We start from the raw sequence: 72089 nt of genomic DNA, 5'->3' as shown, positions 1-72089 counted from the left end.
TATATCTGATGAAAAATCATGACCCTCATATTATTCAGCTCACAGAATTTACTGTTCTGTCTCCGTGGCTCTGAAACCACTGATAGTATCAATTGTGGATGCTGCATTTCCTTATATGGTGCTCTGCAATTTTTCATTTCTAATTTGCTCCTCCTGAGCAGGTTTGAGGTTATTGCGTATCTGCTGTTAAGAATAGAAGATTCATGTGGTCGCCCTGGGGATATAGTGGTTGATGAAATGGCGCTTCTGGTGATGATCACTTGATCAGCATTCCTGTACTGTTATCATAGAAAATAGGAACCCACTGCTATCAACTCCCACCAAGATGACTTCTCATATGGAAAAAATGATAATACCCAGGAAAGTCTGCAGAGTAGGGCTAGGTTTCAGGTAAGTTAGCCTGATTTATCAGACATCTCTGTAGCAGATGAAGGCGTTTGCTATTTTGATGGTGTATCTACAGCTCAATTCGAATATTTATTTTGTAACACATTGCACTTTTCCTTCTGAATTTTGGAAAGATCCTTATGTTTTTCCAGTTATGAATTGATATCATGCATTTCTTAGTTTCATTTCTGTTCTTTGCCATTCAACTTTTGGTCATGTATGTTGAAGTAGAATGTGTTGGTTTTCACGGCTTAAATATTATGCTAACGCAATTTATTATCTTAGTATTGCTATTCTTCAGATCCGTTTCACACTTATCTTACTCCAGCAGCAAATGCATGAATTTAACATAATATTATGATTTAGAGCGAACATTTTGTAGTACCTCGTGTTTCATGTATCAAGTTGGTTCTTTGGTCCTGAGTCGCGTGAAACAGACTACACTTTCTTTTATTGTTTGTTCAGCTATTGCATGCTTATTGATACTATGCTTGGAATTGGGTTTAACCCTTTACTTGAGTTATAAGACATAAACTAAAACTGTAAACTACTCACTTATACTGATTAAATAAGTTGTATGTGCAGTGTTTGCTAACTTCTTATGCGAAATCTGGTTCATAAGACCCCTAAATTTATTTTCCCAATGCTTTTATCATATAATAGCAAAGCTCCTTCTGTTAAAGTAAATTGATATGTTATCCATTCTCTTGAGTCAAATTGCTATAACTTGCACCATGTCACTGGATTCGTCTAACTTGATTTGTCTATTTAGGTGGTGATGTCAAAAGAAGGTAAATCAGCCAACAAACCGCCTAGCTATGAACCATTGTGCAAAAAATCCGCTAGCAGCACTGCTGTATGAGGGGTGGAAGCTTTGTCGAGGTATTAGGATTGTCCCAAGAACTTATTCTTACTATTTGTAATTATATTTACGCTATGTAGTTTTTCCTGTCTAATACTTTCAAATGGATTTTGTCAGCCTTTCTGGAGCCTAGGCTTGAAATTTCCCGTCCTGCTAAGGCTGTCCCAATTGAATTGTTGATGTTGGTAAATTCAGAATCTTTTTTTGCTTTGGCGAGGCCTGTTCAAGATCGATGCTAACAGAAGTACCTTAACTATTTCTGGAGCCTATGTTTCTAAGCATGATTCTACCGACCCACACGCAAGTCTTATCACTGTGAGGAAGGCAATTACTTATGGAGCTCTATTCCTGACTGCATGGTTTATTTCCTCTATGGATCCGGACTTTCAGGAGTACTAGACCAGTTTGTGCTACGGGTGTCCATATTGCTGGAGATTATCCATTGGTTTGTGGTTGGGGGTGTGGGGGTTTTCGGAGGATGAAGAATACAAATAGGTAGGGTACATATTTAGTTATGAATATGCAAGCACTTTCATCACCAAGTGTAATATTTGTGCCATCTTCACAAAAAACTCAAATTCGTGCCATTTCAGTCACAATCATAAGTAATAGAGTAGAAAGTTGTATGACTGGTCTGTTCTATTAAACTGCAACTGAATATGCACTAAAACAAAATATTAAAATGCTAGAATCAATTTATGCGAGCTGTAGGCTTGAATTCACAATATTGATCTAGGCATAAATTTGTCCAATTGAATTTACAATCACATGATCTCTGATAATTTGGTTCATTCTCTCCTTTTAGTTGACAGCATCCCTGTACATGTACTTGCTGGGATCTGTACATGTTAGTCGGCCTCTGCATGTTTGCTCAACTTCAGTAACCCCTGTTCCACAGCAGCCTCTTGATGTCTCTGTCAACCCTGGTGTTCATAAAAAACCCGAAAACACAGCTATCTAGTTAGTACCTAATACCGGCTCTAAATAATCAGAATAGCTTCGTTTATTAGCTAGCTATCCTCTCTTTTGTGATCTTCCAACTAGTTAAATTTGGTGTGTTATTTCTGTATGTAATTGGCATGTGCTAGAAGAATGCCATTTCTTTGTGTAATTGGCAAGCGCTATTGGAATGTGACAACAGAAATTTCCTGGCTGTTGCGGCAGGCAACAAAATGGAACTCTCCTTTCCATTAGCATGTTCCAGAAGGATTTATTGCACATAAAAGTGATGGCTTGGGCCTTCGGCACCAATGGCGGCATCAATTTGCACTTTGGTATCTCCACTTGTATTGCTGGTTGCAAAGAAAGGTGTCAACAGTCCATTGCCATATGTAAGGGGATATGAAACTCAAGGCACTTTGTAAGCTCAGCAACTTGCATCCATCCGTTTAAAAAAAAAAGCCTTGCACCTAGAGCAAAACACAAATTTGGAGGCGGTATGTTCAGTACAACTTGTTTCTCATTTCTAAGCATTGTTGCTTCTAAATATATTCCAGATGGTGACAATTCTCCTGGGTTGTAGGAGCTAGCTACTGCTGTTGCATTTAAATTGGTTTGTCCAAATCGACAGTCCGAGTCTCCAGCCGATGTAGTCGCGACCCTGCCTCTAGATCAGCTCACCACCCAACCAGTTACACTTCAGTTATGTGCAGTTTTGATTCATTCTACAGAATTACTGGAACTCTAGAACAACCAAATCTAAGCCTGCTTCGAAGGTAATGATTCTGTTTTATCAACCACCCTAACTTTTATCCACAAGTGATTATTACGACATGGTTATCTATCTCACACATTCTTATTCTATCTATATTGTGATTATATTTTCATTTCCTTAGTTGTGTTGCTGTTCAGTTGGTTATGGCTCTTTATTCCAAAAGAGAAAAACATGATTCTTTGTAGGAGACTAGCTGCTATGGACTTGCATATGTTTGTAATGTTTCTTGTTGCTACCTTGTCAAAGTGCAAATTTCCAGTCAAGCACCACCTTAGGATTCTGGTCAAGGAAAATGTGTTGTTTTGTTGACTGTTAAGGTTATTTATTCCAAAAGACAAAAGCACGTTTCTTTGTATGAGACTAGCTTCTATAGACTTGCATATGTTTGTAATGTTTTTGTGTCTGCCAATCCATTTATAAGCTGTTATATGCTACAGTTCCGAACAAACAGTCACTTGAAATGTTGTGGTAATGAATCCTTGTTACCCCCTCCGTTCACAAACATGTTTTGGATATTTCAACATGGGCTACATACGGACTGAAAAGAGTGAATAAACATACTAAAACGTGTATGTATACATCCTATTCAGAAAAAAGTTAGAACATCTTATATTTGTGAATGGGGGGGAGTATTATTTCTTAATTTTTTGCCCTTTCCTCCACCTCTCAATTCAAAGATTGGCAGATGCTTACTATTCTGCTTTGCTATGTATGTAGGTTGTTTCTCGAGTATTTATTATTGCAGATCATGCCGGAGAGACTCACAGACCGCTACTGCTGCTTTGGCTTTGTGATATTTTCATATCTGTTAGGAATAAGCAACTTGTATTCCCATGAGGCCATAGGCCGGTATATATACATGTACATATAGATACATGTACAGGTGATAGACTATATGCAGGAAACCCCTTATATATTGGGATAAATACAAAAGGATACATGACTTATATTATAACTCTAACACCCCCCCTCAAACTCATGGTGGATGAACAACACTGAGTTTGGAGAGATAAAAGCCATGTTGTGCTCTAGTCTGGGCCTTCGTCAGGAAATCCGCCAACTGTAACTCGGAAGGCACATACTGAAGAGCAACAACCTGATCCTGCACAGCAGCGCGCACATAGAAAGCATCAACACCAATATGCTTGTGAGCTCATGCTTCACAGGATCGCGCGCAATGCTAATAGCACCTGTACTGTCAGATAAGAGCAGAGTTGGTGTAGTGACAGAAACACCAAAATCCTGAAATAACCACCGTAACCAAGTCACCTCCGCCGTCAAAAGAGCCATCGCTCGCAACTCAGCCTCTACACTTGAACGGGAAACTGCAACCTGTTTCTTCGTCTTCCAGGCAATGAGAGAACCATCAAGAAAAACACAGTAAGCAGAAAGTGAACGGCGATCTGAAGGATCACTAGCCACGTAGCATCCGAATAGGCCTGAAGCTGTAAAGAACTGGAGCGAGGAAAGAATAGACGGTGAGAGATCGTTCCCCGAAGATATCGGAGAACACGGAGGAGATGACTATAGTGAACCGATGTGGGATCAGGGATGAATTGACTCAGAATATGAACCGGATAAGAGATATCCGTACGAGTGACAGCTAGATAAACAAGACTGCCAACAAGATGACGATAACGCGTCGGGTCAGGCAGGGGATCACCATCGGTAGTAGAGAGGTGAACATTGAGCTCCACAGGAGTCTCAACAATGCGCTCATCAGTAAGAGCAGCACGAGCAAGAAGATCCTGGATATACTTTTCTTGTGATATAAAAAGCCATCAGAGGTAGAAGAGACTTCAATCCCAAGAAAGTAGCGAAGAGGTCCAAGATCAGACATAAGGAACTGCTCACTAAGGCGGGCCTTGACAAAGGCAATATACTCGGGGTCATCCCGAGTGATGACCATGTCATCAACATAGAGAAGAAGAAGAGTCCGACCACGAGGAGAAAGGTGAATAAACAATGCTGGATCATGAACACTGGCTGAAAAACCAGTGGCAGTCACCACAGAGGCAAAACGCTCAAACCAGGCACGGGAGGCTTGCTTAAGGTCATAGAGAGAGCGACGAAGACGACATACCATGCCATCAGGAACAGAATACCCAGGTGGTGGCTGCACGTATACCTCCTCACGCAGCTCACCATTAAGAAAAGCATTCTTAACATCAAGCTGAGAGATAGACCAGTGGCGTGTAGAGGCCACGACAAGAAGTGTACGAACAATGGTCATATGAGCCACAGGAGCAAAAGTCTCGTCATAATCACGACCATGCTCCTGCTGAAAGCCACGAGCCACAAGACGAGCTTTGTGACGCTTAAGAGAACCATCGGAGCGAGTCTTAACTTTGTAGACCCACTTACAGGTAATGGGACGGACTCCGGGAGGAAGGGAAACAAGATCCCACGTACTAGTGCGTTCAAGAGCAGCAATCTCCTCTGCCATCGCAAACTGCCATTCAGGATGAACAACAGCCTCACGATAAGAAGTCGGCTCAAGAACAACAGCACTAGCGGTGGTAAATCCAAAGCGATCAACATGTGGATGAGGACAGGAACGCAAGCCATAAGTAGGCTGAGACGAGGATGACGACACATCCACAGATGCATCCACAGGACGTGAACGACGAGTGTAACAATGAGGAAAAGATGGAACAATGGGAGGAGGAATCGCCAAGGTAGAATCGAGGAGTGGCGACGAAGAAGGCACCAGAGAGGAAGGTGTAGAATCCGGTGACATGCTAGGCGAGGAGACTGGGGAAGGTGGTGGCGACAAATCGACTAGAGATGGAGAAGCAGAGGGAGCGGAAGGAATAACCGGCAAAGGCTCGACGGATGTGATAGGTGTATCAGGAAAAGTGAGGAAAGAGATATCCTCCACTGAAAAGGTCGAGGAAGATGGGCGTGGGTAGAAGGGACGAGACTCATCGAAAGTCACATCCCGAGAGATACGCATCCGACGACAGATAGGATCCCAACAACGATAGCCCTTATGCTCATCACTATAGCCTATAAGAAGACACACTCAACAGACCGAGCGGTCAGTTTGGTGCGTTCGCGGGGGCAAGAAGAACATAGCAAACACAACCAAACAAGCGAAGCATGGAATAATCGGGAGAACGATCAAAAAGACGCTCAAAAGGAACACCACCCTGTAGAGCAGCGGAAGGCTGGAGATTGATGAGATAGGTGGAGGTGGAGACGGCCTCAGCCCAAAAATGAGGCGGGAGAGAGGCAGCAATCATTAATGCACGAGCTGTCTCAAGAAGATGACGATGCTTGCGCTCAGCCACGCCATTCTGAGTGTGAGCACCAGGACAAGAGAATTGAGAGAGAGTCCCTTGCTCAGCAAGAAAACCACGCAACATCTTAGAGATATACTCACCAGCGGAGTCAGCATGAAACAAACGAATGGGAGAAGAGAACCGAGTATGAACCATGGCAGCAAAATGCTTATAAATAGACAACACCTCACTACGAGAAGTCATGAAATAAAGCCATGTGTAACGAGAGAAGTCATCAATAAAAATAATATAGTATTTATGACCCCCTTTCGAAGCAAAGGGTGCCGGACCCCATACATCGGAATGAACTAAATCAAAAGGACGCTTAGACACTAACTATGTGGATATGGTAACTGAATCTGTTTGCCAAGACGACAACCCTGACTATCGCCAGAGGGCTTATAGCGCTGACGAAGGTGGATCCACATCTCAGATGCAGTAGGAAGGCCTAGAAACTCAGAAGCAAACTGAGGCAGAACACTAGCAGTGAGAAAGCACGAGCATCATCATCAAGCCACTGGGTGTAGATAGTCAGAGCAGCACGATACACCTGAAGAGCCTCCTCATAAGTCGCGACCTTCACATCATAAGCACTCACAGCGGCCTCATCAGCAAGCTTAGCCGCATCCTTCGTAGCCTGAGGAGCATCCGCAGCAAGAGCCGGTGGGGTCGGCGGAGTGGGAGCCATGGGAGGAACCGGACATGGCGGACAACAGACCTCGCCAGAAAGAAAACCCCATAGGCGGAGGCCACGCATGTGAATGTGCATGAAGCCAGTGAACTCAGTGTAGTTAGTGCCATCAAAGATCACCGAACAATGAGGAACCGCAACGTAGCCGGATGCAGCAGACATTTTTTTTACTCAAGCAAGCCGATCCGATTTGGAGACCGCGTGAGGCGGCGGCTGAGACCGGTCTGGGAGGCGACGGGACGATGGGATCCGGCAGCTGGGACCCCTGACCGGCGCGAGAATCAATCTCGGAGTTGATCTGGTGGGACTGGGAGGCGTAACCGAGCACCACCACCACGTGATCTGTTCCTGACCGAGCACCACCACCACGTGATCTGTTCCTGACCGAGCACCACCACCACGTGATCTGGGATGCTGACCAGCGGGATCCAATCTGGGGGAGGAGGTGTAACCGAGCACCACCACCACGTGATCTGGGAGGGGCGGGATCGGCCTGACACCACCACGTGATCTGGGAGGGGTGGGATCGGCCTGGCAAGACTGCGTGGGGCGACGGCTGACCAGCGGCGGGAATCGATCTGGTGTGCAGGTGGCGACGACTTGGAGAGCGCGGGCGACCTGCTGCGGCTGGATCTGAGCACGAGTTGTGCGTGCAAGAGAAAACCCTAAGGCTCTGATACCATGTTAGGAATAAGCAACTTATATTCCCATGAGGCCATAGGCCGGTATATATACATGTACAGGTGATAGACTATATGCAGGAAACCCCTTATATATTGGGATAAATACAAAAGGGTACATGACTTATATTATAACTCTAACAATATCAACAGGTAGTTTAAGTCTGAACATGATCCTCTTTTTTCGAGAAAACGCAGAGATATGCGTTTCTTTGTATTGAAAAGAGGGAAAGTCAGCCTCCAAGGAGACGATTACAGCAGGTTACAAGTAGTTCAATGGACATCCCAGGATGGGGGCAAGACTACCCTAAGCCCCTTGTCCCCGGCTCTAGCCCAACACCTCATCTCATCTTTGATCCTATCTGAGAGCTCGGAGAGCGACGGAGTGACATGATCAAATACACACGCATTCGTATGTTTCCAAATCATCCATGGAACTAGCAGCGTGGTGGACCTCAGCGCCTTGCGGAGCGATGGTGGTGTGGCATCTCTCGCCCTTATCCACCAATCCTGAATGGAGATATCCTGCTCCGGCGTGGGGGCTGGTAGGCGCAGCCAGGAAAGAGCCTCGTGCCAGGTTTGCCGCGCGAAGGGGCAGGGTAGTAGCAGGTGCCGGATGGTCTCCGGCTCTTGGTCAAGGGCAGGCTAGTAGCAGGTGCCGGATGGTCTCCGGCTCTTGGTCGCAAAGCAGGCAGCGGGCGTGATGGGGGAGGCCACGGCGAGCAAGTCTGTCCGCGTTCCAGCATCGGTCCAGGTTCACAAGCCAGTGGAAGAACTTGACCTTCGGCGGAGCCCATCCCTTCCAGATTAACTGCCAAGAATGGCAAGTGAGGGATCCGTGGAAGGTTGCCTGATAGCAGGATCGCGCCGAGTATTCTCCATTCGTCAGGTATTGGCCAATCTCTTGCAGCCCCACTATGCCGCGGATGTCTCGAGCCCAGGCATTGCCGGCGAGGCCTTCCGCCACCGTCCGCGTCCTTCTCCTGTTCTTGGGGATGCATAGGTAAAGCAGGGGTGCTAGCTCGCGAATGGACTGCCCATGCAGCCGACGGTCTTCCCAGAACAGCGCCGTGTGGCCATCACCTAGCACCATGAAGGTGGAGGCGTAGAAGAGGCCGAGCTCCTCACGGGAGAACTGCAGGTCCAGGCCTTGCCAGGCTCTGTCGGCGTCCGTCCTCGATAACCAGAGCCACCGCAGTCGGAGCGCGAGCCTTGTGCGCTCCAGATCTCGGATGCCTAACCCTCCAAGCGCGAGCGGCCGACTGACCGTGCGCCAGTTTGCGTGACAGTGTCCTCCCTGCGCAGCCGCGCGACCGGCCCATAGGAAGCCGCGCTGGATCTTCTCTAGTTGCTTCAGGGTCTTCTTCGGGGGCGCTAGGGCAAGCATTTGGTGGGTTGGAATCACGCTGAGGACCGATTTGACCAATGCCAACCGCCCGGCTTTGTTCATGAGCCATGCTTTCCATGTCGTGAGGCGGCCGGCCACAATATCGACAAGCGGTTGCATCTGAGCCACAGTGGGTCGCCTGGTGGTGAGCGGTATGCCCAGGTAGGTGATGGGCAAGTTTGTCGCATGGCAGCCCAGCGCCTCCAGCAAGGCGGCACTATCCTCGTCGCCATGCAGGGTCGTGGCCGAGCTCTTGCCATAGTTGACCTATAGGCCCGACGCGGTCTTGAATATGCCTAGAATGCTCTTCACAACAAGCACCTCATCCATCTCAGCATGGCAAAACAGCATCACGTCGTCGGCGTATAATGAAATGGCCGGAACAATACGACGGGGGTGCAGCCGCCGAAGTATGCCAGTCTGGAGCGCCCGGTGCATGAGGCGGGCAAGCGCGTCGACAGCCAGAACAAATAGCTGTGGCGATGTGGAGCCCCCTTGGTGCAGCCCGCGGCGGTGCCAGATCGAGGGGCCAGGCACTCCATTGAGCATGACCCGTGTGCTGGACGAGGATAGGAGGATGGCTAGCCATTCCCTGAACCTGTCCTCGAACCCATATTGGCGCAACATCTCGAAGAGGAACGACCAAGATATGGAGTCGAAAGCCCGCGTGAGATCGAGCTTGAGCATGATGCACGGTGCGCCCAAGTGATGTAGCATCCGAAGAGACTGCCGAACGAGCATGAAGTTGTCGTGGAGAGAGCGTCCAGCGATGAATGCGTTCTGGTTGCGGCTGACTAGGCTATCCAGCTTAGGAGCGATGCGCAACGACAGAACCTTCACGAATAACTTGGCCACAATGTGAATCAGGCAGATTGGCCGGTAGTCACCCAGCTTGTGGGCATCCGCGCGCTTCGGTAGTAGGGTCAGGAGGGCTTGGTTGAGCTTACCAAACCCTCTCCCACGAAGCAGGTATAGCTGCTCGAAGACATCCAGGATGTCCTGCCTGATAATGCCCCAACAGGCCCGCAAGAACTCGGCGGTGAACCCGTCTGACCCTGGTGCCTTGTGCGCCGGCATGCGCCGCACCGCAGCCCATATCTCCTCAGGGGTGAAAGGTGCATCCAGACTGCCAAGGTCACCGGCCGTGACGAGCTGCTTGAGATCTAGCGTGTGCTCTCGGTCCACGGCGGTGCCCAGCAGCCCGTCGAAGTGCGCGAATGCCGCTTGGGCCATCTCCTCATGATCGCATAGCACATGCCCGTCGACTAGGAGGTTATGCACGCGATTCTTCTGGCGCCTGAACGTGCACTGCCTGTGGAAGAAGCTGGTGTTGGCGTCGCCCTCGGCCAGGAAGGAGATGCGGGCACGCTGCCGCGCGATGGTGCGCTCAAGGGAAGCCAGCCCAAGGTACGCCACCTTGAGCTGCTTGCGCAGCCATTCCTCTGCCGAAGAGAGCAGGCGGCTCTCCATCGCGTGGTCGAAGCGGGCGATCAGCTCGCGGGATATGGCCAATTTGTCCCGGACATTGCCCGTGGACCTGGCACTCCAGCTCGTAAGGGCGCGGGCAGTTGCCTGTAGACACCGAACCAACTGCTGGAAGGGGTCGGGGTCATGCACGGAGCTCCAGGCCGTGGCGACCGTGTTGTGGAATCCGTCAAGGCGTAGCCAGAAAGCCTCGAAGCGGAAACGTCTATGGGCCGTGGGCATGGGGAGCAATCCAGCAGCAGGGGGCAATGATCGGACACGACAGATGCAAGGCAACGGAGGTGGCACTCCCCGTGGTAATCCTCCCATCCCGTGGTGCAAAGAACTCGATCGAGGTGCACAAGCGTCGGCGGTGACTGCTCATTAGACCAAGTGAAGCGGCGCCCATTTAGGTATACCTCCTTCAGGGCAAGATCGTTGATGCCGCGCCGGAACCTTCCCATCACGCGGCGATTCAGGGTACCAGAGCTCTTGTCCGCTGTCATGGTAGATGAGGTTAAAGTCGCCGCATAGCATCCAAGGACCCGGGCAGGCAGCACGAATGTCCCGCAGCTCTTGCAGGAACAACAGCTTATCAGGGTCACTTTGGGGGCCATACACAGTGGTGAGCCAGCACGGGGCACCGCTGGGCGCGCACACCTTAACCGTGATCGCATTTTGGGTGAATAGGGAGTCGGAAATGGTGACAACCCTACTCTTCCAAGCGATGAGAATACCGCCGCGGGTGCCGTCGGCCGGGAGGTAGGTAGAGCCATCAAACTCGGACCCAAGGGTGTCTAACACAATCGACGAGCAGATCAACGCCATTTTAGTTTCCTGGAGGCATACAATGGATGCACGGGTGGTACATATCAGCGAGCGAATTGCGCAGCGCCTAGCGTGCGAGTTCAAGCCCCTGACATTCCAAACCGCGATCTGGGGACCTGGATACATAAGCAGGAGGTCGACTGCAGTCACCGCCAACCTAGCGCGCGCAGGCCATGGCATCACCAGCCGGTAGTGACAGGCCTGCGGGGACCGTTCGGTCAACCAGAGCGGCGATGGCATGCAACACCGGGAGCCTAATCGGCGTGGCGAACATGTCGTCGTAAGCCTTCATCTCGACAGGGGGTGATCTGCTGATTCGTGCCGACAATCCCGAGGGTGCGGAGAATCTGAACCACGGCCCTTCTGTCCGTAGTATGGGGCGCGGAGGCCGGAGCGACAACGGCGGCGGAGCGTCCCCTCCTGGGACTGAAGTTGAGGGGGGGTCGTTGGCGCTTCCCAGGGGATGGCAGCACTGCATCTAGCTGCTTGGTGGCTGCAGATCGGAAGGCACCCAGCGTCCATGTCTGCCCGGAGGCTTCGCAGGGTCGGCGGCGATGCGAAGCGCCCTGGCATCAAAGTCTGCGCACGGGTGATGACGGGGCACGGTTCAGGGTCCGGCTGGCACGCAGACCTCGGCAGGATGGAGATATGGCCGCGGTCGCGAGGCAGACCCACCCCTGGCCCCTGCCGTGGTTGTGTGTTCATGGACTGCACAGACCCAACAGCAGGCGATCCATCGAGCGTGGGCACTTCTCCGATCGTGTGCGTGTCTTCAGGCGTGGCCCCAGTGACCAGTGAATCCTCGGCCACGGGCCCATCAACTGCAGCATCAGCCACCACCCCTGTGGGCTCGTTCGCATCGGCATCCGAGGGCTCTGGTGCGGAGACAGCGGCCACGTCGGCCGCGGGCCCCACAGCCACAAAGCTGGCTAGTGGGGACGAGGTGGCCTCAGCTATTCTGGCGGGGGGTGACGAGGCGTGTCCCACCCTCTCCTCGAAGGCGCGCGTGTGGAGCCGCGGAGGTTGGTCAAGGAGGGTCTTTGGCGGTGTGGGAGAGGCAAAGGAGGGATGCGGCTCCTTTTGTCCCGACCGGGGTGCAGGCGGGACAGAAGCGACCGACCTCACGCGCTGCTTTGCAGGGCCCAGGTGCAGCTGGCAGCGATCCCGACAGGGCATAGGATCAGCCGCTGCAGGGGTGGGTCCGGCCGGATCTGCCTCGGACGTGTGCGATGTCGAAGCCCTAGCCGTATCATGGCCCCGAGTAGCGAATGGGGGGCCGCCAACTGTCCCGATGCCAACGGCTAGACCGTCCTCCTCGCATGGACTGGCTACTTTACGCGATGGGCCCGCCGGCAAAGCCGCTTTGGGCGTCACGAAGTGCGCCTGCTGCTTCCCTTTTCTGACGCCGTGACGAGGGCGCGCTGGGCCCTGCTGACCAGGCCAGGTCAGCATGCCAACCCGCTTGGGACGCAGCCCCTGCCGCTGCACGGCCAGGGACGGCCAGGGTGCCATTGCGCCGGCGCCGTCTGAACGGCCGGAGAGGGCATGTGCGTGCGCATGCAACGCTAGCGCGTCCACAACCATGCCATCAGCCCGGCCATTCTGTGCCTCGCCGGTACGACGGCGTTTGCGACCACGCCGGCGAGCGCGTCCGGGACCAGGGCCATGACCGTGACCATGCCCCTTGCCGGGGCCATGTCGACCGTCTGCGCCACCGTCCTCGCCGTCTCCGGCACTGCCCGCAGCGTCCTGGACGACGGCCGGAGCGGCCCTGATGATCTCCGCCTTGGTGAGAGCAATAGACACGGGGAAGGTGAGTGTCCTGATGGCTGGTGCCTTCGACGGAACACGATCGGGCAACTGCTCAATGATCTCCAGGGTGGCGGCGCGCCGGATGTCGGCCGGGTCGTGCGCGCGCCCGGTGACGCGGAAGACGGCCATGTCCTCGCGGGAGCGCGTACGGGGGTGTTGGCGTTTGATCCAGCAGCTGCCTCCCAACACGTGCTTCGTGGTGGAGAGCAACCAGGCATGGGCGGGGATGCCGCGGAGCTCCAGCTCGACGCGGTACTGGAGCTCGCCGGCGCCGGCGTGGGCAAGCTTGCACCAGGGCCGGAGAGACAGCGCGAAACGCGACGAGCTGATGAAGTGCTCGCCGCGGAACCGTCTCATGGTCGCCAGGGAGGAGAAGAGGATCAAAAAGTCCTCCGGGTGATGCTGATGAACCGAGAAGTCTCCCTTTTCGAGCTCCAAAGAAGATAGAATGAGCTCGGTCACCTCGACAATGGACACAGAGGGCCGAGTGCCCGTGACGGTGGCCACCATCGCGCGGCCGCGCACCTGCTCCGCCTCGTCCATTTCTTCTGTCTGAGCCAGGAACACACGAGCGGGAGCGTCATCGAGCTGGCGAGCCCGCGGCAGGGGAGGAGCCGCAGCAGGGAGGACCGGGGCAGGCGGGCGCGTCGTCGGGGGAGACGCCCTCTGGTTAGGCCATATACCTAATAGATATGCAAATCTTCTGTTGTGCTGCATGGTAAATGCACTGTCAAGCACCATCTTGCTGTTGCAGTGTCTGGTTACAATTGTGAGGTTATTAGTAAAACATGTGTGTGTAACTCCCCCTTTTTTGTCATTTCCTATAGATAGATTCACTGATGGATTTAAGTTCTCATGCACTAACTTCGAAGACTCAATCGAGGATCATTATTCAGCTCATGTGAGTTCACCCGATAAGCACAATAAACATGCATGCATATTTGTTCAACACCTTATTATTGTATCTTCCTTTTGAAATTATAAAAATAAGTATTTATTTGAATTAGACTTACATTCTTAAGTTTTTGGCAGGATTACCCTCTGGACGATGGTGATAAGTTAAGCCACGCCCTTGTGTTTACCAACAATAATGTGCAACAGGATGGTTGGGTGACGGCATTGCTGAAGGAGGTGCCGGACACTTATCTGACCTAGGTAAGCAACAATAATGTGCAATATTTTAGTCACGTACTGCCACTTTATAAGAATCTCAGCCGATATGGATCTCAGCCAATTTTCAAGTGCGGTACTCGGCAAGGTCATCACCAAGTAGAATAACTAGAGAATCTAGATTCTAGAGTATGGTGTATGGTCTAGAAAAGGAGCATGGGTGCACTTGAGCATGTTTAGGGGGATGTATGCTCAGGGCGGATGCCATAGAGGGGAGCTATTCCCGTTTGGACGACCATAAAGGGTGAGTGGGTCCTTTTTAAGTATAAAAATATAATTCCTTCGTTCACAAATATAAGATGTTTTGGATATTTTATAATATGGACTACATACAAACTGGAATACTAAAACATGTCTATATACACCCGATTCAGAAAAAACTTAGAACATCTTATATTAAAATAGCTTATATTAGTTATTGAAGGATGGAGTACTAGTGAATAAAAATCCTTCCTTAGCTAATGGTGGATCAACAACATCGAGTTTGGAGAGGTAGAAGATGTGTTCTGCTGCCTGGGCTTTCGTGAAGAAATTTGCTAACTGTAAATCGAAAGGAACATACTAAAAGGAAATTATTTGATCTGCACACTGGAGCACATGAAGAAAGCATCGACAACAATATGCTTGATGAGCTATGCTTCATAGGGTCGTGCGCAATACTGATAGCATGTGTACTCTCTAGCAAGAGAGGAGTACGATTAGTGAGAGAAACTTTTTTTCCTTGAGCAACCATCGTATCCCTTTGCCCCTAAAAGAGCCATAGTTTGCAACTTAGCCTTTGCACTCGAAGGGAAAAAGAAGGGTCTGTTTCTTTGTCTTCCAGGCGAATGAGAAAACCATCAGAGAAACACAAGTACAAAAGAATGAGCGAACTTGAGCACAACAATAAGAGACAGTGAGAGATAATTCCATGAAGATAAGAGATAATGCCACGAGGATATCATAAAAAATCACCATAAAAAACACGGGGGAGCCGACTCAAGTGGATCAAACAAGATCATTAAGAGCAGCACAAAGAAGATCCTGAATGTACTTCTCTTAGGAACTAAAGAAGCCATTAGAGTTAGCAAAACCCTCAATTCCAAGGAAGTAGCAAAGAGGACCGAGATTGGGCATAAGAAACTAATTCACAAATACGAGCGTTTAAGAAGTCACTTCAAGTCAATGCACTCAAAGTCGTTGGCAGTGATGACATGTCATCGAACGATAGATGTAGAGTTCGACCACGAACTGAAAGATGGATATAAATCGCAAGCCAATGTCATCTCTGAGACAAAATGCTCAAACCGTACACGAGGGGCTAAAGGCATAGAGAGAGCGACGAAGACGGCAAATCATGCCATCAGGAAAAAAATAGGCGGTGGCTATATGTAGACCTTCTCATGCAATTCACCATTAAGAAAAGCATTCTTATCTCAAGCTGAGAGACAGACCACCAGTAGCGAACAAATATCAAAGCGAGAAGTGTGTGAAGAATGGTCATGTTGGCAATATGAGCAAATGTCTCATGGTAGTCATAGCCATGTTCACGTTGAAAGCCATGGGCCACAAGACGAGTTCTGCAATGCAAGAGAACAATCAGAGTTTAAATGTTCTAGATCAATTTACAAGATATAAGTGATGGGATGAGCATGTGGAGGAAGGGAAATGAGAGCCCATATGCCGGTGCGTTCAAGAGCATGAATGTTTGTTGAATTAAGTGCCACAAATGTGCCACCCTACATTTGTGCGTTAGGCGCAACTGGTAGATCCGGTGTCGGCACGTGGATCTACTACTCAGGATTGCATGACATGTTTGTTCAATTAAGTGCCACAACTGTTGGGCGGTGTGGATGAGTTTGGAGAGAGAAACCGAGGATGAGTTTGGAGAGAGAAACTGTGTTTTGTTCTAGTCTAGGCCTTCATAAAGAAACTAACCAAGTGTAAATTAGTAATCTTATCCTGCACACTTGAGTACACGAAGGAGACATGAACATCAATATGCTTGGTGAGCATGCTTCACATGGTTGCATGCCATCTTGATAGTACATATATTGTATGGTATGGCAATCGAGGAGCCATGTAGTAATAGAAACACCAAAATCCTCAAGCTCTTGGTGGCTGAACAACATCGATTTTGGTGAGAGAGAACTAGTGTTGTGCTCTGTCGGAGTCTTCCTGAAGTAATAAATCAAATGTAAATCAGAAGGCACATACTAAAGAGCAATTATCTGATCACGCACACTGGATCACAAGAAGGAAGCATCAACACCAATATGCTTGGGTAGAAAATGCTTCACAAGGTCACGCGCATTACTGATAGCACTTGTACTGTCTGAAAAAGGGAGTAGGTGTAGTGACAAAAAACATCAAAATCCTCAAGCAACCATCGTAACCAAGTAACATCTATTGTCAACAGAGGCACAACTTGCAACTCAAGGTCTACACTCAAACAGGAAAGTGCAGTCCGTTTCGTCGTCTTCCAGGTAATGAGAAAACCACCAACAAAACACCATAAGCAGAAAGGGAGCGCCGAACTTGAGCATGGGAAGAAGGGAGATTCTGAGAAATAGTGCCACGAAGTTATGTTGAACACGGGGTAGGTGACTCGAGGAGATCGAAGCCGGAGTTGAGCCAAACTGACTTAGAATGCGGATGGGCTATGTAATGAATGGAGAAGTAACATATAGATAGTCAAGACTCCTAATAAGATGGCAGCAGTGTCTTCGATCAAACAAAGGCTCACCGTTAGAATCACAAAGATGGACGCTGAATTCCATAGGAGTGTCAACAATGACCTTGTCATTAAGAGCAACACGAACAAGAAGATGCTGAACGTACTTCTCTTGGGAACTAAAGATGCCATCATAGTTAATGCAGAGCTCAACCATGAGCTGAAAGATGTATATAAACTATAGAATAATGAACACTTGGCAAAAACTAGTCAATGTCATCACCGAGACAAAACGCTCAAACCAGACAGGAGGGGCTAAAGGCATAGAGAGAGCGACGAAGATGACATGTCATGCCATCAGAAAAAAAGGTGGGGGCTACATCTAGATCTTCTCATGCAACTCAACATTAAGAAACGTATTCTTGACATCAAGCTGAGAAACAGGCCAGTGGCAAACACATCCACAACGAGAAGTGTGTGAAGAGTTGTCATGTGGGCCATATGAGCAAATGTCTCATCGTAGTCAAGACCATGTTCCTGCTAAAAGCCACGAGTCACAAGACGGGCTTTGTAACGCAAGAGAACCCTGAAAGTCTAAATCTTGTACACCCACTTACAAGATACACGTGATGGGATGAGCATGGGGAGGAAGGGAAATGAGATCCCACGTGCCGGTGTGCTCAAGAGTAGCAATCTCCTATGCCATTGCATGTTGTCATTCGGGAAGAACACATTGTAATAGTAAGTTGTCTCGAGAAGAATGGCACAAAAATACACATATCGGTCAAAAGGCAGAAGCGGGCGAGCGAGGATGCATAAGTAGGTTATGCTGGAGGTGGTATGTTGCCAACAAAAGGAGCCAATAATAGGTGAGGGAGATGGCTCGTCAAAAGATGGCACATCAGAAGAATCCACAAGACACGGACGACCAATGTAATAAAGAAGAGGATGAGGAGGAATCAGGAGGGAAGCCTTGGGGGACAAGCAAGGTGGGGAAGCCGCAGGTGACGACGATGTGGGGTCTACAATAGTAGTATGGGAAGACACAATGGGATAGGTGGACAAGGGCAATACATGAGTCATAGGTCTATTTGGCAATGTCATGAAAGAAATATCATTGATGGGGGAGGCGTAAGGAGAGGATGGGCGTGGATAGAAAGGACGAGACTCATCAAAAGTCACACGCCAAAAAATGCGCATCTGCTAATCAACGTTACCCTGCAGCGTGAGGAAGGGTGAATAGTATGAGGTAGGTGCAAGTAGAAACAAAGAGCGTACTAAATGAAACCAAACGAACGAAGCGCCGAGTAGTCACAAGAGCGACCAAAAATATGCTCGAGATGAATGTCACCCTGCAGTGCAAGGAAGGGTGAATGTTATGAGGTAGGTGAAAGTAGAAACGGCGGCGATCTTCAACACACAAGCCCTCGCATGCTTACACTTAGCAATACCCTTCTGGGCATCATGACCGCGACAAGAGAAGTAAGCAAGTGTGCCCTCTCAGCAAGGAAGGAATCTGCACAACAAATGATAGACAAACTCACATGCAAAATATCTATGGAAGACACATATTATCCTGGAAAAGTGGGTATGAAGTATTGCGGGTAACTTTTTACTATTAGATAAGATCTCACTACAAGAAAATTATAAAATATATCCATGTGCTTCAAGAGAAATATCTATAAAGATAATAAAGTAGATGGTCTCCTTTCGAGGCAAAGGGAGCTGGACCCCAAAACATCAAAATGAACAAGATAAAAAGGACAACGGGGATAAAGTAACTGCGACAAAGGGAGGTGGGCCACAAAACCTCAAAATGAACAAGATAAAAAGGACAATGGGGATAAAGTAACTGAACCTGTTTGCCAAGCCAACAAACCTGATATTCTAATGACACACCACTACAGAGAGATCCAAGAAAACCATGTCAAACTAAGGATGAGCGACAAGAGCTGCCCAAGTGAGCAAGATGATGATGCTATAGAGAGCGGGTAGACGAACTGACCGAGGCAGAGGGACTGATGGAAGTGGCCAGTCATGCTCCCACAGGACCTGAGAGTTACAACGTCGAGGGCCAATACCAAGTAGAGCATCCGTGTGAGGATCCTAATCAGAAGAAGAGTTAAAGTAAAGAATTACCCTACAACCAGAGTCAACAGAGTCGACAATCTAGCCACCAGAAATGAGTTGCATGGGTCAAGGAACATGAGCAAAATTAGAAACATGAAAAGACGAAGTGCTAAGAGTGCCTCGACTATCAATTGGGAGGAAAGTTCCATCACCAGTAAGAGCATGAACATGACAATCCTGAGGTCGAATTGTGTCAAACTCTATCAGTAGTTATATGAAAATACATCCAGTACCAAGAATCCATGAAGATGTGCTTGGTTGTGTAAAAAGGATCAATAGGTACGAGAAAAATGAGTAGCAAAACCTGTTCATAGAGAACCAAAATAATCAACTAGCAGAAATTGAAGTCACCTAATCTAATATGTAGTCAGGGTCTCAACGGAAGAGGTCGACGAAGAAGTACAGGGCGGTGAATGTAGAAGTAGCATCTAGGTGTTCTGATAAAGATCAAAAACCCATAAGTATTTCTCCTTTGTTCGATTTCATTTGATTTTTATCTTTTTTTTTTTTGCTTCCTAATGTTTCTTGTCTTTTGTTTGTTGTTTGCTTCTCTTTGCGTTCTTGTTTGCCTTCTTCGAGAAAACAAAAAAAATTCAAAAATATTTCTGTTGTGGCTCTCTTGAGTTTTTTTTGCCTTTTATGTTTTCGACAAATCTAGAAATATTTCTCTTTTGTTCTTTTGTTTTCCTTTGCTTTCTTTTGGTGGTTCTTTTTTGCCTCTCTTTGTTGTTTCTTTTGTCTTTGTGTTTGCAAAACCCAAAAATTTCAAAAAGATTTCTCGTCTGCGGCGTATCGCGTCTTAAGAGTTTGAAGTGTTCCCTTTTTTTTGCTTCCTATTGTTTTTTTCTTGTTTGTTGTTTGCTTGGAAACTAAAAAGATTTATTTTTGATTTTGTTCTTTTGAAGTTTGAGAAAACATTAAAAATATTTCTTACTCTTTTTGTTTATTCGTTGGAAGTTTATTTGATTGCCTCTTTGTTTAAACTTCATAAATCTTTTATTTTTTGCTTCAATATGCTCTCTTTGTGTCTTGTTTGCCTTCTTTCAGGAACCAAAAATTCAAAAAATATTTCTGTTGCGTTTCTCTGAGTTCTTTGCCGTTCATGTTTCAGAAAATCCAAGAATATTTCACTTTCATTGCTCTTTTGTTTGCTCTTGGTTGTTCTTTTTGGCTTTTCTTTGCTATTTTCTTATTGTCGTTTCTTTTGTCTTTGTGTTTAAGTTGCAAAACCCAAAAACTTCAAAAAGATTTCTCGTTTGCGTCTGTAAGTACTTGTAGTGTTCCTATTTTTTGGTTTGTTGTTTGTTTTTAAAGGAAACCTAAACGACTTGTTTGTGATTTTGTTCTTTTGAAGTTCTTTGAGAAAACAACAAAAATATTTCTTCGTTCTTTTTTGCTTATTCGTTGGAAGTTTATTTGATTGCTTCTTTGTTATTCCTTTGGTTTTCTTTGTTTTTTCTTGGTGGTTCTTTTTTGGCTTTCCTTTTGTTGAACTCTCGTCTTTGTGTTTGAACTGCAAAACCCAAAAATTCCAAAAGAAATCTCATTTGCGTCTTATTGAGTCTTAAATGTTTTCTTTTTGTTTTTATTGCTTCGTATTGTTTCTTTTGGTTGTTTGTTGTGTGCTTTTAGAAGATACTGAAATTTTTTATTTCTCCTCTTGTGGTTTTGTTCTTTTGAAGTTATTTGAGAAAACAACAAAAATATTTCTTCGTTCTTTTTTGCTTTCTGTTTGGAAGTTTATTTGATTGCCTCTCTTGAAACTTTGGAAATCTTTTATCTTTGCTTGTCTTTGAATTTTTCATCTTTCTGACCCAAAAAATTCAAAATGATTTCTCAGTGTTTGAAGTCTTCCTTTTTTCCGCTTCCTATTGTTTCTTTTGTTTGTATGTTGTTTGCAGAAACCCAATAAAATTTCTTTGTTCGTTTCAAGTTCTTTGGGAAAACAATTAAAATATTTCTTTGTTATTTTTTTGCTTATTCTTTGAAAGTTTATGTGATTGCCTCTTTGTTAATACTTTGAAATCTTTTACCTTTGCTTCTCTTTGCGTTCTTGTTTGTCTTCTTTGAGAAAAATAAAAAAATGCAAAAATATTTGTGTTGAGTTTCTCTGAGTTCCTTGCCTTTTATGTTTAAAATCCAATAATATTCTATTTCGTTGTTCCTTGGTTTTTTTTTTGTGTTTCTTTTTTGTTTTACTTGTCATTGTGTTTTAGCTACAAAACCCTTTTTTTAAATATCTTGTTTCCGTCTTATTGAGTCTTAAGTGTTTGAAGTGTTCCTTTTATGTTGTTTCTTTTACTTGTCTATTGTTTGCTTTTAGAAGAAAGCCCCAAAAGTTTCTTTATCCTTTTGTTATGTTGTTCTTTTAAAGTTCCTTTAGAAAACAACAAAAATATTTCTTTGTTTCTTTGTTTTTTCTTTGGAAGTTCATTTGATTGGTTCTTGTTGAAACTTTGGAAATCTTTTATGTTTGCTTCTCTTTGCATTCTTGTTTGCCTTCTATGATACAACAACAACAACAACAACAGCCAAGCCTTTCAGTCCCAAACAAGTTGGGGTAGGCTAGAGTTGAAACCCATAAGATCTCGAATCCAAGTCATGGCTCTGGAATGTGGATAACTAACTTCCACGCACCCCTGTCCATGGCTAAGTCTTTGTCGATATTCCAAACCTTCAGGTCTCTCTTAACGGACTCCTCCCATCTCAAGTTTGGTCTACCACGACCCCTCTTAACATTCTCAGCACGCTTTATCCGTCCGCTATGCACCGGCGCTTCCGGTGGCCTCCGTTGAATATGTCCAAACCATCTGAGACGATGCTGGGCCAGCTTCTCTTCAATCGGTGCTACCCCAAGCCTTCTATGATAAAAAACAAAAAAATCAAAAATATTCCTCTTGTGTTTCTTCGAGTTCTTTTCCTTTAATGTTTCGGAAAATCTAAATATATGTCTCTTTTGTTTTCTTTTGTTTGTTCTTTTTGATTTTCCTTTGCTATCTTCTTTTTGTTGTTTCTGTCGTCTTTTTGTATTTAAGTTGCCAAACCCAAAAAATCCAAAAATATTTCTTGTTTGCATCTTATTGAGTCTTAATTGTTTGAAGTGAACAGATTCCTTATTGACTCTCATGTGCTTTATTGTTGAACTATGAAAAGACCAAAAATAATTCCCTTGCCTTCTTTTCTTCTGTACAAATTGTCCATTAGTAGAACCTGAAAACATTTCAATGGAGAACCAGAAGAAGCAGCATTCAGACCCTAAAGTCGCGTAATCTCTAGTGTATTGAGGGGCTGAACTGAAGAGGTGGACGAAAAAGCACAAGGCTATTGAAACTAAAAACTACAAGTAGGTGTTGATGCCGTGAAGTCTCTGTTCCTTGTTGATCCGGTTTGGCGTCCTTCCTCTGTTTGCAGGTTATGTGCCACAGATTTGATGTTGCATCCCATGTTCCCTTGTTGGTGGCCCTTGGCCTCGGCGACAGGTAGCGTCGTGCACACATCTTGTGGGTTAGACATTGTGATGCCGACTGCTCCTGCTCCTGCTCTGCCGATAGGTGGTGCTCGAGCATTCAGCTATGGCGGCAACCATCAAGGTAACAAAGGTTGTGGGATTGAGACAATGACATTGCAACCTGTAACCAGACAAAGGATGCCAACATGATTGGTAGGGAGGGAAGAGTGCACTAGGGATGTGATAGAAGAGGTGAAAACGCTGTCAGGAGTGCATCGCCGCCGCCATTTAGCTTTTGGACCCGGAGTTGGGTGGTGAGGGGACGATGCCAGTGGAAGCGAGGAAGGACAGAAGGGGGCACTTGGAGGAGAAAGGCATCATCCACCCTACATTTGTGCATTAGGGGCAGCGACAGACGGTTGTTTTAAGTGTCTTAAGTGTTTGAAGCGTTCCTTTTGTTTTTATTGCTTCGTATTGTTTCTATTGGTTGTTTGTTATGTGCTTTTAGAAGATACTCAAAAAGTTCTATTTGTCGTCTTGTTGTTTTGTTCTTTTGAAGTTCTTTGAGAAAACAACAAAAATATTTCTTCGTTCTTTTTTGCTTTTTGTTTGGAAGTTTATTTGATTGCCTTTGTTGAAGCTTTGGAAATCTTTTATCTTTGCTTCTCTTTGCATTCTTATTTGCCTTCTTTGAGAAAGAACAAATATTTCTGTTGTGTTTCCTCGAGTTCTCCTCATTTGCTCTTATGTGCTTTGTTTGTTGAACTATAGATGGAGGCTTCAACCACGAGCTAAAAGACGGATATAAACTGTAGGATAACGAACACTTGGCAAAAACTAGTCAATGTCACCATTGAGACAAAACGCTCAAAACAGACATGAGGGGCTAAAGGCATAGAGAAAGCTACGAAGACGACAAATCATGCCCCGCTACATGTAGACCTTCTCATACAACTCACCATTAAGAAAGGTATTCTTGAGATCAAGCTGAGAGACGGATTAGTGACGAACGGATGCCACAATGAGAAGTGTGCGAAGAGTTGTCATGTGGGCCAAAGGAACAAGTGTCTCATCGTAGTCATGACCATGTTCCTTCTCAAAGCCATGAGTCACAAGACGAGCTTTGTAACGCTCAAGAGAACCATCAAAGTCTTAAATCTTGTAGACCCCACTTACAAGATACAAGTGCTGGGATGAGCATGGGGAGGAAGGAAAGTGAGATCCCACGTGTCGGTGCGATCAAGAGCAACAATCTCCTATGCCATTGCATGTTGTCGTTCGGGAAGAACACGACATCACAGTAAGTTGTCGCTAGAAGAATGTCGCAAGAATACCCATAGCAGCCAAAATGCAGAAGCGGTGACTGAAGAAGCCATAGGTAGGTTGAGCTGGTGGTAGTGTGTAGCCAACAAAAGGAGCTAATAATAGTCGAGGGAGATGGCTCTTCAAAAGTTGGGTCATCAGAAGAATCCACAACAAGCGAAAAATCGCTGTAATAAAGAAGAGGATAGGGGGGAATTACCTGGGAAGCCTTAGCGGACAAGGGAGGTGGGGAAGCCGCAGGTGATGACGATGTGGGGTCTACAATAGTAAGACACAGTGGGATGGGTGTACAAGGCAGTACATGAGTCACATGTCTATCTAGAGATGCCAGGAAAGAAATATCATTGATGGGGGGAGGCTGAAGGAGAGAATGAACGTGGATATAAAGGATGAGACTCATCAAAAGTCACATCCCAAGAATTGCGCATCCGACGACCCACACGATCCCAATACTGTTAGCCCTTCTTATCACTGTAACCTAAGAAGACACGTCCAACAGACCTAGCAGTCAGTTTGGCGCATTCACAGGGGTGGGGTGGGGTGGGGCAAGAAGAGTATACCAAATGCAACCAAACAAATGGACTGCCGAGTAGTCACAAGAACCAAAAAGATGCTCGAGATGAATGTCATCCTGCAGTGCGAGGAAGGGTGAATGTTATGACGTAGGTGGAAGTAGAAACAACACGCAAGCCGCCTTATGCTTATGCTCAACAACACTGTTCTGAGCATGAGGACCATGGCAAGAGAACTAAGCAAGTGTGCTCTGGTGAACAAGGATTCTGCACAAACTCACACAAAAAATCTACATGGAAGACACATATAGGAGTGGAAAAGTGGGTATGAAGCATGGCGGCAAACTTCTTACTGTTAGATAACACCTTACTAATCCTTCCGTTCCTAAATATAGGTCTTTTTAGAGATTTCACTAAAGACTACATAAGAAGCAAAATTAGTGAATGTACACTATAAAATATGTCTATATACATCCGTATGTAGTTCATAGTGGAATCTCTAAAATGACTTATATTTAGGAACGGATGGAGTAGAAAGCATAAAATATATCGATGTGTGTCATAAGTTATCATCTATAAAGTTATTATAGTAGAGATGGCCAGACAAAAGGAGCTGGACCGCAAACATCAAAACGAACAAGATAGAAAGGACGATGAGGATAAAGTAACTGAACTTGTTTGACAAGCCGACAAACCTGGCAGTCTAAAGACACACTGCTAGAGATGGATCCAAGAAGTGCACGTCGAACTAAGGATAAGAGACAATAGCCACACAAGCGACGAAGAAGATGATGCCACAAAGAGCCGATAGACGAAGTACCGAGGCAGAGAGACCGGCGACGGTGGCAACATTGGGAAAATTAAGCCAGTCCGGCTCCCAGAGGACCCGAGTGTTACAACGTCGAGGGCGAACACCAAATAGTGCCCCCGTGTGATGATCGTAATCAGAACAAGAGTTAAAGGAAAGAATGACCTTACAACCAGACTCAACAATCTAACCACATGAAATGGGGTGCATGGGTCAAGGAACATGAGCAATAGAAGGAACATGAAAGACTAAGAGCTAATAGTGCGTCGACTATCGACTGGGAAGGAAGTAAGAACATGAACACGAAATCTGGAGGTTGAATGGCCGACAAACTGGAAAAATCATAAGTTACATGAAATATGCCAAGTACCAAGGATCCTTGGAGATGTACCTAGTTGGTTGTGTAAGAAGTGGTCGCTTGGTACAAGAAAAATTACTAGCAGTACCTATTGATGGAGAACCAAAAGAATCAACTAGCAGAAATTTAAGTCGCCTAATCTCCAATGTAGTCAGGGTCTCAACTGAAGAGGTTGACAAAGAAGTACCGGGTGATGAAACTAGAAGTAGCAAGTAGGTGTTCTCTTAAAGATCAAAAACCCATAAGTATTTCTTGTTCTCCTTTGTTTGATTTCATTTGGTTTTTGTCTCTTTCCTTTGTGTTCTTTTTCGTTCTTTTTGCTTCCTATTGTTTCTTTCTTTTGTTTGTTGTTTGGTTTTAATAGAATCCCACGAATATCCTTTTGTTTTTTTGAAGTTCTTTGAGAAAACAACCAAAATATTTCTTCGTTCTTTTGCAAGCTTAGTTGATTGCCTCTTTGTTTAAACTTTGGAGATATTTTATCTTTGCTTCTCTTCGTATTCTTATTTGCCTTCTTTGTGAAAAAAACACAAAATTCCAAAAATATTTCTGTTCTGTTTCTTTGTTTTTTTTCCTTGTATGTTTCATAAATTCTATTTCTTTTCTCTTTTGATGTTCTTTTGTTTTCCTTGATTTTCTGTTGTTGGTTCTTTTTGGCTTTTCTTTGACGTTTTTCATTGTCTTTTCTTCCGTCTTTGTGTTTAAGTTGCGAACGCCAATAAATTCAAACGGATTTCTCGTTTGCATCTTATTGAGTCATATGTGTTGAAAGTGTTATTTTTGTCTTATTGAGCCTTATGTGTTGAAAGTGTTATTTTTTTGCTTCCTATTGTTTCTTTCTTTTGTTTGTTGTTTGCTCTCAAAGCAAACCCAAAAAGATTTCTTTGTTCTTTTGAAGTTCTTTGAGAAAATAACAGAAATATGTCTTCGTTCTTTTTGCTTATTCATGGAAAGTTTATTTGATTGCCTGTTTGGTAAAACTTTGGAAATCTTATATCTTTGCTTCTTTTTGTATTCTTGTTTGCCTTCTTTGAGAAAAAAACAAATATTCCAAAAATATTTCTGTTGCGTTTCTCTGAGTTCTTCTTTGCCTTTTATGTTTCAGAAAATCCAGATTATTTCTTTTTCGTTGCTCTATTGTTTTCCTTTGTTTTTATTTTGGTGGTTATTTTTGGCTTTTCTTTTTGTCATTCTTTCGTCTTTGTGTTTGATTTTGAAAACCAAAAATTCCAAATATAAATATTGTTTGCGTTTTATTGAGTCTTAAGTGTGTTTTTGCTTCCTATCGTTTTTTTTGTTTGTTTGTTGTTTGCTATTAATTGAAACCCATAATGATTTCTTTGTTCTGTTGAAGTTCTTTGGGAAACAACAGAAATATTTCTTCGTTATTTTTGCTTTTTGTTTGGATGTTTATTTGGTTGCCTCTTTGTTGAAACTTTGGAAATCTTTTATATTAGCATCTCTTTGCATTCTTGTTTGCCTTCTTTCAGAAAAAACAAAAAAGTCAAAAATATTTATGTTGTGTTTCTTTGATATCTTCTTTGCATCATGTTTCAGAAAATCTAAAAATATTTCTCTTTTGTTGTTTTTTGTTTTGTTTCCTTTGTTTTCTTTTGGTTGTTCTTTTTGGCTTTTCTTTGTTGTTTTGTAATTGTTGTTTCTTTCATCTTTTTGCGGTTAAGTCGCCAAACTCAAAAAAAAATAAAAAATCTTGTTTGCATCTTATCGACTCTTGAGTGTTTGAAGTGAGCGAATTTATGATTGGCTTTTATGTGCTTTATTGTTGAACTAGTGAAAAGACCAAAAATATTTCCCATGCCCTCTTCTTTTGTACAAATTGTCCAGTAGTAAAACCTCTAAAACCTGGAGATGGAGAACCAAAAGAAGCAGCTAGCAAACACTGAAGTCGCGTAATCTCTAGCGTAGTGAGGGGCTCAACTGAAAAGGTTGATGAAGAAGCACCAGGTTGTGAAGCAGGGAGGGAGACCATGTTGTGTGAGTAGCCAACTGTAGATCGGAAGGCACATACTAAAGAGCAATTATTCGATCATGCACACTGGAGCACACGAAGGTAGCATCAACACCAATATGCTTGGTGAGCTCATGCTTCACACGGTCATGCGCAATACCGATAGCACTTGTGTCTGATAAGGGAGGAGTACATAGGTCTAGTGACACAAACACCCCAATCCTCAAGCAACCATTGTAATCAAGTAACTCCTATTGTCAACAGAGGCATAGCTTACAAGTAAGCCTCTTACACTCAAACGGGAAGTGCAGTTTTTTTTGTCTGATAGGCAATGAGATAAGCAGAAAGGGAGCGTTGATTGTTGGAGCTGAGGCAAACTGACTTAAAAAGTGGATGTGATATGTAACGAATGGACGAGCGATATCTAAATAGACAACCCTCCCGATAAGATGACGTTAGTGCGTCAGATCAAACATAGGCTCACCTCCAGAAGGACAAAGATGGACGTCGAGTTCCATAGAGTGTCAACAGTGACCTTTCATTAAGAGCAACACGAGCAAGAAGATCCCGAATGTACTTCTCTTGGGAACTAAAGAAGCCATCAGAGTTAGTAGAAACCTCAATTCCAAGGAAGTAGCAAAGAGGACCAAGATCGCACATAAGAAACTATTCAAAAAAGGCATAGATGTAGAGTTCAACCATGAGTTGAAAGATGGATATAAACTGCACGATAATGAACGCTTGGCAAAAACTAGTCAATGTCATCATTGAGGCAAAATCATGCCATCAGAAAAAATATGTTGGTGGTGGCTACATGTAGACCTTCTAATTGATGCAACTTCCACCCAATGTTTGCAGCACAGGAGACCAATATCCTTACTGTGTTCATCTTTGCCACGGGAGCAAACGTCTCATCATAGTCAATTCCATAAGTTTGACTATATCCTCTGGCGACCAATCTGGCCTTATACCGTTCCACCTTCCCTTCAGGATTCTGCTTCACTGTATAGATCCACTTACAACTCACTGCTTTCTTTTCTGCCGGCAATGTGGTTAGCACCCATGTCTTGTTTTTCCTTAGTGCTTCCAACTCTTCTATCATCGCTTCACGCCACCTCGGATCTTCCTTTGCAGCCTTCCAATCCTTTAGAATTGACACAGTTTGAAGGGAGGCAACAAACGCCTTATATGTGGGTGACAAAGCCTTATAAGACACAAAATTGCCAATATCAAGATCATCACAAGCATCATCCTTCGGTAGAGCCTTCCTTGCTACTTCATCCTTTCTTGCCGCTTCACGTGTAGCCTTTCGCAATGCAATGGGCAGCTCCACTGTGTCAGATGAGCTCGTCTCACTATCTTGCTGCTCCCCCTGCACTCTTGCAAGCAGCAACCACAGCCTCTTCCTCCAGCAGCAGTTCTCTCCCTTCTTCCTCTGCAAACAGCAGCAGTTCTCTTCCTCCTTCCTCTGCAAACAGCAGCAGTTCTCTTCCTCCTTCCTCTGCAAACAGCAGCAGTTCCAGAGGATCTTGGCCTCCAACAGCAGCCAACCCCCGCAGCAGTTCTCCAGCTCCCGGTCCCCTGCAGACACACGCACACACAGCAGCACAACAAGGAGCTGCCCTTCTCCACTACCCTTCTCCTCCCGCAGCACCACAGCCCGTTGGAGACCAAGCCGCTCCTCAGCTTCCTCCTCCTGCCGCGCAGCACAGCAGCTCCACCTCTCCTTCCTCTGCCGCGCAGCACAGCAGCTCCACCTCTCCTTCCTCTCCAACGAGCCGCACCTCCTGCGCAGCCACGCCGTGCCTCCAAGATCCGCCGCTGCCTCGCCGGACGCCGCCCAGATCTGCCGCCACCTCGCGGGACGTCGCCATCGTCTTCTCAGGCCACGCCGTCGCTGGCCTCTGATACCATGTAGGAACGGGGGGAGAGAGGAGTACGGGAGGGAGAGAGGAGTACCTCCAGCACAAGTGTTTTGTGTGTGGCGGCTGTCTCAGGAACGGGAGATGGCTGGGAGCCTCCTTTTAGGTTATTCCCACTACATGGGCCTGGGCCCTAAGAGATAACTTGTATGGGCTGGGCCATACCGGTTCAACACAATACAATATGTAAATTTTTATGAAAAGCGTTGAAACAGTAAATGTTTTCAAAGTATTTGGAAGCAAATTAGGATCAATTAGGAATAAGAATCAAGGGACTAGGCTATGCATGCAACATGATGAGGACATTCAGGTAAGAAAGGCATAGTCATCATGCAAGTAAAGATGTATCGAAGATAAACTCAGGAAGCACGAAGATAAATGGTTATCAAATGAAAGTCTTATGTAAATGTCTTCACACACAGACGAGCAAGCAATGACTTTACAGTACAATACAATATGTAAAGAAGTGAAAAGAATAGAACCAGTTGCTCGATGAAGACAATGGATTTGTTGGACCAGTTTGAGTTGCTGTGATAACTGTACTTCTGGTTGAGGAGGCTAAGATTGAACTCTGAATACCTCGTTTTCACCTTATTCCCCTTGAGCCAAAGTCATTTAGATCTCGCCCAATCACTCTAGTAAGTCTTTGAGGTAGACTTCCGAAACCTTCACAAACTTGGTCACCCGACAATCCACAATGGCTCTTGGATGCTCTAGACCATGAAGCCTAACCGTCTGAAAGATCATAGTCTTCAAGTGTAACAAGTCTCCAGTTCTCTTAGTACAGAATGACTTTGGTGATGCTCAAACACTCTGGCTCTAGGTGTTTGGGTTTATCTTTCCAGGATCTCACTCTCTCAATGTCTTCGAGGTGGGTTGCTCCAAAATGACAGAAACGCATGATAACTCTTAGCAGCCTCCAACTTATGGCGGAGATGGTGGGCTATTTATAGCCAACAGGAAATTCAACATGATATGACCGAAATGACCCTGGGTCAATGGCCAACCGACACGTGTCACAACGGTTTGATTTCAAACACATGCGGCTACATTACTCGGGCTACAATCAACGCTGACTCAACTAACTCTGGAAGAGATTTTCTATCATTATCTTCACTAGAAGACATAAGTATTTGGGTTGAGCATCATGTCAGTTTCTGACTTTGATCACTTTCACCACACCTAACAGTACGGTGGTTCCTATGACTCAGGAAAGAAGAAAACGAAACTACCAAAAGACTAAGTCTTCACGTCTCATTATCTTCATGCGTATATCTTCGCGCACCACCTTTATCTTCAACTATCTTCAATGTCTTCGACGGTTAAGCCAAATCTGCAGGGGCTTTTATCTGTGTTATCATGTGAACTCTCACAAACACATTAGTCCCTCAACAATGCTTGCCTTCCATACTCCAAAACCAACAAGGGGTGGCACTAGAGGCACTTACACTTAAACTCAGCAACACCATTCTGAGCATCGGGACCATGACAAGAGAACCGAGCAAGTGTGCCCTGCTCAGCAAGGAATCTGCGTAGTAAATCTAACTAGGAAAAGAAGCTGGTCTACTCGGCCATACAAGTGTTCTGCATCGAGGCAGTGATTGTCGGCAGCTTACTGTAATCCTTTTTACCCTGCTTTCGGCTGGACAACCATCCATCCCTTTTTTACACGCAAGCTCGGGCAAAGGCTGGATGACAGGTGCGACACTAGGCATGTGGGGTTGTGGAAACGATGTTAAGTTTCTCTTGTTTTCGGTACGCGAATAAGGCGAAGTACAGGATGGGCGACAAAGGATTTCATGGGCAGGTGAAAACCCTAGCCCCACCTAGGATGCGGTGAAAAAATCCCCTCTCAGCTCCCGCCGCCACCTCTCCTCGTCTCTCCCTCCACTGTCCGGGTATCTTCTTGGTTTGGGCATGTATTGGTCATCTTGAGCCAGGTAAGGATCTCATGCCAAGTCTGTCTGGCGAAGGGGCACTCCAGGAGTAAGTGGCTCATCGTTTCGGGGGCCTGGTCACACAATGGGCATTAGGCCTGGTGCTGGAGACCCTGCCTAGCAAGGCGATGAGCAGTCAAGAACCTATCTAGGTTAGCCAACCAGTGGAAAAAATTCACACGTGGCGGCGCCTAACTCTTCCGTATGGGCTCCCAAGAGAAACAAGTTGCGGATCCCTGGAATGTGGCAAGGTAGCAGGAGCGGTCCGTGTAGGTGCCGGAGGTTGTCCACTTCCACACAAGCTGGTCCAGGCCACGCCAAGCACGCTCATGATCGTTGCGCCAGAACCATAGCCATCAGATTGTCTCAGTGCAAGGCCAGCACGGTCGAGGTCCTGGACTCCAAGGCCACCGTGTGAGATGGGGCGGCAAACGTGGCACTGGCCACTGTTGGCAGCTGCGCGCCCAGCCCATAGGAAGCCACGCTCGATCTTCTTCATTTCTTGGGAAGTCTTTTTCGGTGGCACGAAGGCGAGGAGTTAGTGCACTGGAATGGCACCTAGAACAGACTTCGCCAATGCTAGGCGCCAAGGTTTGTTCATCAGGCCAGCCTTCCAAGCGGGGAGACGTCCGGCAATCCCATCGACAAGTAGTTGTAGCTAGGCAGCAGTAGGTCGCCGTATCGTGAGGGGGATCCCGAGATAGATGATCGGCAGCTCAACAATAGGGCAACCGAGGTGTGCGAGTACTTGCGTCGCATCGTCCGTGTCGCAGTGCAGTAGCGAGGCGGAGCCCTTGGCGTAATTCACTCGTAGGCCGGAGGCACGGCTGAAGAGCTTCAAGATCGCGCGCATGGCCATGATGTCATTGAGCGTGCAATGGTGTAAGAGTACCACTATCGTCCGCGTACAGCGACACCGTGGGGATCGATTGTTTGGGGTGTAGTTGTGCCATGATCCCGAGGTCGATCACACGCTTGATGAGCCTTCCTTATGTGTCCACGGTGAGCACAAATAGTTGTGGCGACATGGGATCACCTTGGTGTAGATAGTTATAGCACTATAGTTTTTCTCATTTGAAATGAATTTGAATAAGGTCACTTTAGTATCAAGGTAAACCAACTGGTTTCCAATTTATATTGTTTGTTTTTCGAGAAGTGCCAAAATCCTAGGTGTCCTGTTAGATGTTATTGATAATCATCAATTAGTTATTATGTGCTCGGCTACTGGTTGACGACTAGTAAATTTGTCAAAGTATGCTTTTAGAATTTACATATGTTGGATAAATTTGGCTATGGGATCGGGAGGTGGTGGCAAAGAATTATGTGGTTTGATGGCACTAGTGGCAGGAGGTGTTGATTTAATCAGCTAACTTTATAGCTACACCGTTCCATAAAAAAATCTTGGTCTGAATTGTTGTATACTTTGCTCTTTGTATGCCATTTTTGGTTAGTACAGGAAACAACGGTCATTGTTCCATGAGTATTTGGATACAGCAATTGCTAACTACTCCATGAATCAGATTTCTTGCTTGGTCTCATATAATCCCCTAATTATCTGCTTTGGATTTCTTTGGGAGGGACGGCATGATGGATGCGTGCTGTTTTGCAGATAGGCTAAAGTTGGGATATCCTTACTGATCTTGTTATATTTCTTATTCTTACTCGTTGGTTAGCGACATGCTTCCCGTGTGTGTATTGGGTGAGATTTGGATTTTCTGGACCAGATTGACTGCTGTTCTAGAGTTCGTAATTGGGGTCAGCCGATCTGATGCATATGAATTTATTGGGCTCTTATCTTCTCTTGGGTGCTTCTTCTTCAGAGTCTACACAGATCGATTATTTTCTCATCTCTCTTATTTATTCAGTAGGAGTATCATAAGTAATGGACAGAGTCTACACCTGTGTGCACTTTTTTCTCCTGTATTTGTTCAGAGGGAGTGTCGTAAGTAAAAATAAGCTTATTTTCTTCCTTGGATTCAGTTATGAAGAAATCCCTCCATAAAAAAATATAAGAGCTTTGTATTTCTTTACAGATGGAGTAATGGACAAATGTGTGTTGTGCCGTGCCTGCAGGAAAGAGTTTCAGTTAGTTGCTCCGGATAGTGCCTATGCCTTTATGGCAAGTAGGCTAAAATCTTTCAAATTATAAGCTCTTCGTTGCTACAAACAAAGTTTATAGTTAACTAAAACAAGTGAAAAGAGTGTAGTTATAGTTTTTGCTTACAGTGGTTGATTTGCTATGTTTGATGCAGTGCATTCTTATCATGCTATGGATATGGGCACAAAAATCACAGAACAGGGATCTAACTGATTCTATAATTATATGATGTTTCTTATGTGGACCTATTTTCCATATGTATTTTGTTGAGAGGAAGTGTCCTCTAGAAAAGAGAGAAGAAAAAAAAATCTAGATTCTTTTATCAACTAACGACATGACCACTTTTAGTGAGCTTTAGCTGAAGAGAGAAAATGATGCAATAGGGTAGCCTCCCAAGATGTAGTACCAAGATCCATTAGTCCGCCTTCATCTTCCTGACACGGTTTAATCAGGATACTGACAAGAGGCCTCCAAAAGTTAAATTTATTTCTTCATCAGCAGATCTACATTGAAGACGTGTCCTACTTTATGCAGGTAAATTATCTGCATAGCCATGCAATGGCACATTCTGACCTCATCTTTGCCGGTAGTATTAAAGATAATATTCCCCTTTCATAATGATCTTGCATCAGAGTGTGGTAAACATTGCAATTTAACGGTGTATTTGTATCTTGATTTGTTGAGATAACCGAGATTGAACTCATTCCAATTTTGTGATGTAGTTACCCTTTATTGTTGTTTGATGGCAATATTATGTCATCCTACGTTGTACTTTTCTGGATCATGCATGTGTAAGAATTCCTAAAATACGAATACACCGACTTCTCTTTGCCCCCTTATGTAGTTTTAAATATAAATGGACTACTTTCTAGACTAGGTGAATTTCTCTGCAGGATAAGGATGTTTCTTCTCAAGAATATGCTATTTGTCAAATCCAACATTTAATTAGATAAAATAAATAATGTACATGGTTATTTGAATGAACCAAGTTATTAGTGTTCCTGAAAGCGATACTAGGATCTTTGCATGTCAACACTCTTCGATGCTTATCTTCATGATTTTTTCCTTTGTTTTAAATACATTTGTATTGTTAACTCACTTTCATGTTCTCGATTGGCATATAACCAACTTAGAAAAAAGTTATTTGAGCTGAGTACGACATTTGAGCTGCATACAGAAGTGAACTTGTATCACTTGCCACATGAGATTATTGTCAGTTACCTGTTCACCTATTATGCTACCCCATTGTCTATATGCAGGGCAACTCTTCTTTCTGATTCTTGGAGATTTAAATATACCTTTGAGACTTTCACGAAGGGCACCCCTCACGCAAGGATTTACTTGAATACCCTCCAGGAGATCAGGAAAAAGTATGGCTGTTACCTAATCAATAATATGTTTTTCCATAGGCCGTTGATTTGCGTTCTGCGATGATTCTTATTACAGTAGCGAACTTTTGGAAACCTTTTCAAATCTCCTGCTGACTCCAGTTTCCAAAACCAATAAATTGATCAGAAGAAGCGGCATGCCACCATGGCCTCGCCCCTCCCTTCCGGCAAGAACCACATTAGGATGACCGGCTCGTGCCCTGTGGTGTGACGACGGACGCCATGGCCCCGCCGCTCCCTTCCCCTTCGCCGGCGGCGGCCTCCCCGGTGGCTGGGGGGCCGTCTTTCTACTTCCCCCGCTCGGCGCGGAGCTGGGCTGACTGGGCAGAGGATCGTGAAGACGCGGATTCGTTTGCGCACTTCGATGACGAGGGTAGGGTTGAGCTCCCCATCTCCCTGGCTCCGCAGCAGCTCGGGAGCTTCCTATCCATGGCGCGTCCTGCTCGGCGGCGGCCGAGGAAGGAGCTTCGCCGGCGGATCCCGACGCCCCAACAGCGCTGCCCCCTCCCGGTGGTCTGCCCTCATACCGCCCATGTCCGGCCTGGCGCGCCGCCCGGGTTATCCCTCGTGGTGGCCGCAGGGTCTGGGAATGGCTTGGCCCGGCCAGGCGCTCGTACCCCGCTGCCTTGCGCGGCGGCTGCGCCGGTGCCGGCGACGGGAGCCTCCCTTAGGGTGCCGCTTCCACGGTGCCCTAGCCGGGCGGGTCGGCTTTAGGGTGCGTGGGCTGGCAGCCCCCCGGTTGGGCCGCCGCGGGCCCAATCGCGGCCCATTTCGGCCGCTGAGGTGGCTGGCGCAGCCCGCCGTGGTTCGCGGGCTCTGGAGGTGGTCAACCGGCGGTGGGCCTTGGCCCTCCGAGACAAGGTGTCGGGCGCGCAGAGCGGCCCAATGGCCGTTCGGCCTGCCGGGGGGGGGGGGGGGGGATAGGGTTTCCCTGCCCTAGCCACCCTGTGCGCCGCTAGCTCCCTCCCCGTCTCCCCCTCGAGCCTGCCTGCGATTCCCCCGCGCGCCGCGTCGCGCCTGCTGTCCCTGTTCCCCGCGTCAGCCATCACTGCCCCCCCCCCCCCGCGCCGACCTCGCTGCTCGAGTCGGCCTCGGGCCCTTCCTCCCCTCTGCCGGTCGGGTTGCTGGGTGCCGACGCCGCATCTCGGCCTCCCTGTCCTCCCCTCGTCGGCTCGGTGCCTGCCCGCTTCGGCTCCCCAGGCCGGCCCCAAGACCCGCCCCCTCTCCTCCGGTCCGCACATACAAGGAGGCCCTCATGGCGCGCCTTGCTGGTGATGGCCAGCCCCGGCCAAAGAGGGCGTCCCCGGCGAACCAGAGACCCCGCCCCGCGCCTTCTGCTTGTGGTCACGCCCTGGACGAGGGTGCCGGCGCTGGCCCGTCTCGCTCCGGGCGTGGTGGCTCTGACCGGACGGGGAGGTCGCCATAGTACTATGCTGGCACCTCCCTTCGCCGCCCTCCGCCGCCTCGGGACCCATAGAGGGACCCCCGCTTGTCATTGCCGGGCTCGCCGAGGGACGTCCGCCGTCGGGAGGCTGCGCGCCTGAGCCCTCCTAACGTTGACCGGGAGGCTGCTCTACGTGCTGAGCTGGTGGCGCGTCCGCCTCCGGCTCCCTGGTCGCGCGACGAGCCTGCCCCGCGCGATCCGCTGGCCCGCCCCCCTGCTCCCCAACCCTCGGCGCCGGCTTGGCGGAGGGATCGCCTATCGGGAGGAGCGGCGGGGCGGCCCACCGTTTCGGCATGGTGCTGATGACTGCCGCTCGGACTGGCGTTCCTCTCGGGCGGAGGGTGCAGACTAGCGCCGGGACGACGGGCCCTCTAGGCGGGCATCCCGGTGCTTCCGCCAGTTGCTCCCTTGGCCGCCCTGTCTCTGGGAAAGAAGAAGAAGAAGTCGAAGAAGAAGAGGGCGGCTGATGCGACCCCGGTGGGCGATGACTGCCCGGCTCCGTCGGGGGTTCCTAAGCAGGAGGCTCTGGAATCCCCAGCTCGGGGTAGTCGCCAGCGCTCTCGTGAGGATACAATGTGCATCAACTGCGGGTGCGCATGACACTACCGCTTGGAGTGTGACGCCCCCCACGTTGCCCCACGACCCTGGCCTACCTTGGGTATGGTACTGAGAGGGGGAGCTTCTACTTCGTGGATGCCGAGATTGAGGAGGAGGTAGTTCGGCCACACCTGGCGACTGTCACCCTCGCACCCGAGCAGGCCACCCCAGCTGGGTTGGTGATCTCGGCCGATCTCATCCGGGAGGAGCTTGAGGCCTACATTGGCGACTTTCGGGACTCCTCGTTCGCTTGGGAGGTGACTGAGACGGCCCCCTCGTCTTCTCGATCCCTTTCCTCTCGGCCGAGCTCCTCCGGGTCTGCTCTCACGACTTCATCCACTGTCCCATCAACAAGTTCATGATTTCCGTCAAGGCGGCGGCAGCGGAACCTGACCCCGTGCCGCCTTGTTGACGGTGTGGGTCCTCGTCTATGGCATCCCGAGGGGATTCAGTGCGGCTCCGCGGGGTGGCAAACTCACTCACATCCTAAAAGCCATCTCCGAGCCGGTAGGCAAGCTGATCACCACTGACCTAGCATCTTTTGAGGGTGATGGCCCCGCCCGCATTGAGATCCTCTGCCCGGCTCCTGCTGAGATCGATGGTCTGTCCTTGTTCTTCTACTTTGGCTCCAAAGGTAGGCGCCTCACCTTTGAGCTCGAGTCCCCGGCTCCGGTGGACCCTTTGGGTTTGGACCCTGATGATCCGGAGCCTCGCGACGGGGGGCTTGATGACGAGGGAGGTGTTGGGGAACGTCGCAGGGGAAACAAAATTTTTCCTACGCGCACGAAGACCTATCATGGTGATGTCCATCTACGAGAGGGGATTTCCGATCTACGTACCTTTGTAGATCGCACAGCAGGAAGCGTTAAGAAACGCGGTTGATGTAGTGGAACGTCCTCACGTCCCTCGACCTGCCCCGCGATCCGTCCCGCGATCCGCCCCGCGATTCGTCGCACGATTCTCTCCGGTCTAGTGCCGAACAGATGGCACCTCCGCGTTCAACACACGTACAGCTCGACGATGATCTCGGCCTTCTTGATCCAGCAAGAGAGACAGAGAGGTAGATGAGTTCTCCGTCAGCGTGACGGCGCTCCGGAGGTTGGTGGTGATCTATCCCAGCAGGGCTCCGACCGAGCTCCGCAGAAATACGATCTAGAGGAAAAACCGTGGAGGTATGTGGTCGGGCTGCCGTGGCAAAGTTGTGTCTCAAAAACCCTCAATACCTCTAGTATATATGGGAGGGAGGGAGGGGAGGAGGCAACCTCAAACCCTCAAGGTTTGGTCCTCCCGATGGTCCCCGGCGCCCCTCCCGGCACTCCCGGTATACATCGATTCTATCCTTGATGTATTTGCAATTCAATCCGAATCAATATATCCAAAACTTTTTATCTCCCCACCTCCCGTCTTACTTTTTTATAGTATTCGAAATTATACTATAACGCTGATATTTATTCTTTTTTTCTAATCAGAATTATCAATTTTATTTACTCTGACTTTGTGTTCCCCTTAGTGAAATATTAATCCTCAAATTATTAACAAATAATAAAGTTTATAATGATCGAATGAAAATACCCATAAAGTCTATAATTTTATTACCGATGAGCCCGAAACTTTTCCGGTGATCAAAACAGGACTTCCTATATATCAATGTTTACCTTCGGACCATTCCGGAGCTCCTCGTGACGTCCTGGATCTCATCCGGGACTCTGAACAACTTTCGGTTACCAACACCTATAACTCAACTATATCGAAATGTCATCGAACCTTAAGTGTGCAGACCCTGCGGGTTTGAGAACTATGCAGACATGACCCGAGACACTCCTCGGTCGATATCCAACAGCGGGACCTGGATGCCAATATTGGATCCTACATATTCTCCGAAGATCTTATCGATTGAACCTCACTGCCAAGGATTCATATAATCCCGTATGTCATTCCCTTTGTCCTTCGGTATGTTACTTATCCGAGATTCGATCGTCGGTATCCGCATACCTATTTCAATCTCGTCGGTATCCGCATACCTATTTCAATAATGCATTCTTGAAAGCCTTGAGCATGCATATTTACTATATGTATTTCCTTTGCCATGCTTTCTTTCTTTGACCCAATATATAGGGGAAACTCCACCTTGTCATAAAATGGCTAATGTGTGCATGAAATTCAAATTCATATCTATATGCATATATGTATGTGGAGTTTGTTCTATGTATTGTCGGTTTTTCTAACTCTTTGGTCCCAATGAGTTTGGGCACCATTTTGTTTGTAGTTCCAGGAACAATTGGAGATGCATTGGATGCTCGGATCACCTATAAGGAAGGTGTTGAGACCATGTGATTATTGGAGCCAAGTTAGGATGATCAAAGAACAACTATTTACTACATCAATCCAATGTTGTCTCGGTAACAAGTATTTACTTAATGCATTCTTTTCTTGCAAAGGCCCCTGTCTTTTCTTTGCAGGGTGCATTATGGCACGAATCTCTTGATTCGTTCTTGTAGTACTTGTTTCCTCTCTCAAAGCATCCTAACGATGATGTCTTGTTACTAGTTGGGATGTCTTTGATGTTCGTATGTTGGAAGTTCATATTGTACAATAAGAAAATATTAGGCCATGTGCTATGCTTCCAAGCAAAAGATCTTATTGATATGTTTATGACTTCTTTTTGGATATTTAGTTTGTTCCTTCTTGTAACCATTTCGTGTGTACATTCTTCTTTGTGGATATATATCATCATGATTGTCTTCTACTTAGAATCTTTTACACATGAGAGAAGTTACATCTCTAATTGATATCCTCTTTTCTTTTACGTCCACCGTTGCATTTCCTTTTTTAGTTTTTGATGGCTTCGTGAAAGGATTTGTCTTGAGTGCGTATCTTATTTTCCTACATCTTGATGCACTCTTTGGTTGTGAAGATAATTTTTCCTCATGCCTGTCTTGATGAGGGTTTTACCATTTTGATTGGTATCCCTCCTCTCTTGACAAGGTTCTTATTTCCTATCTTCACCATGGGTTGTCACAAGCGTTGGTTCTTATTTTATTTATTAGTAAGCTTGTGAACCCATTTTCTAGTAGGTGTGTGTGGGAATGATATGTCTTGCACTTAGTGTCTCATTTCATCAAGACTATGTTGATGAGTAATGTTCATCCTTATTTTAGTCTTCTCAAGTGCCTTGCCATGACTCACACACATTATTTTGGTTGAGCCTAATCTTAAGTTACTTCTTTTACATATTGCTCAACCACTTGTTTTGTGCAAGAGATTTGCTTATTGTTTCATCTTTCTTCTTGCACCCGTTGTGTGTTTTTATTAATTTTGGGGGAGCAACGATCCTATTTTGTGCACTTGTATCATATACAAAAATCTCTTATTAGTGCACAAATCATGGAGAGCTTCTCTAGTTTTGACAAAACACTCTGGTACTTTTATCATAATATCTTTCATTCATGTGGTTCGAAGGACCATATGATTGTTTGTTCCATCCGATATCTTTTGATTGCTTGCCTCTATTGTGGTATGTCCTTGTGGCATATGATTCTTTTATTTGCAATCTTTGGGTCCTCAATATAGTTTGTTTTCCTCGAACTACTTATCATTGTATTTGTGTATTTCTTGGCACTCATTTGCTGAGAAGTACACACTTTTTGGAGGACCACCAAATATATTGGCTTTCTAAACTTTTCGTCCATTTTGGCAATCGATGCCAATGGGGGAGAAGTTTAGAGAGTTTACTTTGGATATGCTTAGAGGGGCTTGCTTTTATTGCGTAAGCATTTACATCTTGCACGCATGCATTATTGTTTTGTATGTGTGCGGTTGGTTATGCTTATTTCCTTATATAAACTCTCTTGAAGTAGTTGTCATCAATTACCAAAATGGGGGAGATTGTTGGAACATATATCTCCATATGTGGTTTTGGTACTTGATGACAATTCCTATGGACTAATGGTTGCCTTAAGTTACATTTATAGGATTTGTCCATAGGCACTTCTTAAAGTCCATCTGTTGGGTTCAAGGAGTTTATATGATGACCAAGATGGTATTCAAGGTAGTATCCAAAGAATGGTTATAGAGACACATGGTTAATCAAGATCTCAGACAAAGAGTAAATCAAGATGATCAACACACAAAGCGTACAAGATGTACCGAGAGGGATCAAGTGATCCCATGGTATGGATTTGTCCATAGGCACTTCTTGAAGTCCATCTGTTGGGTTCAAGGAGTTTATATGATGACCAAGATGGTATTCAAGGTATTATCCAAAGAATGGTCATAGAGACACATGGTTGATCAAGATCTCTGACAAAGAGTAAATCAAGATGATCAACACACAAAGCGTACAAGATGTACTAAGAGGGATCAAGTGATCCCATGGTATGGTAAGCATTGTCCATTACGTGTTTGTGTACTAACCCATGGTCTTCGTGATAGTTCTATGTGGGGGTTAGGTGTGTTTACATGGGCTTGCGTCAAAGGGAAGATCTCATACAACCCATGGAGTATGACGTCAAGATGTGATCATCATCAATGGTTGATCAAGATCTCAGACAAACAGTAAATCAAGATGATCAAGACACAAAGCGTACAAGATGTACCGAGAGGAATCAAGTGATCCCATGGTATGGTAAGCATTGTCCATTACGTGTTTGTGTACTAACCCATGGTCTTCGTGAGAGCTCTATGTGGGGGTTAGGTGTGTTTCCATGGGCTTGCGTCAAAGGGAAGATCTCATACAACCCATGAAGTATGACGTCAAGTTGTGATAGTCATCAAGATTGCGATGTGCAAGTTCAAGTGGATCAGCACGAAGATATCATGCTTGAAGCTTGTCGTCCATTGTGGTGGCAATGGACTTGTGAAGATATGCTGAAGAGTGGCTCACCCATAGTGAGTATGGGGGAGCAATCAACTAGTCTTCATCAAGCCAACACAATCAAGAAAGGTGGTCCATCTTGAGGAAGCCAAGATCATCATCATCTAGCTCAAGAGGACGAGGTGCAAGGTATAGGTTTGCCCTTGATAGGTTTTCTGTTTAGGATAGATTGTTGTACTATCAAGGGGGCTCAAGTGAGTAGCTTGATCGTATCATTCGTTGAGAGCTCAAACCATTTGCATCCTCGCATCATACTTCTTGGTTCCTGTTTGGTGTTTCTCTTTGTGAGTTTTAGAGCTTATGGTCATCTTCGTGACAAGCTCGAGTTCATCGAAAACGGAGTCCATATGCATCTACTATGATGTTTTTGATGTTGGAGTTTTTGCCGGTTCTTCATTCATAGAGGACTCACATCTCTATATCTTTGGCATTTTCATAACCGCATGGTCTTAAGATTTCCAGTCGCTGTTTGGATAGCCCTTGTCGTCCTGAATCCAACAAGCTTGGGTTTGCTCGATTCGGAGCTCGTATGCGAAAGTTATGGCTGTTTCAGTGGCGAGCGGTAGTACCGCTGGACCTAGCGGTAGTACCGCTGGAGTTGGCGGTAGTACCGCTGGCTGGCGGTAGTACCGCCCCTGGTCAGCGGTAGTACCGCTCCAGAAGCTTAGTATCGCCTGCCTAGCGGTTGTTCGTGGACGGACCTTTTTGCGAAGACTTTCTTGGCGGTGGTAGTGTCGTTGCACTACCAGGGGCCCAGTGGTAGTACCGCTGGAGCTCGGGCAGAAAGTGGGGGTAACGGTCTGATTCCTTCCCCCACTATATAAAGGGGGTCTTCTTCCCCCTTGGACTTATCCATCCGTTGAGCTCTTGTTCTACCTCCATTATTGACATTCTTAGAGCTTGATTACTCTCTATCCCTCCAATGATTCTTCCTTGTTCTTGAGGGAAAAGAGAGAGAGAAGATCTAGATCCACATCTCCACCAATCACTTTCTCCTCTATGTGAGGGGAACCCCTTGGATCTTGATCTTGGAGTTCTTTGTGAGCTCCTTGTTCTTCCTCTCATATTTCTTCATAGCTTTTGTTGTTGTGGAGGGATTTGAGTGTGAGGGACTTGACCACTTCGTGTGTTCTTGCCATTGCATTAGTTGCATCGGTTTGAGTTCTCCACGGTGATACGTGGAAGTGAGAAGTTGAGAAGCTTACTACCTTTGGTACTTAGTACCCTTGATATTGTTCTTCGTGGATGCTTTGGCGTCCTAGAAGCTTGGTGGTGTCTCGGACCTCAATCATTGTGGTGTGAAGCTCCGGGAAGCGTCAGGGTCACCAATTAGGTTGTGGAGATTGCCCCGAGCAATTTGTACGGGTACTGGTAACCGCCCCCAAGGGTTGCCACGTGTACGGGTTCGGTGACTGCCCCAAGGGTTGCCATTTGTACGGGTTCGGTGACCGCCCCCAAGGGTTGCCATTTGTACGGGTTCGGTGACCGCCCTCAAGGGTCCCTTAGTGAAATCACGGCATCTTGCATTGTGGGAGGGCGTGAGGAGATTACGGTGGCCTTAGTGGCATCTTGGGGAGCATTGTGCCTCCACACCTCTCTAACGGAGATTAGCATCCGCAAGGGTGTGAACTTCGGGATACATCATCGTCTCCCCGTGCCTCGGTTATCTCTTACCCGAACGCTTTACTTATGCACTTTACTTTGTGATAGACATATTGTTTATTGTAATATATCTTGCTATCACTTAGTTGTTTATCTTGCTTAGCATAAGTTGTTGGTGCACATAGGTGAGCCTAGTTGTTTGTAGGTTTTGTGCTTGACATATTAAACGTTAGTTTTATTCCGCATTTGTTCTAGCCTAAACCTTAACTATTTTAAAGCGCCTATTCACCCCCCCTCTAGGCGACATCCACGTCCTTTTCAGCGCGTCCGCCTCCGGCTCCCTGGTCGCGCGACGAGCCTGCCCCGCGCGATCCCTGGCCCGTCCCCCTGCTCCCCAACCCTCGGCGCCGGCTTGGCGGAGGGATCGCCTACCGGGAGGAGCGGCGGGGCGGCCCACCGTTTTGGCATGGTGCTGATGACCGCCGCTCGGACTGGCGTTCCTCTCGGGCGGAGGGTGCGGACTAGCGCCGGGACGACGGGCCCTCTAGGCGGGCATCCCGGTGCTTCCGCCAGTTGCTCCCTCGGCCGCCCTGTCTCTGGGAAAGAAGAAGAAGAAGTCGAAGAAGAAGAGGGCGGCTGATGCGACCCCGATGGGCGATGACTGCCCGGCTCCGTCGGGGGTTCCTAAGCAGGAGGCTCTGGAATCCCCAGCTCGGGGTAGTTGCCAGCGCTCTCGTGAGGATACGATGTGCATCAACTGCGGGTGCGCATGACACTACCGCTCGGAGTGTGACGCCCCCCCACGTTGCCCCACGACCCTGGCCTACCTTGGGTATGGTACTGAGAGGGGGAGCTTCTACTTCGTGGATGCCGAGATTGAGGAGGAGGTAGTTCGGCCACACCTGGCGACTGTCACCCTGGCACCCGAGCAGGCCACCCCAGCTGGGTTGGTGATCTCGGCCGATCTCATCCGGGAGGAGCTTGAGGCCTACATTGGCGACTTTCGGGACTCCTCGTTCGCTTGGGAGGTGACTGAGACGGCCCCCTCGTCTTCTCGGTCCCTTTCCCCTCGGCCGAGCTCCTCCGGGTCTGCTCTCACGACTTCATCCACTGTCCCATCAACAAGTTCATGATTTCCGTCAAGGCGGCGGCAGCGGAACCTGACCCCGTGCCGCCTTGTTGACGGTGTGGGTCCTCGTCTATGGCCTCCCGAGGGGATTCAGTGCGGCTCCGCGGGGTGGCAAACTCACTCACATCCTAAAAGCCATCTCCGAGCCGGTAGGCAAGCTGATCACCACTGACCTGGCATCTTTTGATGGTGATGGCCCCGCCCGCATTGAGATCCTCTGCCCGGCTCCTGCTGAGATCGATGGTTTGTCCTTGTTCTTCTACTTTGGCTCCAAAGGTAGGCGCCTCACCTTTGAGCTCGAGTCCCCGGCTCCGGTGGACCCTTTGGGTTTGGACCCTAATGATCCGGAGCCTCGCGACGGGGGGCTTGATGACGAGGGAGGTGTTGGGGAACGTCGCAGGGGAAACAAAATTTTTCCTACGCGCACGAAGACCTATCATGGTGATGCCCATCTACGAGAGGGGATTTCCGATCTACGTACCTTTGTAGATCGCACAGCAGGAAGCGTTAAGAAACACGGTTGATGTAGTGGAACGTCCTCACGTCCCTCGATCCGCCCCGCGATCCGTCCCGCGATCCGCCCCGCGAACCGTCCCGCGATTCGTCGCACGATCCTCTCCGATCTAGTGCCGAACAGATGGAACCTCCGCGTTCAACACACGTACAGCTCGACGATGATCTCGTCCTTCTTGATCCATCAAGAGAGACAGAGAGGTAGATGAGTTCTCCGGCAGCGTGACGGCGCTCCGGAGGTTCGTGGTGATCTATCCCAGCAGGGCTCCGCCCGAGCTCCGCAGAAAGACGATCTAGAGGTAAAACCGTGGAGGTATGTGGTCGGGCTGCCGTGGCAAAGTTGTGTCTCAAAAACCCTCAATACCTCTAGTATATATAGGAGGGAGGGAGGGGAGGAGGCAACCTCAAACCCTCAAGGTTTGGCCGAAATTGGAGGTGGAGGAGTCCTACTTCAATCCTACTTGGAGTAGGATTCCACCTTCCCACTTGAAAACTCTTTCCACCTTGTGTTTTTTTCCTTCTCAAACCTTATGGGCCTTAGTGGGAACTTATTCCAGCCCACTAGGGGATGGTTTTATCTCTTCCCATAGCCCATGAGACCCCTTGGGGCGTGACACCCCTCCCGATGGTCCCCGGCGCCCCTCCCGGCACTCCCGGTATACATCGATTCTATCCTTGATGTATTTGCAATTCAATCCGAATCAATATATCCAAAACTTTTTATCTCCCCCACCTCCCGTCTTACTTTTTTATAGTATTCGAAATTATACTATAACGCTTGATATTTATTCTTTTTTTCTAATCAGAATTATCAATTTTATTTACTCTGACTTTATGTTCCCCTTAGTGAAATATTAATCCTCAAATTATTAACAAATAATAAAGTTTATAATGATCGAATGAAAATACCCATAAAGTCTATAATTTTATTACCGATGAGCCCGAAACTTTTCCGGTGACCAAAACATGACTTCCTATATATCAATCTTTACCTTCGGACCATTCCGGAGCTCCTTGTGACGTCCTGGATCTCATCCGGGACTCCAAACAACTTTCGGTTACCAACACCTATAACTCAACTATACCGAAATGTCATCGAACCTTAAGTGTGCAGACCCTGCGGGTTTGAGAACTATGCAGACATGACCCGAGACACTCCTCGGTCGATATCCAACAGCGGGACCTGGATCCCCATATTGGATCCTACATATTCTCCGAAGATCTTATTGGTTGAACCTCAGTGCCAAGGATTCATATAATCCCGTATGTCATTCACTTTGTCCTTCGGTATGTTACTTGCCCGAGATTCGATCGTCGGTATCCGCATACCTATTTCAGTCTCGTTACCGGCAAGTATCTTTACTCGTTCCATAATACAAGATCCCGTGACTTACACTAAGTCACATTTCTTGCAAGGCTTGTGTGTGATGTTGTATTACCGAGTGGGCCCCGAGATACCTCTCCGTCACACGGAGTGACAAATCCCAGTCTTGATCCATACTAACTCAACGGACATCTTCGGAGATACCTGTAGAGCATCTTTATATTCACCCAGTTACGTTGTGACGTTTGATACACACAAGCATTCCTTCGGTGTTAGTGAGTTATATGATCTCATGGCCATAGGAATAAATACTTGACACGCAGAAAAACAGTAGCAATAAAATGACACGATCAACATGCTATGTTCATTAGTTTGGGTCTAGTCCAGCACATGATTCTCCTAATGATGTGATCCCGTTATCAAGTGACAACACTTGCCTATGGTCAGGAAACCTTGACCATCTTTGATCAACGAGCTAGTCAACTAGAGGCTTACTAGGGATAGTGTTTTGTCTATGTATCCACACAAGTATTGTGTTTCCAATCAATACAATTATAGCATGGATAATAAACGATTATCATGAACAAAGAAATATAATAATAACTAATTTATTATTGCGTCTAGGGCATATTTCCAACAGTCTCCCACTTGCACTAGAGTCAATAATCTAGTTCACATCATCATGTGATTTCAACGAATCCAACACCCATATAGTTCTGGGGTCTGATCACGTCTTGCTCGTGAGAGAGGTTTTAGTCAACGGTTCTGAAACTTTCAGATCCGTGTGTTCTTTACAAATCTTTATGTCATCTTTATAGATACTGCTACTACGTGCTATTCGGAAATACTCCAAATATCTACTCTACTATACGAATTCGTTTCACTACTCATAGTTATTCGGATTAGTGTCAAAGCTTGCATCGACGTAACCCTTTACGACGAACCCTTTAACCACCTCCATAATCGAGAAAAATTCCTTAGTCCATTTAGTTACTAAGGATAACTTTGACTGCTGCTTGTGATTCAATCATGAATCACTCTCTGTACCTCTCAACAGACTTTGAGGCAAGGCACACATCAGGTGCAGTACTCAGCATGACATACTTCAGATTCTACGGCCAAGGCATAGAAGACGACCTTCGTCTATTCTCTTTATTCTGCCGGGGTCGGGTTTTGAGTCTTACTCAAATTCACACCTTACAACACAACCAAGAACTCCTTCTTTGCTCATCTATTTTGAACTCCTTCAAAAACTTGTCAAGGCATGCATCTTGTTGAAACTTCTATTAAGCGTTTCGATCTATCTCCATAGATCTTGATGCTCAACGTTCAAGTAGCGCATTCCAGGTATTCCATTGAAAAACTCCTTTCAAACAATCTTTTATGCTTTACAGAAATTCTACATTACTTTTGATCCACAATATTTTAACCACATATACTTATCAGAAATTCTATAGTGCTCCCACTCACTTCTTTGGAAATAGAAGTTTCTCATAAACCTTGTACAAACCCAAAATCTTTGATCATCTCATCAAAGTGTATATTCCAACTCCGAGATGCTTGCACCAGTCCATTGAAGGATCGCTGGAGCTTGCATACTTGTTAGTATCTTCAGGATCGACAAAACCTTTTGGTTGTATCACATACAATTTTTTCTCAAGGAAAACGTCGAGGAAACCATGTTTTGATATCCCATGTGCAAATAATGCAGCAACTACTAACATAATTCTAACAGACTTTTAGCATCGCTACGAGTGAGAAAGTCACATCATAGTCAACTCTTTGATCTTGTCGAAAACATCTTTGCGACAAGTCGAGCTTTTCTTAATAGTGACTTATCACCATCATCGTCTGTCTTCTTTTTAAAGATCCATCTTTACTTAATAGTCTTACTACCATCAAGCAGTTCTTTCAAAGTCTACACTTTGTTTTATACATGGATACTCTCTCGGATTTCATGGCCTCCAGCCATTTGTCAGAATCCGGGCCCACCATTGTTCTCCATAACTCGTAGGTTCATTGTTGTTCAACAACATGACCTCCAAGACAGGGTTACCGTACCACTCTGTAGTAGTACGCGACCTTGTCGACCTACGAGGTCTGTAGTAACTTGATCTGATGCTCAATGATCACTATCATCAGCTTTCCACTTCAATTGGTGTAGGCGCCACAGGAACAACTTCCTGCGCCCTACTACACACTGTTTGAAGTGATGGTTCAATAACCTCATCAAGTTTTATCACCCTCCCACTCAATTCTTTCGAGAAAAACCTTTCCTCGAGAAAGGACCTGTTTCTAGAAACAAACACTTTGCTTCCGGATCTGAGACAGGAGATGTACCCAACTGTTTTGGATATCCTATGAAGATGCATTTATCCGCTTTGGGTTCGAGCTTATCAGACTGAAACTTTTTCACATAAGTGTCGTAGCCCCAAACTTTCAAGAAACGACAGCTTAGATTTCTTTAAACCTCAGTCTATACTGTGTCATCTCAACGGAATTACGCGGTGCCCTATTTAAAGTGAATGCGGTTGTCTCTAATGCATAACCCATAAATGACAGTGGTAATTCGATAAGAGACATCATAGCATGCACCATATCAAATAGGTCGCGGCTATGACACCATCACACCATGGTGTTCTTGGTGACATGAATTGCGAAAAAACTTCCACATTGTCTTAATTGTGTACCAAAACTCGCAACTCAGATATTCATCTCTACGATCATATCGTAGACAGTTTATCCTTTTGTTACGACGAACTTCACTCTGAAACAGAATTGAACCTTTCAATATTTCGGACTTGTGATTCATTAAGTAAATACTCCTGTATCTACTCAAATCGTCATTGAAGTAAGAACATAATGATATCCACTGCGTGCCTCAGCACCCATTGGACTGCATACATCAAAATGTATTACTTCCAACAAGTTACTATCTTGTCTCATCTCAATGAAAACAAGGCCTTGCTCATGTGGTATGATCTGCATGTCTCAAGTGATTCAAAATCAAGTGAGTCCAAACGATCCATCTGCATGGAGTCTCTTCATGCGTTTACACCAACATGACTCAAGCGGCAGTGCCACAAGTAAGTGGTACTATCATCATTACCTTGTATCTTTTGGCACCAATATCATGAACATGTGCATCACTACGATCGAGATCCTATAAACCATTGAAGGTGATTATTCAAGCAAATAGAGTAACCATTATTCTCTTTAAATGAATAATCGTATTGCAATAAACACGATCCAATCATGTTCATGCTTAACGCAAGCACCAAATAACAATTATTTAGGTTCAATACCAATCTCGATGGTAGAGGGAGCGTGCGACGTTTGATCATATCAACCTTGAAAACACTTCCAACACGTATCGTCACCTCGCCTTTAGCTAGTCTCCGTTTATTCCGTAGCTTTCATTTCGTGTTACTAATCACTTAGCAACCGAACCGGTATCCAATACCCTCGTGCTACTAGGAGTACTAGTAAAGTACACATCAACATCATGTATATCAAATATACTTCTTTCGACTTTGCCAGCCTTCTTATCTACGAAGCATCTAGGATAGCTCCGCCTCAGTGACCGTTCCCCTCATAACAGAAGCACTTAGTCTCGGGCTTGGGTTTAATCTTGGGTCTCTTCATTAGTGTAGCAACTGTTTTGCTGTTTCACGAAGTATCCCTTCTAGCCCTTGCCTTTCTCGAAACTTAGTGGTTTTACTAACCATCAACTATTGATGCTCCTTCTTGATTTCTACTTTCGCAGTGTCAAACATCGCGAATTTCTCAAGGATCATTGTGTCTATCCTTGATATGTTATAGTTCATCACGAAGCTCTCACAGCTTGGTGGCAGTGACTTTTGGAGAACCATCACCATCTCATATGGAAGATTAACTCCCACTTTATTCAAGCGATTGTCGTACTCAGACAATCTGAGCACACGCTCAACGATTGAGCTTTTCTCCTTTACTCCGTGGACAAAGAATCTTGTCGGAGGTCTCATACCTCTTAACAAGGGCACAAGCATGAATCACTATTTCATCTCTTTAGAACATCTCTTATGTTCCGTGACGTTTCAAAACGTCTTCGGCGGCTTGCTTCTAAGTCATTAAGTATTTAGCACTGAACTATCGCGTAGTCATCAGAAACGTGTATGTCGGATGTTCACAACATTCACAAACGACGCTCGAGGTGCAGCACATCGAGTGGTGCATTAAGGACATAAGCTACTTGCGCAGCAACGAGGACAATCATCAGTTTTACAGACTCAGTCCGCAAAGTTTGCTACTATCAACTTTCAACTAAATTTTCTCTAGGAACATATAAAAACAGTAGAGCTATAGCGCAAGCTACATCGTAATTCGCAAGGACCATTAGACTATGTTCATGATAATTAGTTCAATTAATCATATTACTTAAGAACTCCCACTCAAAAAGTACATCTCTCTAGTCATTTGAGTGGTACATGATCCAAATCCACTATCTCAAGTCCGATCATCACGTGAGTCGAGAATAGTTTCAGTGGTAAGCATCTCTATGCTAATCATATCAACTATACGATTCATGCTCGACCTTTCGGTCTCTTGTGTTCCGAGGCCATGTCTTTACATGCTAGGCTCGTCAAGTTTAACCTGACTGTTCCGCGTGTTCAACTGTTTTGCACCCGTTGTATGTGAACGTTGAGTCTATCACACCCGATCATCACGTGGTGTCTCGAAATGACGAACTCTCGCAATGGTGCACAGTCGGGGAGAACACAATTTCGTCTTGAAATTTTAGTGAGAGATCACCTCATAATGCTACCGTCGTTCTAAGCAAGATAAGGTGCATAAAGGATTAACATCACATGCAATTCATAAGTGACATGATATGGCCATCATTATGTGCTTCTTGATCTCCATCACCAAAGCACCGACACGATCTTCTTGTCATCGGCGTCACACCATGATCTCCATCATCATGATCTCCATCAACGTGTTGCCATCGGGGTTGTCGTGCTACCCATGCTACTACTACTAAAGCTACATCCTAGCAATATAGTAAACGCATCTGCAAGCACAAACGCTAGTTTAAAGAAAATCCTATGGCTCCTGTCGGTTGCCGTACCATCGACGTGCAAGTCGATATTAACTATTACAACATGATCATCTCATACATCCAATATATCACATCACGTCGTTGGCCATATCACATCACAAGCATACACTGCAAAAACAAGTTAGACGTCCTCTAATTGTTGTTGCATGTTTTACATGGTTGCCATGGGTATCTCATAGGATCGCATCTTACTTACGCAAACACCACAACGGAGATGTATGAATTGCTATTTAACCTCTCTCCAAGGACCTCCTCGATCAAATCCGATTCAACTAAAGTTGGAGAAACCGACACTCGCCAGTCATCTTTGAGCAACTGGGTTGCTCGTAGCGATGACACCAGTCTCTCGTAAGCGTACGAGTAATGTCGGTCCGAGCCGCTTCGATCCAACAAGACCACGGAATCAAGAAAAGACTAAGGAGGGCAGCAAATTGCACATCACCGCCCACAAAAACTTTTGTCTTCTACTCGAGATAACATCTACACATGAACCTAGCTCATGATGCCACTGTTGGGGAACGTCGGATGGGAAACAAAAATTTTCCTACGCGCACGAAGACCTATCATGGTGATGTCCATCTACGAGAGGGGATTTCCCATTTACGTACCCTTGTAGATCGCACAGCAGGAAGCGTTAAGAAACGCGTTGATGTAGTGGAACGTCCTCATGTTCCTCGATCCGCCCCGCGAACCGTCCCACGAACCGTCCCGCGATCCGCCCCGCGAACCGTCCCACGAACCGTCCCACGATCCGTCCCGCGAACCGTCGCACGAACCGTCCCGCGATCCGTCCCACGATCCGCTCCGATCTAGTGCCGAACAGACGGCACCTCCGCGTTCAACACACGTACAACTCGACGATGATCTCGGCCTTCTTGATCTAGCAAGAGAGACGGAGAGGTAGATGAGTTCTCCGGCAGCGTGACGGCGCTCCGGAGGTTGGTGGTGATCTATCCCAGCAGGGCTCCGCCCGAACTCCGCAGAAATACGATCTAGAGGAAAAACCGTGGAGGTATGTGGTCGGGCTGCCGTGGCAAAGTTGTGTCTCAAAAACCCTCAATACCTCTAGTATATATAAGAGGGAGGGAGGGGAGGAGGCAGCCTCAAAAGCCTCAAGGTTTGGCCGAAACTGGAGGTGGAGGAGTCCTACTCCAATCCTACTTGGAGTAGGATTCCACCTTCCCACTTGGAAACTCTTTCCACCTTGTGTTTTTTCCTTCTCAAACCTTATGGGCCTTAGTGGGAACTTATTCCAGCCCACTAGGGGCTGGTTTATCTCTTCCCATAGCCCATGAGACCCCTTGGGGCGTGGCACCCCTCCCGATGGTCCCCGGCACCCCTCCCGACACTCCTGGTACACTACCGATGAGTCCGAAACTTTTCTGGTGACCAAAACAGGACCTCCTATATATTAATCTTTACCTCCGGACCATTCCAGAGCTCCTCGTGACGTCCTGGATCTCATCCGGGACTCCGAACAACTTTCGGTTACCAACACCTATAACTCAACTATACCGAAACGTCACCGAACCTTAAGTGTGCAGACCCTGCGGGTTCGAGAACTATGCAGACATGACCCGAGACACTCCTCGGTCAATATCCAACAGCGGGACCTGGATGCCCATATTGGATCCTACATATTCTCCGAAGATCTTATCGGTTGAACCTCAGTGCCAAGGATTCATATAATCCCGTATGTCATTCACTTTGTCCTTCGGTATGTTACTTGCCCGAGATTCGATCGTCGGTATCCGCATACCTATTTCAGTCTCGTTACTGGCAAGTATCTTTACTCGTTCCATAATACAAGATCCCGTGACTTACACTAAGTCACATTTCTTGCAAGGCTTGTGTGTGATGTTGTATTACCGAGTGGGCCCCGAGATACCTCCCCGTCATACGGAGTGACAAATCCCAGTCTTGATCCATACTAACTCAACGGACATCTTCGGAGATACCTGTAGAGCATATTTATATTCACCCAGTTACGTTGTGACGTTTGATACACACAAGCATTCCTTCGGTGTCAGTGAGTTATATGATCTCATGGTCATAGGAATAAATACTTGACACGCAGAAAAACAGTAGCAATAAAATGACACGATCAACATGCTATGTTCATTAGTTTGGGTCTAGTCCAGCACATGATTCTCCTAATGATGTGATCCCGTTATCAAGTGACAACACTTGCCTATGGTCAGGAAACCTTGACCATCTTGGATCAACGAGCTAGTCAACTAGAGGCTTACTAGGGATAGTGTTTTGTCTATGTATCCACACAAGTATTGTGTTTCCAATCAATACAATTATAGCATGGATAATAAACGATTATCATGAACAAAGAAATATAATAATAACTAATTTATTATTGCCTCTAGGGCATATTTCCAACAGGAGGTTCCTCAGAGGAGGGTTCGTCCCCTGTCCCTAGTCTTGGGGTCCCCGCACCAGGGCCCTCACCCGGTCGTCGACCCCGGCTGACTCTCGGAGTCCACTCCCGCGCCACGCTCCAGACCACGGGAGGGCCCCTCCCCCGTGGTGGCTGCACGGCAGAGTGCGCGGATCAGCCAGTCCCAGATCCTTTAGGATGGCTGTATCCCGACGATCCTTGAGCTGGTGGCCCGCCGTGCCGCGGCTCGCGACCTGTTCCTGGGTACGTCCCCCCTCCCCGCCTCTCATTCTGGTTCTCATTTTTCTGTGCTTACTAGCAATATGGTGCCCCATTTGGCTGAGGTGGCCTCAAATAGTGGTATTGTGTTCCAAGGGGAGAAAGGCCCCCCTCTTGAGCAGATCTCTGCCTTGTGCGCCAAGGAGAGGTTTGAGGGGGCGTTGGCGGAAGCCCGTGCAGAACCCTCCTCCTCGGTGCCCTCCGTACCTGGTCATAGAGAGACCAAGGATGGTGGGGTACCTCCGGTAGTAGGTGGGATCGTGGCGCCCATGGATGCCCCCTACCCGGAAGCCCAGGGGGCGACCTCCCACCCGTCTCAACCCCTCCGAGACCTGTCGCGAGGTGCGTGGGTCGGCTCCCAGATCAGCTTCCCCAGGCCCGGTGACCTCTGCTGCCCCCTCTGCCCGGGGGCGCCGGGGTCGACCGCCTAAGGTTCTCCCCCGTCCTGCAATTGTCGGGCGGGCTAGTTCGGCCCCGCTTGCGGGGCCTAGGTATCCAGACGAGGTTATTAAATGAAGCTCCTATGTTGGAAAATTAGGGGCTTCGGCCTCATTGGCCGGAGGCAACAGCTCATCGATTATTTGCGACAGGTAGAGATTGACATTGTGGGTCTGCAGGAAACGATTCGCCAGGATTTTAGCATGCTCGAGCTGCAACGGTTGTCCCGTCACCATTTTGCCTGGCAGTGGCTCCCTGCGACGGGCCACTCTGGGGGAATCCTGCTCGGTGTTAGGGAGGATGTCTCGGTTGAGGACATGGACCACGTGGAGTTTTCTGTGAGCATGGCCGTCACTGACTGACGAGTTCACCTCAGTTGGGAGGTGATTATCGTCTATGGTTCGGCGGACCATAGCCGCTCGGCAGACTTCCTCGCCGAGTTGAAAAACAAGGTGGAGAGGTGCACCACCCCTGTGGTGGTGGCCGGTGATTTTAACCTCATTAGGTGGGAGTCTGATAAAATCTCGCTAAATGTGGATCGACCTCATATGCGTCTCTTCAACGATTGCATTGCGGACCTGGCACTCCGTGAGATAGCCCGCGTTGGGGCTAGGTTCACGTGGTCGAATAAACAGGTGTACCCCATCCGGAGTGTCTTGGATCGGGTCTTTGTGTCAGCCCAATGGGAAGTGATGTTCCCTCTTAGTGGGCTTAAGGCGGTCACGCGGATTGGCTCTGACCATACCCCCCTGATTTTTTCGACGGGGGATGGGTCCCCCCTAGATCCCGTCGCTTCCGCTTTGAGACGTTTTGGCTAGAGCAGCCTGGTTTCTACGAACGGGTTCGCGACCGCTGACGCCTTGCGACCGCCTCACCGCCGCATGTATTTTGTGTGGTGGATGTATGGCACCACTGTGCTAAGATGGCTCGCCAGGTCATGAAGGGCTGGGGTGCGAACTTGGGCACCGACCTCCGGGCTCGTAAAGGGGCCCTACTGGGTCACCTGAAGGAGTTGGATGACTTGGCCGATGGGCCGGGTCTGTCCCCAGATGACTGGATTCGAAGAAACTCCCTCGACACCTCGCTCATGGACATCTTCAGGAGCGAGGAACTGTTCTGGCAGCGTCGAGGGGGCCAAACCTGGCTCCTGAAGGGTGATGCGAACACCGCTTACTTTCAGGCCATCGCTAATGGCCGTAGGCGGAAATGCGCCATCCCTTTCCTCTGGGATGGGAATGTCCTCGTGGAAAGCCCAAATGACATCTCATCTCATATTTTCTCCTTCTATAAGGAGTTGTTCTCGACTGAGCCGCGTGGAGGCACCTCTCTGTGTGAGGACTTCTGGCCGCTAGCTGATCAGGTATCCGACACGGAGAATGCGGAGCTTACTCTTCCATTTTCCCCGGAGGAGGTGGGGTAGGCGATCGCCTCTATGAAGGCGTGCTCGGCCCCGGGGCCGGATGGCCTCCCGGTTATCTTCTTCCAGAGATTCTGGGACACCGTCCGCACGGTTATCATGCCCATGTTCCAGGAATTCTATATCGGCACCCTAGACATGGGTAGGATTAACTTTGGCGTCATTGCCCTCATCCCCAAAGTAGTTGGGGCTGCGGACATCCGTCAATTCTGTCCCATCACGATGATTAACGTGTTGGCGTGCATCTTTGCTAAGGTCTGCGCTAATCGTCTGTCCCCGGTGGCTGAACGGATTGCTCACCCCCTCTAGTCCGCTTTCCTGAAGGGCAGGCAGATTCATGACGGGATCCTTGCCCTCCACGAGATTGTCGACGAGGTGGCGTCCAAGGGGCTCAAGGGGGTCTTTCTCAAACCGGACTTCCAGAAGGCGTATGACCGTCTTGATTGGTCCTTTTTGAGGTTGGTAATGGAACGACGGGGCTTTGGTGAGAGGTGGTGTTCCTGGATCATGCAACTTGTCAGATCTGGTAACACGACGATCAATATCAACGGTGACGTGGGCCCTTTTTTCCAGGCTTCTAGGCGGGTGAAGCAAGGGGACCCCATTTCCCCCTTGCTTTTCAACCTTGCCGTCGACGCCCTTGCCGGCATCCTGGATAAGGCCAAGCTTGCCGGTCATATTCAGGGGGTTGTTGGTCACCTCATTTCGGGAGGTGGTGTCTCCCATCTCCAATATGCGAACGACATCATGATCATGGTCGCAGGCTCCGACTCGGACATTGCTAATCTTAAGTTCCTTTTGCTCTGGACTTAAGATTAACTTTGATAAGAGTGAGGTTGTGGTCCTCGGCTACTCCGACGAGGAGCAACATAGGATGGCGGACAAACTGAACTGCAAGCTGGCTGTCCTCCCCATCTCTTATTTGGGGATGCCCCTGGCTGAGTCCAGGATCTTGGTTAGCGGGTTTGACCCGTTGGTGGGATTAGTAGCGTCCCGGGCGGAGCCCTGGTGCGGCAGGTTCACGTCTAAGGGCAGCAAGACTGTCCTCATTAGCGCTAACCTTGCGAGCCTCCCCATGTATATGATGGGGATGTATATCTTGCCTGAAGGAGTTCATAGCTCCTTCGACAAGGAGCTGGCTAGGTTCTTCTGGCAGGCAGGGGATGGTAGGCCCAAATACCACATGGTGAAATGGGCTGATATTTGCTTACCAAAGGATCGAGGGGGCCTATGCATACCTGCATCCCGCTGCATGAACGTTGCCCTGATGCTGCGTTGGGTGTGGCGGATCCTGCAGGGAGATGGGGGTCTGTGGCTACAATTGATTGAGGCCAAGTATCTCCAGGGTAGACCCCTCTTGGCCTGCTCGCTCGCGACTGGGTCGCAATTCTGGAAATCTATTCAAGGCATCAAGCATGATATTAGGTTGGGCCTGCGGGTCTCGGTGGGTAATGGGTCGGGAACCCAGTTTTGGTTGGACCCCTGGCTGGATGGGGATCCCTTACGACTGCGATTCCCGAGGCTCTTTGCTATTTGTGGCGATCCAACCGCCCTTGTCTCCACGTCTGCTCGGGAGGACGGATGGCATGTGGCGTTCCGATGTCCCCTTGGCCCAGCCGAGGTCCACGAGTGGGAGACCTTGCAGGAAGTGGTGCCTCTCCCAGTCTCGTCGGGAAGAGATTCTGTGTCTTGGGGTTTTTCTCCTTCGGGAGATTTCTCCGTTAGCTCGGCATATTTGGCTCTGTGCAGGTTGCCGGTCCTTCCGTGGTTATCCCCACTTTGGAAGGCACCGTTGCCCCTGAAGATTAAGATTTTTGTTTGGCAGCTTCTCCGCGACCGCTTGCCTTTGGGGACCGAGGTCCTGAAACGCCATGGTCCGGGTAACGGCACCTGGCCCCTGTGCCATGTCCCGGAGACTGGAACCCACATTCTATTCTCATGCGTTGTGGCACAAGCCCTTTGGTGCTTTGTGCGTGAGGCTCTGGGACCTGAGTGGGAGGCCCATGACCTTGCAGACTTTGTGCACGTAAGGGCCACCCAGGCCGGCCGTAAGCGCCGATTGTTCTGGCTGGTATTCGTAGCACTGACGTGGACTCTTTGGACGACTCGCAATAAGATGGTGATTGAGCGGGTGTTCCAGCGGCATGCTTCTGACTCGTTCTTCAAATTCCTTGCCTTCTTGCAGCATTGGCATCCGCTCGTTAGGCCCCGAGATCGCGACCGGCTTCAGGGCTATCTGGACGCGCTGCTGGTGTCCACCCGACGGCTCTCCCCCGCTCCCATGATGCTTAGATTGCCCCTTTGTTGGCATTTTCTGTTTTCTTTTTTCTTTTCTTGGGCGTGACTGTGCTGTTGCCACAACGTTCTTTTATTTCATCACTTTGTTGGGCTGTGGTTGTATGGATGCTGTTACTATTGCTTTATCTATAAAGCGGGGCGAAAGGCTGTTTCGAGAGATTTCCTTTCTGCTTAAGCGGAGGTAACTGTAGCTTCTGTTTGTCAATCGGTGCAATCTCAGGTATATTCTTGTCCCTGCTGGTTATAATTCACTTCCTTCTACATCTGCATTTGCCTGCTATTACTTGTTTATTTAGCGCCAGACCTGTGCTGGTAAAAATTACAAATCACTTAGGAAAGATGTAAAGTGCAAGAACGATACAACGCAGTGGAGAAAAAATACCTACATAACGAGACTACAGTATATACATAATTACATTTAGTTGTTCCTTCCCTTTTTAATCTCTGCTCTATACTCGCAAGAACATCCATTAAAATTAATCCTATTAGGAAAGCCTTCTAGAACTAATTATTCCGTAACATCTAGCTCTCTTTCTAGATGGAGGTAATTATGTGAAAGTATTGTATGCAAGTTCTTGTTTGTACCTTGTCAGATAGTCTTAGGGAAGAGTAAACAATTAATATTTGTGACTTATAGGCTGTGGAGGTTAGCTGCTTTTTTATGTGTGAGAATATCAGGAATGTGTCTATGTGCCCAGATTTATTTGGTGTTCCTGCCGTGTTTCACTTTCACTGCTCTTTATTGAGTGTTGAATAAAGTGAGAAATTCTTGATTCTTTTTATGTTATTTCTTTACATGAAGGATCCAGATTAAAAGCTATTCCCTCCATACCTAAATATAAGTCATTTTAGAGATTTCACTAGAGGACTACATACGGAGCAAAATGAGTGAATCTACACTCTAAAATATGTCTATATACATACGTATGTAATCACCTAGTGAAACCTTTAAAAAGACTTATACCGTATTTAAGAACGGAGGGAGTAATGTGTTATTCTTGCTGGCTGAGGAATGTGTCTAAACCCGCCTTGCTCAAGAGCGAGGGTGTAATAGCGTGGCTGAGGCAGGTCGAGCTTTTTGTGTTAGGAAGTATTAGTATTAGTCTAGGGGTCCTTATTAGTCTATTAGGATTAGTCTAGGAGTCCTTATTAGTCTATGTTTACTTTTCTTGCACCTCAAGTCATGTGTAATATATATATGATCCTTGGGCCTTCAATCTAGATAAGTTGCTTTCCTAACATGATATCAGAGCCTAGGTTTAGGTCTCCGGACGCCGCAACTCGTCCTCAAGATCCAATTTTTTTCCCGTTCCCACTCCAGCCCCCGTTGGATCCCGCCCGCCTCGATCTGCTCCAGCCGCCGTTCCTGTCGCTGGATCTCGTCTCTGCCCCCTGCTGGATCTCGTCCGTCGCGATCTGCTCCAGCCGCTCGCCTGGTACTGGATGTTGCCCACGAACACCATGCTGCCTCATCCCGCCCGTCAGTCGTTGCCGATCTTGGTGATGTCCGCCGCCAGATCGGGCTCCAGCTCGAGGCGGCTTGGATCTTGTCGATGGTCAACGCCGGCCTCCACGTCTCTAGAACGGGCCGAGTCGCTGGCTCTCCGTCCGCCTCATCGGGCTCTTGCCACCTGCTCACGGGCACCAGATGGCTGCTCCTCCATGTCGTGTTGCCTCTATCCGGCTACTACTGGACACATAGGTCCACGTGCTGCATCGACTTGGTTAATCTTTGTCGGCTGCTACTCCTGACACGCAGCTCTGTCCCCGCCTGCTGGATTCATTGCTTGCCTCCACCTCGTCTCTGCTCACGCTGCTGCTGCGTGCTACCTTGGCACGACGTGTGCTTCTTTGCTTCCGTGTGCGTACCTGCTGCTATCTTCTGCTATGATGGCTGCTGCTGCATGCTTGTCTGCACTAGCTGCTAGCCTGTTACATGGTGCATGCTACCTGTTGCTAGCTGCTTACGTGCTGCTACTGCTAGCTACTTCCTGCTGCTACTACTCTGATGTTTTGGCCTCTCTGTCATTTTTCGCCGCGTCCATCAAATCCGTTGATATTTTTTGCTTTCTCATGCCATGTGAGTCCACCATACCTTAGTCCGTCAGCCTTTTTTTTCCGGTCCTGATCCTTTTTATGCAACTTTTGTGGCCTATTTCCCCTTGTTGTTTTCTATAGGATTTTATGGACTTCTTTTGCATTGTCGATGTACGTCCATCGTGCCTTATCCGCTGAGCTTCTTTCGCCGACGGTTGTCGTGGACTATGATTTTCCGTGCAATCTTTTATTCTCTTGATGTGCCATCTTCTTTTGACAACCCATCTTCTCTTGATACTTATCTTGTATCTTCAAGTGATGCGGTGTCTACCTCCGATGTGCCATCACTTCGTTATCTCCTTCGACGACTCGACAAGTCTTGAAGACTCTTCATGCTACGACGACACTCTTAAGACGCGGATTTCGATTATCATTGTTTTTAGTATTACACTTCTTCAAATGCAATGCTATTGCATATGCTTTGCATTTGAGGGGGGGTGTTAGGAAGTATTAGTTATAGTCTAGGAGTCCTTATTAGTCTATTAGTATTAGTCTAGGAGTCCTTATTAGTCTATGTTTACTTTCCTTGCACCTCAAGTCATGTGTAATATATATATGTCCCTTGGGCCTTCAATATAGTTAAGTTGCTTTCCTAACATCTTGAACATAGCCTGCAGCAGGAAATTGCCAGAAAGATCGAACATCTTCACAGCGATCTGCATGGTGAGACGGAATTTGTTTAGGGGTAGAATCACCTGACCACTATTCCATGAGTATGAAAAGGAAAGCACAAAGGGTTAGGACAACCAAAGAAAATGGCAGCCAGGCCTTGAAAACTAGTGGATCTCTGTGTAGTTTTTAACCACCATGTTAGTAAGCGGTTATCAATTAGGATTACAGCAGCTCTAATTTTTGTGAGCAAGCAAATACAACGGGAAGATAAATTAAACAAATTGGCATGTATAGACTATAAACCTTAAGAGTTAAAATAGTAGTGCATGCGTGTAATAACAAGAGAGCGGCATGGCAGATCAATGTGGTAATCAACTGCAATACACCGAATCAAAAATCATGAACTGCAAGAAAGTGTCCATGAAAAGTTCCTTATGCAAGGATAGAACAAGTTCACTTAACAATATAGCAGCAAAAGAAACCGCCTACATGGAAAACGACCAAAACATGCCTTGCAACACATATGAGACTAAGCGTGCATTTTAGTGGAAGGTTGTGGGATACTTAGCTTTACACATAGGGCGTGCGCTCGTCGCCTACCTTTGTACTAAGGATTACACGCCTTGGAGGGAGACTTTGCACAAAAGGGTCGCTGGGAGGCCCGGCAACCGCGCCCCCCTGGGTGATGCTTAGCGAGGATGCTCATCACTTGTACGAGTTTAGCACCTGAGCGCCATTCCCGGTCGCTAGGTGGCTCGCGCGAGACCTAACGACTCTCACCATCCGGGAAGGAGTCAGCGGCTTTATTCTTCTTGCTCCTCACGGCAGAAGTCTCAGGTGAGTCATGGACGGGCATGCTATGCTCAGCGGTGCGCTTCCCGCATTCATCACGAGTCTTATCGGAGGTCTTGGACTTATTCTTTCCCCTCAGGGTTTTGCCGGCAGGAGCACTGCCTCCCGGTAGATCTTGTCGACGCAGAGGACTACGTCCTTCTTGTCGGCATGGATGGTGATGATGCTCATCAACCCTGGCATCTTCATTGTGTTGTAGGCGAGGTGGGATGCCACCATGAACTTTGTTAGTGCCGGATGGCCTAAGATTCCATTATACGACAACGACATCTTGGAGACATCAAAGACGACCCTCTTTGTCCTAAAATTTAGCTTGCTACCAAATGTGACCGGAAGGGTTATTTCCCCCTTTTTTTGACCTGCTACTGTAGGGAATCACCCCACAACCTTTTCTTTTATTCCCATAAAAAGAGGTTGTATGTACAAGAGAGGATTAGAATGTACAAAAGAAGAGAGAGGGTGGTTGAGATAGAAATCTCAAGGAGGTAAAAAGGAGATCCATTTAAGGAGATCATCCCTAAAACTAGCTTTAACCGTGTGAGCTAAAAGGGAGATATCATGAATAAAATTAGATCTCTATTTTCTGAACTTGGGCTGCTCATGGTTGAAAACCTTTCCATTTCTCATTGTCCAGATGTTCAAACAAGCAGTAAAGACTACTTCCGAGAAGAAGGGGTGTTGAAAGTCTTTCCTTGCAGCCAATGAAGTAGACCACATAGAGTGTCCCTGCCATGATATCTGAAGGTAATTTCAGACCGTGGTACTGAAAAGACAGTTGAAGAACGGATGATCCCTATCCTCTTTTACCTTGGCATGACATAGAACACATAAATTTGAATCAGATACTTTCCAGTGGCGCTTCTCAAGCATATCCTGAGTGTTGAGCCTATCCATGATGAGCAACCAAGCAAACATCTTGATTTTCATGGTACAACAACTCTTCCAGATCCAACTGAGCACAGGGTTTGGAATGATAGGCTGGTGGATATGGATATAGTATTTCTTGGCAGTGTAAGCTTTAGAATCTTTACTCCAGAGCCAGATATCAGTAGCAGAAGGGTCTAAAGCAAGATTCTGGAGCAGAGTGTTGACATAGCTTAATTCCTGATAGGCCTGGCCAAAGAGAGGCAAGTGGAACATGGAGAGCATACTATTATCTTGGAAAGCATGGAAGACCTCCTCAGCAGTCCAGAAAGAGTCAGTGACAAAAGAGAACAACCTTTGAAACCTAGAAACCAGAGGCCTGGTAGAATCCCCAATCAACCAGGAATCAGTCCAAAACAGAAAAGTATCACCTCTGTTGGGCTGAACATAGGTAACAACCCTGAAATTATCTAGTCTCTTGCAGATGTCCTTCCACCAAAAAGATCCCACAAAGTGAGGTACCCTGGGGAGCTGTGTTGTTGTAGTATGTGTTCCAAATTAACTTAACCCAGGGTATATCAGCTTTGTTCAGGAATTTGTCCACATGTTTGAGTAACAGAGTTTCATTCTGGACAACAAGATTCATGATCCCCAAACCACCTTTCATCTTAGGTCTGCACACAATGTCCCATGCAGCAAGAGAGGGGGCATGATCCTGGCCATTCTTTCTCCAAAGACATTGCCTTTGAATCCTTTCAAGCTGTTTGAGAATCCCTGGTGGAATATCTAAGCTGAAGAGGAAGAAGATTGGGACCGAGGACAGAGCTGAATTTAAATATTGTAAATGACCCCCCTTAGCCAGGAAGGAGGAGCTAGCACTGAGTCTTCTTTCCATATGATCCACCAAGGGCGTGAGGTCAATGATCCTTGGTTTGGTTGTTCCAACGGGCAAGCCAAGATATGTGAAGGGCAAGGAGCCTACCTTGCAACCAATGGAGCCAGCTAGCATCTGGAGTTGCCCTTGATCAATGTTTATGGGTAGCAAGATAGATTTGTGGTAGTTCACTTGGAGACCAGTGGATTGGGAGAAGAGAAGTAGCATTCTTTTGAATTCAAGCAACTGAGATTCCACTGCACGCAAAATGATGAGAGTGTCATCAGCATACTGTACTATGGGGAAATCTTTGTCATGACAGGGAATTGGCAGCTGGATTAGGTTGTCCTCCAAAAGTTTATTAACCAAGGTTTGAAGGAAGTCTGCAGCAATTGCAAAAAGAAGAGGGGACATGGGATCCCCCTGCCCGACCCCTTTCTTGCACATGAACTTTCTACCAGGCACTCCATTTAGAAGGACCGAGGAAGAGCCAGAGGTGAGTAACTATTGCACCCATAGTATCCATCTATCATTAAAACCTTTGTGTCTGAGGATCTGAAAGATGAACTCATGCTCCACAGAGTCAAACACCTTTTCAAAATCCAGTTTGAGGATGACAATGGGCTTTTTGGATTGATGACATTGGTGCAGATACTCTAGGGTCCAGCCCACACAATCTTGTATGGTTCTAGACTTGATAAAGCCATACTGGTTTTTGTGGATGCACTTCATAACTTGTAACTGTAGTCTGTTGGCCACCATTTTCGATAAGAACTTAAGCCCCATCCCAGTTAGAGAGATATGTCTGAAGTCACCAACTTGCTCAGGTGAACTCTTCTTGGGTATCAAAGTAATATAGGATGAGTTCATATTTTCCAGCTTTGCAGTGCCAGCATGGAAATCAGTAGCAAGTTGATAAAATTCAGAGCAAATAATAGCCCAGCATTTCTTGTAGAAGAGACCATTGAAACCATCTGGACCAGGGGCTTTGTCAATGGGCATTTCTTGCACAGTTTTATCCATTTCCATCTTGGAAAATGGTTGTGTGAGAACATCAAGTCCATCCACCTTATGAATGAGGGACTGAAGGTTAAATGACATGTTAATACCTTGAGAGGATCCCATCCTGTCCTTGAAAGAAGCCCAGAAACACCCAACAATCTGCTCATGATCAAATATGATGGATCATCATTCAGCTTAAGAGATGAAATAGAACTTTTTCTATATCTTTCAGTTGCCATGGCATGGAAGAACTTAGTGTTCTCTTCTCCAACCTTGATGAATCTGATGGTGGCTCTTTTTTTCCAGTAGAGGAACTTTAGATGCAAAAGATGATCTAGGTGGAGTTTTACAATTACCCTGAAGTTAGCTTCGGGTCTGGACAAAGGTCTAAGCTCTTCAAGATCATCAAGGCAAAGCACTACTTGGTTGCATCTAGCAATGAGTAGTTTGAGCTGAGAGAGGTTTGTTTTCCATTTCTTTAGGGCCTGTCTCAAGTGTTTCAACTTGTCCATGATGATAGCAGTGATGTGGACTTTGTTAGAGGGAATCTTCCAAGAATCCTTAACACAATCCATGAAACCATCCATCTCCACCCAATAATTTTCAAACCGAAAGAGATTGCATTTTGGGATGGAAGTGTTGACTGTTACTACACACGGGACATGGTCAGATGCAGTTTTGGCTAAAGGTAGAACCTGTGTAAGAGGATATGATGAAATCCAATTAGCAGAAGTGAATAACCAATCCAATTGTTCGAACAGTGGTGAATCTTGCATATTGGACCAGGTAAAAGATTTGCCCTTAATAGGTAATTCTAACAGTCCTAGGTGACCAATGATCTCATTAAATATGAACATATCATTCACATCATCCCCACGGAGGTTTCGATTAGATGGTGATCGAATAAAGTTAAAATCTCCAAGCAGCATCCAATTAGCATCGGCAGAGATGTTGAGATTGTAGAGCCAGCTTACAAAAAGGTCTCTAGCCTCCCCCTGACAAGGACCGTATACATTGACTAGTGTCCAAGATTCAGAAGTATGATTCAAGGTAAACGATATAATTAGACCAAAGGGCTGGCAGTCAACTAAGGTTCTAGTAAGAACAGAGGAGTTCCATAAAGTTATTAACCCACCAGAGGCACCACGAGAGGGGGAGTATGCAAATTGGTCGAATCTTTTAGGGCAAAAGCTTCTGGCTGATCGAAAATCAATGGACTGCATTTTGGTTTGCTGTAAGAAAACCACTGAGGCCAAGCTCTCATCAATTTTGTTACGAACTGCTCGTTGCCTATGATCCGAATTTAAACCACGTACATTCCAGAAGAGTACGCGCCAACTTCTCATAGATCGACTATCCATAACAACTATGAGTGATAGCAAAAGCGGAGTTACATAATAACCCATGCAACCAAGGTTCAGAAAGCTGTAAAAGACAGCGAGCAGTAGTCTGACGAACGGAACAACCAGCAAAGCAGAGCAATTACAACATTAAATTAAACATCCGTAGATGGGGGCTTGGAGACAGCGGGATCTTCCATAAGTCGATCCACAGAAAGCTTCTCAGCGGCAATCCAAAGCTGCTGGCCAACTGCTTGAATCACAGGGATTGGCGTTGCCGGAGGGACCTCCTCCTGAGATGTTGATTCTTCCACTGGAACCGGCATGGGCTTTGCCTTCAGCTTCCTCCGCTTAAGTACGTGCATTGGGAGTTCCTGCAGCACAGGCTTGAAACCATCCTGCTTGATGGAACCCCTCGTGCAGCAATGAACTGTGGAGTCGACGATGGGCGTGGCCTGCTTGCGGGGCTCAGCACGTGATTCAAAAGAGAAAATCTCCTTAGTTGATGGAAGTGTGCTGGCAGGAGTTACCTCTGGGGAAGGAGCAGGGGTGCTACCCATGGAGACCAAGCTTGGCCCCGTAGAATCATCATCAAAAGCAGAGGACCATGAGCGCTTGGGGATCATGATCGGCAACGTCGTGGGCATCTGGAGGTGGTGAGGGACATGCATGTTACATGCCACACCCATAAGTGCTTCGAAAGACCTCGACCATGAGATCATAGGCGACAGTGGAGGACCATAAAAAACCCTGGCCGCACCAACAATCAGGTTAGTTGGTTGGACTGGGGGCCGCTGATAGGGGACAATCACTAGGGGATTGAAAACAGGAGCCTCCTCCGCAGCATTCTCTGCTTCTTCTGGCGCTTCTTCTTCAGCATTGCCTTCTGCCGCCGCATCGCCACCATTAGGGGGGGGGGCAGGGTCAGCAGCAGCCACCTCCACGTCAGCGACTCCAGCTAGAGCAGGCTGAGGATCTGACCACCAGCTCCTGGATGGAGTCAGAGGAAATTGGCTGGTCGATGGCCATAGATTCCTGATCTTGTTCTGGTGCAGCAGGTTGAGCTTCCGGAGCATCAGGTTCCCAACCCCATCCTCCTGCATCCTGAGCTTGAGGCTCTCGCTCTCCACCCAAGAGCATGGTATGGCGGCAATGCAAACATCAGATTATCATTGACGAGTTGCCCAGGAAGCGGATGGGGATTGCCATTGAGAGGCATATGGTCTTCATCGTTGGGCATCTGCTCGACAAAAGCTGCTCCCAAGATGTACACATGCGCTGACCAAGAGACCTTAGCACCTCCCCAGGCGGCATATTATGAGAAAGTGATGCTCCGTGGAACCAGCATATCATCTGGAAAGGATGCGAGGACAATGGAGCGAACCAAATATGAATCATCACTGACCCAATGGTGGAACTCACCGAACGTGTTGACCGTTGCCCGGAGATCATATGTATTGCGGAAGTCCAAAGGGACCCCCAAAAGAATCAAGCAGCCCTAACGAAAACCAGCTTGACCTCGAAAACCTGCGTCGCCATTGTGCCTCATGCATCGAACAAAAGTGTCGTTCCCCAGGTCTTGGGGAACCATCTGAACAGCAGCAAAACTTTCTGCAACATCCGGAGTTCAAACAACCCAACCCCCTCAATCCATGGTTGGGCGGAGCGAACGTGAAAACCCCTATTAAGCAGAAGGGCGACAACCTCTTGCCGTACCTGGGCGACCAGCTCAGTAGGAGGGGCTGACATCACTTCAGCGATGATGTACTGTTCATGCCTGCGTGTAATGGGGATGGCCGGCGTGATGAAGGTCCGTGGGAGGCGATCAGGGCCTCCATCGATGATGTTATGTCCATGCGGGACGAAGCGCATAGGGTCGAGCTCAAAGTTGGCCATCTCGGGAGGCATAGTAGGAGGAGGTGGCGTCAATGGTGGAGGCTCGGACGGAGTCCTAGGAGACGATGGGGGTGATGAGACAGGGAGGAACTGCTCGGCAGGCTTTGCGGTTTCCCCAAGATTAGCAGAGGTTCCCGAGATATCAGCGACAGGGGAGGTGGTGGGACTCTTGCGTGTCCAAGTAAGACAATTATCGCGCATAAAGGAAGCATATATAGATTTGGTATGGCCCACGCCGCCGTAGGCAGAGCAAATCGGCGAAGCCGTGTAGTTGGAAGCTAGATGCCCGCGAGAAGAGCAAATCGTGCAAGAAAAAATCTCCTGAACCATGCCATTAATCGACTCGTGAAAGAGCAGGTGGGCCTCCTGTGTAGAAGGAATATTTGACTATGAAGAAATATCTATTGGAAATATGCCCTAGAGGCAATAATAAAATGGTTATTATCATATTTCCCTGTTCATGATATTCGTCTATTGTTCATGCTATAATTGTATTAACAGGAAACAATAATACATGTGTGAATAAATATATCACAATGTGTCCCTAGCAAGCCTCTAGTTGGCTGGATCGTTAGTTAATAGATGATCATGGTTTCCTGGTCATGGGCATTAGATGTCATTGATAACGGGATCACATCATTGGAAGAATGATGTGATGGACAAGACGCAATCCTAAGCGTAGCACTAGATCGTATTGTTCGTATGCTAAAGCTTTTCTAATGTCAAGTGTCTTTTCCTTCGACCGTGAGATTGTGCAACTCCCGGATACCGTAGGAGTGCTTTGGGTGTATCAAACGTCACAACGTAATTGGGTGACTATAAAGGTGCACTACGGGTACCTCTGAAAGTGTCTATTGGGTTGGTACGAATCGAGATCGAGATTTGTCACTCCGCGTGACGGAGAGGTAACTCTGGGCCCACTCGGTAGAACATCATCATGAGCTCAATGTGACTAAGGAGTTAGTCACACGATGACATGCTACGGAACGAGTAAAGAGACCTACTGGTAACGAGATTGAACAAGGTATAGGTATACCGACGATCGAATCTCGGGCAAGTTCTATACTGACAGACAAAGGGAATTGTATACGGGATTGATTGAATCCTTGACATCGTGGTTCATCCGATGAGATCATCATGGATCAAGTGGGAGCCACCATGGGTATACAGACCCCGCTGATGGTTATTGGACGGAGAGGTGTCTCGGTCATGTGTACCTGTCTCCCGAACCCGTAGGGTCTACACACTTAAGGTTCGATGACTCTAGGGTTATAGGGAATTGTTATACGAGGTTACCGAAAGTTGTTTGGAGTCTCGGATGAGATCCCGGACGTCACGAGGAGCTCCAGAATGGTCCGAAGGTAAATATTGATATATAGGATGGATGGGTTAGGACGCCGAAAATGTTTCGGGCACCACCGGCAAAGTGCTGGGACCACCGGAAGGGTTCCGGAGGCCCACCGGGAGGGGCCACAAGCCCCGAAAGGCTACATGGGCCAAGTGCAGGAGGGAACCAGCCCCTTGGTGGGATGGTGCACTCCCCACACCCAGCCCATGCGCAGCAGAGAGGGAGGGAGGGGAAACCCTAGGCGCAGGGGAGGCCCAAGGCCCACCTAGGTTACCGCCCTCCCTTTCCGTGCCCTGGCCGCCGCCCCCCTCTCCCATCTGGGCTGCCGCACCACCTAGGGGGGAACCCTAGGGGTGGCGCAACCCCCTCCCCTCCTCCTATAAATAGTGGGGGTGGCGCAACCCCCTCCCCTCCTCCTATAAATAGTGCCCTGCTCTTCTTTCTCCTCATCTCTGCCGGTGCTTGGCGAAGCCCTGCCGGGAGACCTCGTCTCTCCATCGACACCACGCCGTCGTGCTGCCGGAGATCTTCCCCAACCTCTCCCTCCTCCTTGCTGGATCAAGGTGCAGGAGATGTCACCGGGCTGCACGTGTGTTGAACGCGGAGGTGCCGTGGTTTGGCACTAGATCGGAATCACACCGCGATCTGAATCGCCGCGAGTACGACTCCATCAACCGCGTTCTAGCAACGGTTCCGCTTAGCGATCTTCAAAGATATGAAGATGCACTCACCCCTCTATCGTTGCTGGTCTCTCCATAGGAAGATCTGAATGTGCGTAGGATTTTTTTTGAATTTATGCTACGTTACCCATCAGTGGCATCCGAGCAAGGTTTTCTATGCGTAGATTCTATGCACGAGTAGAACACAAAAGGTTGTGGGCGATGATTTGTCAATTGCTTGCCGCTACTAGTCTTATTCTTTTCTGGCGGTATTGTGGGATGAAGCGTCCCGGACCGACATTACACGTACGCTTACGTGAGACTGGTTCCACCGACAGACATGCACACCGTGCATAAAGGTGGCTAGCGGGTGTCTGTCTCACCTACTCTAGTCGGATTGGATTTGATGAAAAGGGTCCTTATGAAGGGTAAATAGCTTTGGCATATCATCGTTGTGGCTGTCACGTAGGTAAGAAAGCGTTCTTGCTAGAAACCCAAATCAGGCACGTAAAGCTTGCAACAACAATTAGAGGACGTCTCACTTGTTTTTCCAGGGTTTAACATGTGATGTGATATGGCCAAAGTTGTGATGTTGCATGTATGATGTATGAGATGATCATGTTATTGTAATAGGTTTCATGACTTGCATATCGATGAGTATGACAACCGGCAGGAGCCATAGGAGTTGTCTTAATTTATTGTATGAGATGCAACGCCATGTGCTTACTACTTTTACTTCATTGCTAACGGTTAGCTACAGTAGTAGTGATAGTAGTAGTTGGCGTGACGACTTCACGGAAACACGATGATGGAGATCATGATGATGGAGATCATGGTGTCACGCCGGTGATGATGATGATCATGCGATGCCTGAAGATGGAGATCGAAAGAGCAAAGATGATAATGGCCATATCTTGTCACTATATGATTGCATTGTGATGTTTATCATGTTTTTCATCTTATTGCTTAGAATGACGGTAGCATAATAAGATGATCCCTCTTAAAAATTTCGAGAACGTATTCCCCTAAGTGTGCACCATTGCGAAGGATCGTTGTCTCGAAGCACCACGTGATGATCGGGTGTGATAGATTCTAACGTTCGCATACGACGGGTGTAAGCCAGATTTACACACGCGAAACACCTAGGTTGACTCGACGAGCTTAGCATGTACAGACATGACCTAGAATACAAGAGACTGAAAGGTCGAACATGAGTTGTATGGTTGAATACGATCAACATGAAGTTGCTCACCATGGTGACTAGTCCGTCTCACGTGATGATCGGACACGGGTTAGTCAACATGGATCATGTATCACTTAGATGACTAGAGGGATGTCGATTTAAGTGGGAGTTCATACTTAATTTGATTAAATGAACTTAGTTGTCATGACTTAGTCTAAAAGTTGTCTTTATAAATATTGTAGATGGCCAACATCAACCTCAATTTCAACGCATTCCTAGAGAAAAACAAGCTGAAAGATGATGGTTGCAACTATGCGGACTGGGTTAGCAACTTGAAGCTCATCCTTGAAGTAGCTAAAAAGGCTTATGTCCTTGATGCGCCGCTAGGTGACCCTCCCGCTCCCGCAGCAGCCCAGGACATTCTGAACGTCTGGCAAACGCGGAGTGATGACTACTCTCTGGTTTGGTGTGACATGTTATACAGTTTAGAAACGGGGCTCCAAAGGCGTTTTGAGCAACACGGTGCATATGAGATGTTCCAAGAGATGAAGCTAGTTTTTCAAGCTCATGCCCGTGTCGAGAGATATGAAGTCTCCGACAAGTTCTTTAGCTGTAAGATGGAGGAGAACAGTTGTGTCAGTGAGCACATACTCAAAATGTCTGGGTTACACGATCGTCTGACTTCACTTGGAGTCGAACTTCCGGATGATGCTATAATTGACAGAATCCTCCAATCTCTCCCACCAAGCTACAGAGGTTTTGTGCTGAACTACAACATGCTAGGGATGGAGAAGACCATTCCCGAGTTGTACTCGATGCTCAAGTCTGCAGAAGTAGAAATCAAGAAAGAGCATCAAGTGTTGATGGTCAACAAGACCACTAGTTTCAAGAAGGGCAAGGGTAAGAAGAAATTCAAGAAAGACGGCAAAGCCGTTGCCGCGCCCGGTAAGTCAGATGCCGGGAAGAAGAAAAAGAATGGACCCAATCCCGAGGCTGAGTGCTTCTATTGCAAGGGAAAGGGTCACTGGAAGAGAAACTGCCCCAAATACTTAGCGGACAAGAAGGCCGACAACGTTAAAGGTATATGTGATATACATGTTTTTGATGTGTACCTTACCAGCGCTCGTAGTAGCTCC

This window comes from Hordeum vulgare, chromosome 3H (genome assembly GCF_904849725.1).
Source record: "Hordeum vulgare subsp. vulgare chromosome 3H, MorexV3_pseudomolecules_assembly, whole genome shotgun sequence".
In the NCBI taxonomy this organism is placed as follows: Eukaryota; Viridiplantae; Streptophyta; class Magnoliopsida; order Poales; family Poaceae; genus Hordeum; species Hordeum vulgare.
This window is presented reverse-complemented; position numbering follows the sequence as displayed.